The following is a 72,089-nucleotide window of genomic DNA, read 5'->3' on the forward strand; positions in this document are numbered from 1 at the left end:
GGGGAGTGGAACATCTTCATTCCTCAATTAGAACTGTCTTTTTTTTTTGTGATTTTTTTTGGCCGGGGCTGGGTTTGAACCCGCCACCTCTGGCATATGGGACCGGCGCCCTACTCCTTGAGCCACAGGCGCCGCCCAGAACTGTCTTTTTTAACTTCAAGTGACTGGAAGAATCCATGGCAGTGTCTACTCAAGTTTTCATTTAGGGACAAGGTAGAACTAGTCCCATAATACATTTAAAGAGACAGGGGAAGACAAAGGTAAAACGGCTTTATAGATACACCTTGCACTTGGGCCAGTTTGAGGCCATGATTACCACAAGGGAATTGTCCACAGCAGGAAGTCTGACCTCAGGACACAGCCCACCCTCCTCAAGGTGGTGAGGAGTAGCTTCGTGGAGGTGAATAGGGTGAGGATGGAGGGAGCAAGAGGAGAAGGACGGAGGAGACACAGCTTACCTCTTACTACAGATGTTGGAAGCCTCTTCGTTGAGTGTAGTTTCTTCAGCTACAAAACGAGGAGTTCAACTAGACAGCAGTGGGATGCCTTTCCTGTCTAAACTCTCACCTGACTATAGGGATGGCCTGCAGAGAGGGGTGGGGTGAAGTGTTCCTTTCCTGGAGATGATTTAAACCAGAGATGATCTAAGATATAACCTTCAGAGGTCCTCCTTGGAGACCCCACTCTTTTCAGGATGTAGGTCAAGTGTGCCTTGTTTAATGGTCATTGTTCAGTAATGAGAAGGTGGAGATTTTCTGAGATCCTCTGTTATTAAATCGGCCCGCCCTTCCTTTCTTGGCCCTCCTTTCCTGGATAAAAGTGGAAAATTCAGTGAGATATGACGCTGCCTCCAAAGGTGCCACACAGAACATGACAGTGACTCTTTAGAGGTTTGCTGCCGAGGCACCCCAGGTAGGATGCCGAAAACTTCTGTTTTTAATCTTTGCTCCACAGAGGCCTTCCATCAACATCCCCTCCTCTAAAGCTATAACCCAGTTACAACCTAAGAATAGGGGGAAAGGGGAAAGGGAGGGGAGGGTGGGGGGAGGTGGGTAGAGGGAAGGGGATTGGAGGGATTATACCAGCGGTGCATCTTACAAGGGTATATGTGAAACTTGGTAAATGTGGAATGTAAGTTTCTTGGCACAGTAACTGAGAGAATGCCAGGAAGGCTATGTTAACCAGTGTGATGAAAGTGTGTCAAACGGTCTGTGAAGCTAGTGAATGATGCCCCATGATCATATCAATGTACACAGCTATGATTTAATAAAAATAAATAAATAAATAAATAAAAAACAAAAACATCCCCTCCTCTGCCATGCTCAAGGGCAGCAAGAAATGGGATCTTGGCTTCATTTCTTGCTCTTCACATTCTACACTGCTTAGTTTTTGGTTCCAACATAATTCTAATGAGATGTACCAATAGGAATCGTAGGGGGAAACTCTAGTGCTATTTATGCATGTCAGTGTCAACAAAAACAAAACCCCGACTTTTTAAAAAAAATCTACACTTGATCTCTCTTTTTGTAAAAGAGTTCAAGTCGGTCCCTTCTTAGACCCCATCAAGAACTTCAAGTCGGTTCTCACAAGTCAACTGCAGGCGGGCTCCCACTGCAGATGCTTCCAGAACATTCACCCACACCAAGATCTGTTCTGAGAAAGCGTCATGACCACATGTTCCAGACGCAGTTCCAAGGATGGACGTGTATTTTTGATATCGTTGAAGTACACTTGTGGCCTCTCGGTCTGCCTATTTTGAATTAAATACATGGCTGTCGTAGCAAGCTAAGCATTCACTAATTTCCTGACAAAATAAAATGAGAAATAAATCCTCCAAGGTAATAGGTGTGAAGCAAAAGGGAGTGAAGGAATCTAGAATTTAGGGAATGACGTGTAATGTGCTGGAACGTCATCATACATCATTTCTATTGAGCCTCACAACATACTTTAAATCCATAAGGAATTCATCAGAAACCATGTACAGGACCCTTAACCCTTCTTATTTTGTAGGTGGTGCTGTTAATTATTCTCATTTTATAGACTGGGAGCCTGAGGCCCAGAGTTAAAACATTTTTTTTTAACCAACCACAATGAGTTAAAATGTGTTTCCTCCCCCAAAATTTCTAACTGTAGACACCTATGAATGGAACTTAATTGAAAATAGGTCTCAAGATGAGATCATCTTGATTTAGGGGGGCTCTAACTCCAACGACTGGTGTCCTTATAAGAGAAAGGAGAGGGAGGATTGAAACCAAGGGACACACAAAGAAGGCTGTGTGAAGATGGAGGCAGGTTTTAGTGATGCACCTGTAAGCAAAGGGACCCTAGGGCTTGTCAACAGTCACCAGAAACCAGGAGAGAGATGGAATTCATTCTCCCTCAGAGCCTTGGAAGGACCAACCCTGCCAACGCCTTGACTTTGGACCTTGCTTTTATTCTCTAGTACCAGCAGTAATTTGTTAGGGGAGCCCTGGGAAAGTCCAGGTCACGCTGTGTAGGAGATGGGGTGAGCCTCAGCATCTGGGGTTGCCTGATTGGCCCCTAAGCTCAGTCTGTTCACCAACTCATGCTACTTTCTTTCTTTTTTTTTTTTTTATTGTTAAATCATAGCTGTGTACATTAGTGCAATCAAGGGGTACAATGTGCTGGTTTCATATACAATCTGAAATATTCTCATCAAACTGTTCAACGTAGCCTTCATGGCATTTTTCTTAGTTATTGTATGTAGACATTTGTATTCTGCCTTTAGTAAGTTTTGCCTGTCCCCATTCTAAGATGTGCCGTAGGTGTGGCCCCACCCATTGCTCCCCCTCCACCATGACCTCCCCCATCCCTTCCCCTTCCTTGGCCCTTTCCTCATAGTCTTGTGCTATAGTTGGGTTATAGCCTTCATGTGAAAGCTATAATTTAGCTTCATAGTAGGGCTGAGGACATTGGATACTTTTTCTTCCATTCCTGAGATACTTTGCTAAGAAGAATATATTCCAGCTCCATCCATGTAAACATGAAAGAGGTAAAGTCTCCATTTTTCCTTAAGGCTGCATAATATTCCATGGTATACATGTACCACAATTTGCTAGTCCATTCGTGGGTTGATGGGCACTTGGGCTTCTTCCACTCATGCTACTTTCATGGCTATTAGTAATAATGAGTTATTCACAACCCTTTGTTCTTATGGGACTGAATTAACTGATAAACGGTAACAAGCCTCAGAGATGAGGATGAGACATATCACCCTGTGTGGAAGAACGGCTAACACTGTGCAGGTTCTAGGGTACCCACTAGCTTTCAGGGGACTTACAGATGTCTTGGAGAGTTTCCAGCAAATGCCAAGTTAACTAGAGCAGGTTTTCTCAATGCCCCATCAGTGAGCCACAACAAATTCTTATTATACCTGGACTTTTTTTGTACTGTAAATTCTTATCTTTTACATTATATTAGTTCAACTTTGCTCCCCAGGGGAGGGATCCAGGCATTTGGGAGGAGATTCAGGCCTATAAAGAGATGGCAATGAGGTTAGCAAGGACTTTATCAGGTCACCCCCCATTCTACCTCTTTAGTGCATGGTCTTCTCTTCCCATGCACGTCCAGGGAAGAGAAGCTGGGTGCTCTGGCTGGGTCACCCTGACCTCCTGCGGGTCACCTGTGCTGCTCCCAAGGCAGGATGCTGGGTCTCTGAGCTGCTGTTGCCAAAGCTAACTTCTCAGGAGGAGCTCCAGGCTCTGTACCACAAGTCTAGCGCCCCCCAATCAGGGACTTAGCCTATTGGAAAGTTCACTATGTGGTTGAGGAAACAGAGGCTCCGCTTCTGCCATCAAGCTTGTAGTCACAATTGGCAGAAGTGCAAACGTCACAGGGGCTGTGCTTTCTAGGTAAGGGACTCTTGACTGTACACCAGTGTTCTCCAGAATTTAATGTGCATAAGAATCGCCTGGGTAACATATTGAAAATACATATTTGGGTGCCTGACCCCTAGAGACTCCGATTCATTAAGTCTGGAGTGAAGCCCAGGAATCTGAATTTTTTTTTTTTGAATCTGAATTTTTGACAAACACCCCGGGTGAGTCCAACGGCAGCTCTCATGAGCAGAACATATTTTTCTGCTGCTATGACTTGAATGTTTATGCCCCTGTCAAAAATTTGTATGTTGAAATCCTAATCCCCAAGATAATGAATGGTATCAGGAGGCAGGGCCTGTGGGAGGTGATTAGGTCATGAGGGTAGAGTCCTCATGGGCAAGATTCTTGCCCTTGTGAAAGAGGTCCAGGGGAGCTTGGGCTCCTCATCCAAGAAGCCGCCTGTGAACCTGGAAGTAAGCCTTCATTGGGCAGTGAATCTGCTGGTGCCTTAATCTTGAACTTCCAGCCCCCAGAGCTATGAAAAAATAACTGTCTATTATTTCTAAGCACCCGATCTATGCTGTTCTGTTACAGATGCCTGAGATAAATAAGACATGCAGACCAGCCACTGCATTTCAGAAATATCATCCTTCCTCTCCTGGTGGGCTCAGAAGCTCCCCAAGAGCTTCTAGGGGAGCTCGGGCTTTGTACAGAAGACCACAGTTCCTCGGGGTGAATTTCATGGCAAGGGAACAGTTACGGTGATGGATGCTTTTCCTGGAGCCTCTGGATCTTCCAGTGTCTGCAATTGATGCTGGAATTGTTGCAGGAAGACGAGGCCCAACGGAGAGAAAGAGCCCCCAAACACCACGTTTATAAGAGGAAGGGCTTTATTCAACAGCTGGAAGCTCACGGCATAGAAGAATTCCGAATGGCCGCGCTCTCCGACTGGCTTGGTCTTTCCCTTTTTATCAACAGTCAAAAGTTCCACCCCACAGCTACCCTTCTCATTGATCGGTTTGAACCAAGCAGGAGATGCTATTCCAGCTCCTACAGAACTACAGGATTTCACAGAACTTGGAAATTTCCAAGTTTCGGGAAGTGAAGTTGACAAATTCCCAAGAGCTGAGTCACCGTGGAGAGGACCCTGCAGGTGTATCCTTGTGGTCTCCTTGAGAAGACCTGTTCTCCTGGACCTCACCCTTCTCGGGTGTCCTCTCTCAGAATGAAAGTTAATTCATTCTGAATCTGGGACCCTGCTGAATAGGCAGGACTCTGAAACAGTGTAAGTGACTCTGGTTCCTGCCACAAGGTCAAGGCAGGAGGACGAATGTCCCTCAGATCTCTGCTTGGGCCTTATCTTACACAGAACCCAGGAGATCTCTCAGGCGTGCAGCGGTATTTGGTGGGCGTCTCTCCTACAGGGAAACAAAGTTTGGCTGCTTCTGGGGGTGCGGAGAAATCCATGCCCGTTTTTGTTCACCCAGAGGCTCGGAGAAGCTTCTGCCCACGTTACCTGCATTCTCTTCTTCATCTGTGAGCCCATGCTGAGAGTTACTAGCTGTACCCAGCCTACTGATCCTTAAACTGATTTTCTTCTGCCTGAAACTTGGATTTATTAATCTCTACGCATGTTGCTCTGGGCATTAAGCACATTCCAGGGGTTGCAGGGCTGTGGGTCTCCTCCTTCCTAGGGTTTGTCAACTTTTACAGACGATGACACTGGGACTGGGTGATTATCTATCTCTCCAACGAAAGGTGAGCTTGGTGGAGGCAGGTTAATATTCACTCCCGGACAGGTACAGTGCCCGAAAGGCACAGGGATGCTGGGAGAGACACACGCATGGACAATAGGGTAACAGGTGACTGATTTGTGTGACAAAGGATGCTGGCTGCAGCGCTTCTTGTTGGGCTGTGGTGAACAAAGACAAAGCATGAGGTCACCCAAGAGCCCCTCAAGCCCGGGGAACTTGCCCTCCACGGCAGAGAAAGGGAATCCACAATCTTGCATGGCCACCGTCTCCCTCAGCCCTGGGGAGGCCACGGCTCTTCCTCCTGCTCCTCCTCCTCCTCTTTGCAGCCACAGGTGCAACCACCCTCATTGTCCTGTCAGTAACCTACGTAGCATCCTTGACCCCTGCCTCTCCCACCCTGCCCAAATCCAGCTGCCCCCACCCCTGGTGGACTTTCATCTCCTCCCAGAGTCTCCAAGCTGCTGGCCCCACTTCACCACCCCTACTGCTGGCTGGGGCTTGGAGGGGGTGGGTAGGGGGTGGGGTGTTCCATCATCCTCTCCTGGTTCCTCCACAACCCCCTGAACTTCCTATCCTTCCTCCGCACCAGCCTCTTTCACCCACTCACTCTCTGGAAATGGGCCTCCAACTCTAAGGCCCACTGGGGGCCTTGTCTGAGCTTCTGCACGTCCAGCAAGCTCCCAGGTGAGGCCAGTGCTGCTGGCCCATAGAGCAGCCAGACATGGTTTCTAAAACGCCATCGAAGTGTGTCATCTCCCTCTCTGGGGACTCTCCTGCGGCTGTCTTGCCCACAGACGCCATGTCAGCTGTTCTCATCCCACTCTGAGTCCCATGTTCCCCGGGCTCTGACATGTTTGCAGCTCCTCAAATACTGGTCTTGCCCGGAACTTGCCTGTGAGGGGTCACCTAGTCATCACCCCCTCTAGGAGACCTTTCCAGGCTTCCCCACAGCCCCCTTGACCATGCTCCCAGAGCAGGGGAGAGTCCCCACAGGAGACCTCCGTGGGCTGCCCCTCCCAGCTTTCACTGCCTCTCCAGTTGCAAGGAGGGGTGAAAGCTCACAGCTGTTTGCTGAGTGAAGGACAGAGTCACAGAGGGACCCAGGAGTCACCAAGGGACCCCCCATCCTCTCTTCTGTCACACAACAGCTGTCTGCCCCCGTCGACTGTATAGGATGCGGCTAGGGGATCATTTTCACTCCTCACACCTCCCAGCTCTTGCCTCCATCTGGTTTGCATCTTTTATCTTAAGACCGATAATCTGATTTTATCTTTGGTGGAGTCTGTGGGGATTGTTCAGTCTGCAGCCTTTGCTGTCCTGGGGCTCCTGCCATCCCGTGCACCGTCCACTGGGCAGACTGTGAGTGAGGGCGGGGGGTGGCCTCCCTGGGCCTCTGATTCTCCACACAGGCATCGTGTTTTCCTTGTTCCCCTCACAGCTTGCCAAGGGGGTGTGGAGAGCTGAGGATGAGAGTGTGTTGACCAAGGAGACAGCTGCTCCTGGTATCTGCACTGGGCCTTCTGAGAATCAGAGACTTTCCCAGAGGGACCTGGAGCCACAGAGGCCCAGCTGCCTCCAGGGGTCACCCTACTTTTCTGACACTAAGAATGTTCAGAGTAGCTCAGAAACTCTGTGAAATCCCCTGTCCTCTGTTCTCTCCACCTCTCCACTAACACGGTGAAATCCCGAGCCATAGTGCAATCCTAAGACACTTTAAGGCCCACCCAGCGTGGATGCTGTTGGCCAAGCCACCTGCAGTCTGGCTCTGTGAGCTGGGCTGCATTAGAAAAGGAGATCCAGGAGGCAGCTGGCCGCTCAGCCCCACCCCTCCCGCTGGCTACTTGCCCGGCCAGGCACCATCACTTTGCTTCTCTGGGTCTCTGCTTCCTCATTTGTACAGTGGGTTTGTGTACCTTCCCTGCTAGCCCACCGAGCTGTGGTGACCGTCACATGAACTGCTGAATGGGAAAGGGCTTGTTAAGTAGCAGGGGACCCACAGTGGCAGGGGAAGGTGTATTAACAACCATGAGGGACGGCAGGATGCGTTTGCCTGGGCATTTCGGACTCATTTCATAGTTCTGGTTGTTTCTGGACCAACCCCATGGAGACCATCTCATCATTTCATCCTCAGAAGAAAAGCTGGGCTTCCAAATTGGCTGACCACGTTAAGGGACAGTCATTTAATATACCACTTCCCTGGGGATTTTAGTTTTAAAATGAATGAAGGCAGGAGACTCAAAGGAAGGAATTTACGATGCAGAAATGCGGACACAGTGAGACCTGTTTGAGTGGGAATGTTTGGGGGTGGAGCAGGGCAGACGCCCCTACAACCCTCAGTGAAAGGGCTTGTCGGCCAAGGGCCACTTCTCTCCATCATCAGGGAGGTCAGTGCTTCTTGGGCTGTGCTCTTGAACCTCAGCCCAGTGCCAAGTCTGCTAAGCCCCCTTCCTTCCACTGCCAGACAGTGTGCGGTTGAGAAGTGTGGTGTATTCAGAACTACCAGGGAGGGGATTGTTAAGGGATTATGCCCGCATGTTCCAAATGATCTGCTGCGTGAAGAGGCACAAATGAATTGTCACTAGCACTATGGCCTTTTCTGGAAGGCTTCAAGCCACTCCAGTCCTCCCAGACTACAGAGTGAAGAAGAGATTTCCCCAGGTGGCCGAGGCCCCCTCTGTCCCTGTGTCCTCCAGCTGTGTGGCCTCAGCCTCTCCTCCCCACTCTTACTCTCTTGAAGAAAGCCGCGGGTGCCACGGTCATTGTGACCTGCCTGGGACCAGGCTCTGTGGCCAGCAGGACAGCCCAGAGGTGGGAATATGACCTTGGAGAATCATAACACCTGAAAAAACACAGCTAGCCTTCCTCAGAGGGTGGTTTGGAACCCTCCTCAGGGTTTTATGAGATCTTTCAAAGCAAGGAGACAAGTAAGTGAATGTTTTCTCGAGCACATGAGGATCACCCTGGACTTGAATCCCAGCCCAGCGCAGTCTGGACCCCAGGGAGCCCTGCACCTCTGTGCTGCCTACGCCCTGCCCCTGGAGAGGCCTGGTGACTGCTGCCCGTCATTGACGTCATAGGGCCCGTCCTCGAGTATTGGTTCCCCCACGACGTGGCCACCACCTTCCACCCAGAAGGCTTTCTCTTCCTCCCAGAGGGCGTTCTCTTCTTCCCAGAGGGACTTTTTATCCTCCCACAGAGCCTTCTCCTCCTCCAGCAGGGCTCTTTCCTCTACCCACAGAGCCTTTTCTTCCTCCCATAGGGTCTTGTCCTCCTGAAGAAGGCTCCGGTCTCGTTCCCACAAGGCATTGTCCTCTTTCCAGAAGGCCTTATCCTCCTTCCAGAACGTACGGTACTTTTTCCAAAAAGTTTTCTCTTCTTCCCGGAAATATTTTTCCATTTCCCAGAAGGCCTTTTCCTCTTTCCAGAAGGCTTTCTCTTCTTCCCAGAAAGGTCTCTCCTCTTCCCAAAAACCCAACATCTGGCCCCGGAAAGCATGCATCTTGCCTCGGAAATTCCACATCTCTTCCCTGAAGTCTTCTATTTTCTCACGGAAAATTCTCATCTCTTCCCGAAAAGCCTTTTCCTCCTGCAGCTTATGAATCAGTTTCTTCTGGCGAGTGCTGGGAGAGAACAGCACCAGTGACTGGAAGCAGGTGAGCCCCATCCATCTGCTCACCTTGAAGGGAAGCATCTTCTTCGTCAGCCACCCTTGGTGGGGTGGCCAAGACGGAGGACAGGGCCGCTGGCCAAGTCCAGGTCAGCTGGTCAAACCCTGTGGAGACACCAAAGAGAACATGACCATGAGTATTACGTGCCGGGGGATAGCCCTTGGGTCCAGAGTGTGTGATTTGGGGAAATTTGACCATTGCTTTCTTTGCCCCCGTGGTGGTTTTTGTTAGGGGCAAACTTTGGTAGAGACACATGCTAGGTGGTCGTGGCCCTTGGGCTGAAGAAGCTGTCAGCCCACTCACACGCAAGGCTGCTAGAGCCAACCTTCTCTGCCTACAAGGGCAGTGGTTCCAAACCAGGGCCTCAGAGAGTACAACTGTGACATGGCAAAAGGTGTGTCATTGAGAGGGCCACAGCCCAGAAAGGATTCACGTCTGTTAAATCATTCAGAATTAACAAAGTTTTGGCCTTCGTATTTGGAAAGTGCCCACATCCTCCTGGAAGGGGGTTTGGGGGTGGGGATACCCACATCAGGGGGCCTCACGTGGGACCATCCTGTGCTATAAGCCTCCTGGGACAGAGGGTGACACCCATTTGCCCAGGAGAGTCTATTTTAGTAGGCTCTCCAGGGCCACATCTTGGGTTTGGGGGAAGAAGAGAGACCTTTCTGGGAAAAGAAGAAAGCCTTCTGGAAAGAAGAAGATCTTCTGGGAAATGGAACAGAGGTTTAAAACAAAAAGGTGAGCGGCAATGGCAAATATTGGCAAAGATATGGAACAAGAGGACTCTCAGAAAATATTGAGTAAAAGTGAACATTACCATGGCACCTCATTTACCCAGGAGCTCCAGTCCCAGATACAAACCCTTAGGAAACTTATGAAATGTGACTAGGATACACATACAGGCATGCTCAGGGAGCGCTGGAACGTACTGGAGACAAGCTGGTGACAGTCACAACAGAATGGAATGAAGAATCACTGGTGGGATACCCGGGTGACAGACGGCGTGGCTAGCTACAGCAGCAGCACCCGTGAGTCTCATCAACACAGTGTGGAGAGAAAGAAGCAGGATCAGGGGATTTCAAGGATAAAGGTCCAAAAGAAGCAAGACCGAACTCTAGGGAAACATACTTAGATGGTAACGCACAAAAAAGAAAAGCAGGGAAGTGAATCCCATGGTCAGCAGGTCCTGTGTGGGAGTGACAGCCTGGGACTACAGGCTGTGATTAGGTGAGCTCTCGAGAGGGTCCTGCGGGGCTGGCAGCATTCTGTTTCTTTGCCTGGGTCCATGTGTGTCATTACAAAAATGTGTTAAGCTGCACATGGATGTTACATGTACCCCAGTGAATGCAGTGTATCACACAATGAAATGAAAACTAGGGGTGGGGGAGAGAGAGAGGAGGAGGAGGAGGAGGGAGAGAGGGAGCACCATCTCCAAATGTTGTCATATATCTGAGGTGTCAGATGGCAGAACCAGTCACAAGAATTCCAGTAACTGCAAAGGTGAGTTGAGGGATGAGAAAAGGGCCGGGCCAGGCTGAGTGTCAGGGCGCAGGGAAGGCCTCAGTGCAGCCGGACAGAGGGCGGGTGCAACAGTAAGAGCCGTGGTTTCCATTTCGGGCTTCCTGCCGGCATCCGTCCTCACCTGATGGACCTCACTGGACACCAGAGCGCGGAGCAATGTGGTTTGAGGAGTTTTGGGGGATTTCCCTGTGTCATTTCATTTCCAGTTTGAGAGCAGGGAGTAGGGAAGAAAGAAAGGCACACAGCTGACCTGTGTGTGTGTGTGTGTGTGTGTGTGTGTGTGTGTGTGTGTGTGTAGAGAGAGACGGTAGCTGTGCTGTGGACAGCCACTCAGTCACACACGACAGAAACCAGGGCTCATTCTTTTTTTTTTTTTGTAGAGACAGAGTCTCACTTTATGGCCCTCGGTAGAGTGCCGTGGCCTCACACAGCTCACAGCAACCTCCAACTCCTGGGCTTAAGCGATTCTCTTGCCTCAGCCTCCCGGGTAGCTGGGACCACAGGCGCCCGCCACAACGCCCGGCTATTTTTTTTTTTTTTTTGGTTGCAGTTTGGCCGGGCCGGGTTTGAACCCGCCACCCTCGGTATATGGGGCCGGCGCCCTACCGACTGAGCCACAGGCGCCACCCCAGGGCTCATTCTTGACCTCCTTTTCTCCCTCACAACATCTTTCATCAGCTGTCAAGCTGTGCTAGTTAACATTTCTTTTTTTTTGTAGAGACAGAGTCTCATCCTATGGCCCTTGGTAGAGTGCCGTGGCGTCACACAGCTCACAGCAACTTCCAACTCCTGGGCTTAAGCGATTCTCTTGCCTCAGCCTCCCGAGTAGCTGGGACTACAGGCGACCGCCACAATGCCCGGCTATTTTTTAGTTGCAGTTTGGCTGGGGCCGGGCCTGAACCCGCCACCCTCGGTATATGGGGCTGGTGCCCTACCGACTGAGCCATAGGTGCCACCCACATTTCTTTTTTTATATATATATTTTTTGATTAAATCATAGCTGTGTACAGTAATGCAATCATGTTGCATTATTGTTACCATGAGGTAACAATTAAGTTACCATGAGGTACAAGGTATCCAAAGAATGGAAGAAAAAGTACCCATTGTACTTAGCCCTAATATGAAACTAGTTAACATTTCTTTTTTTTTTTTTATTGTTGGGGATTCATTGAGGGTACAATAAGCCAGGTTACACTGATTGTAATTGTTAGGTAAAGTCCCTCTTGCAATCATGTCTTGCCCCCATAAAGTGTGACACACACCAAGGCCCCACCCCTCTCCCTCCTTCCCTCTATCTGTTTCCCCCCCCATAACCTTAATTGTCATTAATTGTCCTCATATCAAAATTGAGTACATAGGATTCATGCTTCTCCATTCTTGTGATGCTTTACTAAGAATAATGTCTTCCACGTCCATCCAGGTTAATACGAAGGATGTAAAGTCTCCATTTTTTTTAATGGCTGAATAGTATTCCATGGTATACATATACAACAGCTTGTTAATCCATTCCTGGGTTGGTGGGCATTTAGGCTGTTTCCACATTTTGGCGATTGTAAATTGAGCTGCAATAAACAGTCTAGTACAAGTGTCCTTATGATAAAAGGATTTCTTTCCTTCTGGGTAGATGCCCAGTAATGGGATTGCAGGATCAAATGGGAGGTCTAGCTTGAGTGCTTTGAGGTTTCTCCATACTTCCTTCCAGAAAGGTTGTACTAGTTTGCAGTCCCACCAGCAGTGTAAAAGTGTTCCCTTCTCTCCACATCCATAGTTAACATTTCTTGAAGCCACATCATCCTCCCATCTGCTCCCACACTGCAGTCCTAAAGGCGTTTCTAAATCACTGTCCCATCATTTCCCCCTTGTTTACACATCTTGAAGACCCCATTGCCAAATATCAAAGCCAAACACCCTAGTAAGGCTCTATCAACCCAACACCTGCTGTGCCACCCAGTCTCCAGTCAACTCTGAAGTTCAGGGACGACAAATTGTATTCAGTGCTCAGGACCTGAAGCATGTGCCGTGTCCTCTACTGATAATACCTTTCCTCCCCCAGTGGGCTTGAGCTCCTATTCATCCCTCGCCCTCTGAGAGTTCCCCAGACCCTCCAGTAAGGTTCCTTGATGCCACCCTGACGTCTCTGTCAATGGACTCCCACTGTGATTTGTCACACTTGATTGAAATACCATCTAGATATGTCCTCCTGCCATCTCTGTAACCTAGCATCTGATATAAAACTGTGCATATAGGAAGGAATTGATAAAAATGCTAGTTAGGGTGAACTGAATTTAACTGAATTTTGGACCTTTGATGGTCTATGCCCTATTATAGTTCTTTGTCTGGAATCCCTCAAACATGCTAAGTTCTCCCCCACTTCCAAGCTGTGCTGGTGCCTCTCCCTGGATAGCCTCGCCCAACCTTACTTCAATTAACCCAGGTAATTCTTCAAGATTCAGATAAGGAGTCACCTCCTACAGGAAGCCTCTCCTAATGCCCCTCCTGTCCTGCTAGGAACACTTCATCCCCCGTCGTCCATCTCTCCAGCAATTAGCACAAGATAAATGTTCAGAGAATATTGGCTGAATGATTGACAGTCTCCTTGGTTTAAATGGAAAAATTTCATCTCTGCGTCTTTCTCAAGTTACCAGTAAAATATCTTTGAGTAAGAGACGGAATAAGTACCATATCAAACATGTAGATATAAAAGAAAAAGCTAATTGTGCATCATTGTGGATATAAAACATGAATTAAAGAAACATGCCTAGTCTTCATAATCATACTTTAAGAGTATAATTTTATTTATTTTTAAGAGAAATGTTATATATTACCTTATGCTTAGAACAAACACTATGCAATCTGAGGCCAACAGTTACTTACTTTATAGCCGGTTCCCCAACTGGGCAAGTCCTGTGACCCTCAGAGGGCAGCAGTGATTGTCATGTCAAATCCCCAGTGACGCAGTGCAGGCTTGCCCCAATCACTGCTGGCGATGACCCCTGTGGACCCTCTCAGTCCTGCCTCACAGGAGGGAGGGGGCCATGCTGGGAGCCTGGATAAGAGACTGGAAGGGAAAGAGAGCCTTGGCCATCGTCCATCTTTGACTTCACTAAGAGGATGGGGCTGTTGATGACTCACAAGCGATTGTTACCTCAGATTCTGTCTGGGTTGTTACCAGAGGGGAGCTTCTGGGAAATCCTGGGTGGAGGGGGCGTTGCCTGATGAATTACTTCTCTTGCTGCTTTCAAGATTCTTTGCCTTTATCTTTGGACAGTTAGATTATGATGAGTCTTGGAGCGGATCTCTTTGAGTTTATGGAGTTTGCTGAGCTTCTTGGATATGCAGATTGGATGAAGTTTTTTATCAGACTTGGGTGTTTGGGGCCATTATTTCTTCAAATGTTCTCTCTTTGCCACGCTTGCTCTCCTCTCCTTCTAGGACTCACATTATGCATATATTAGTAGCGCGATGGCGTCCCCCAGGTCTCTGAGGCTCTGTTCATTTTCTTCTTTCTGTTGTTTAGACTGTTTAATCTTAATTGACCTATTTTCAAGTTCATGGATTCTTTCCTCTGTCAGTTTAAATCTGCTGTCGAGCCCCTCTTTAATGTTTCTTTTTCTTTTCTTCTTTTTTTCTTTTTTTTTTTTGAGACAGAGTCTCACCCTGAGTAGAGTGCTGCAGTGTCATCGTAGCCCACAGTAACCTCAGATTCTAGGGCTTGTGATCCTCTTGCGTCAGCCTCCCAAGTAGGTGAGACTACAGGTGTCTGGCCCCATGCTTGGCTAGTTTTTCTATTTTTTACATAGTAAAAATTATAGGTGGCCAAACAAATTAACACATACATTATTTTACATAGTTACCTTTTTTGTGTATGTTCCAAGAGCACCAAAAATGCACTTTTACCAAAAATCCCGAATACAGCACAATATTAATAACCATAGTCCTCAGGTTGTATATTAGATCTCTGGAATTGTTTATCCCGCATGTCTGCTACTTTGTGTCCTTTGACCTACCCTCCCTAATCCCTCTCTGTCTCCGCTCCTGGTCACCATTTTAATCTGTTTCAATGCATTTGACTCTTGTCTTTTTTTTCAAGATTCCACTTAATTGTGAGATCCTATTGTTTTTCGTGTCTGGCTTACCTCATTTACCATAATATCTTCCATGGTCATCCATGTCATCCATCTGTGGCAAATGTCAACATATCGTTCTTATGACTGAATAGTATTTTACTGTCAAGGGTGTCCAACCTGTGTGGCCCATGGGCCACATGCTGATTTTGTGAGGATTTTTTTTACTTTTCTGTGGTGTCAGACATCACAAAAGATATGCATAGACCTTTTATTTGCTAATGAGCTTTTGTTAATGTTTGTGTATTTACTATGTGACCCAAAACAACAGCTCTTATACTTCCAATGTACGCCAGAATAGAAAAAAGATTGGACACTCTTAGCACCATATATATATACACTCAGCATATACTCTATATACCCTGCATTCTATATATACAGTGCTAAGCGTGTATACATATATACACACAAGGAGAGAACAATTTCTTTATCTGTAAATCAGCAGACCCTTAGTCTATCCAGAATTTCTCCAGAAATTTCCATTGTGTCTCCAACTTTTCTGATTCTTTTATATATATGTATATATACATATATGTACACATATACATATGTACACATTACATATATTTACATACATGCAGTGTTATATGTGTACGTGTGTGTATATATATATAAAATTCCCATCTCTTGGGCAGCACCTGTGGCTCAGTCGGTAGGGCGCTGGCCCCATATACCGAGGGTGGCGGGTTCAAACCCGGCCCTGGCTGAATTGCAACCAAAAAAAAAAAAAAAATAGCCGGGCGTTGTGGCGGGTGTCTGTAGTCCCAGCTACTCGGGAGGCTGAGGCAAGAGAATCACTTAAGCCCAGGAGTTGGAGGTTGCTGCGAGCTGTGTGATGCCACAGCACTCTACCCGGCCATAAAGTGAGACTCTGTCTCTACAAAAAAAAAAATAATAATAATAATAATTCCCATCTCTTCATTAAAAGTTTCTATTTAGTGAGACCATTTTTATATTTTCCTCTAATTCTTTTTTTCTTCTGAAATTGAGATGTTATTGTTTGTGTTGAGACAATTCAATTTGTGCACAATTCTTAATAAACATACCAAAGATCTAAAAAGTCATGTATTGCAACTTTTTTTTTTTTTTTTTTGAGACAGAGCCTCAAGCTGTCGCCCTGGGTAGAGCGCTATGGCATTACAGCTCACAGCAACCTCCAACTCCTGGGCTCAAGTGATTCTCTTGTCTCTGCCTCCCAAGTAGCTGGGACTACAGGCGCCCGCCACAACGCCCGGCTATTTTTTGGTTGCAGCCGTCATTGTTGTTTGGCAGGCTCAGACTGGATTCCAACCCACCAGCACAGGTGTATGTGGCTGGCGCCTTAGCCGCTTGAGCCACAGGTGCTGAGCCATGCAACTTTTTTAAAAAACAGTTATTCTAGTGACTTTCCAACTTAAAATTTGGAGGCAGATTCTCATTAAGAGGATATGAAGTACCAGTATCTACAAATGTTGGTAAAGCAATTTTCCTTCAAATGTTACACAGTTCCCACCAAGTCATAATTTAATATCAAGTATACAACATACATTTTTCAATCTGTCACAGCATATTAACAAAGTCATTTAAAAAAAAACAAAACTAGACGACCATAACCAAAGATATCGGAGGACAAACACAATCCTGACAGGGAGAGCCATAGAACTCTTTAGGAAATAATTCTACTAAAAAATAACATGGGAATAGAAATAATTTAAAATGTTCAAGACATTCCATGCAGGACTTGTGACTCCATATTGCCATTTAGTATGCTTTGTTTTATAGGGTATTGAAAACTAATTCAATTTTGTTAAGCTGACACCATAGGCAGTCAAAGCCTCCCATACTATAATATCCCACAGAATTTTCTGATTGCACCAAAAATTAAGCAACCAGTGGATAATTTTGCCTCTTTTTTTTTTTTTTTTTTTTTATAATTTTACCTCTTTTAAAAAAGGTATTTAACCTACAAAAATGGAGTGAGGCAGGATTCTCTTTTCCTAAAAATGTTTTTAGAGCTACTGACATTTGCTAAAGAGTCGATGTGCAAGAGGGGAGACCGAGAAGTGAGCGCACACAGCCCATGACGTTGATCAGACTTGACTGCTTCTCCACTCACTTCCTCGGAGGTTGGACTCGCCTCACTTTTTTTTTTTTGTAGAAACAGAGTTTCACTTTATTGCCCTCAATAGAGTGCCGTGGTGTCATACAGCTCACAGCAACCTCCAACTCCTGGGCCCAGACAATTCTCCTGCCTCAGCCTCCCGAGTAGCTGGGACTACAGGCGCCTGCCACAACGCCCGGCTATTTTTTTGGTTGCAGTTTGGCCGGGGCCAGGTTTGAACCTGCCACCCTAGGTATATGGGGCCAGCGCCCTGCTCACTGAGCCACAGGCCCCGCCCTCGCCTCAGTTTTAGTTCTCCATTTTCCACAGGTGAATCTTTAGTTCCTTGTGTCAATCCACAATAAGTGGCTGAGGCAAAACCTCAATCAATGGAGACTTCTTAAGCCAAAATTAAAGACGTGCCTGGGTAAAACATACATTGCAGACAAGGCTGTGGCTGCTTTTCCAAAGGATGAATTAGAAGTTTCAGTATTTAAAGGAGCACAGAAAGAACAAAAAGGGCTTCTTGGGGGGGGGGGAGAGGGATGGAATGAGACAAAATGGTTACATTCTTATTAAGAGAGGACACCCGAGAAGGGTGAGGTCCAGGAGAACAGGTCTTCTCAAGGAGACCACAAGGATACACCTGCAGGGTCCTCTCCATAGTAACTCAGCTCTTGGGAATTTGTAAACTTCACTTCCTGAAATTTGGAAATTTCCAAGTTCCGTGAAATCCTGTAGTTCTGTGGGGGCAGGAATAGCATCTCCCGCTTGATTCAAACTGGCCAATGAGAAGGATACCTGTGGGGTGGAACTTTTTGACTGTCAATAAAAAGGGAAAGACCAAGGCAGTTGGGAAGCACGGCCATTTGGAATTCTTCTATGCCATAGGCTCCGGCTGGTGAATAAAGCCCTTCCTCTTATAAACGTGGTGTTTGGGTGCTCTTTCTCTCCGTTGGGCCTTGTCTTCCTGCAACATTTTTTGGTTCCCTGACCAGGAAGTGAGATCACCCCTGGAGAGAAAATGCACCTGGCAGTTGCCGCCAATCCTCTGGACACCCACGTGGGGGCCCCTGATCGGCCTGGGCGACGTGAACCACTGAGCACACCAAGGAGGCAGTTTGGCCTCCCTGTGTGGACGCCTCGACTGGGCTGAGAAAGGACCCCACTGGCGGGTCTTCAAGGAGTCAAACACCGGGAGGAACTGGCATGTGGGAACGGGTACCTACACAGGAAGACGTCTAAGGCAAGGTGTGATCGATCTGGGGATCCCACTACAGTTTTAGTGAAAGAGGAGCCTGATCAACTCCTTGGGCATTAGATTGCTGGCAGGTCTGTTGAGAGGTGTGTGAGAGTGTGTGGATGTGGTGTGACTGAGAGAACTCCAAGGGTGGAGTTGGACCTCCCTTCACAGGGCCTAGGGGACTGTTGGTTTGCCTCCTATGACTAAGTGGCAGCTTGAGTGGGAAATTGAGGCTGCCCGGGTTAAGAAATGGGTTGGAATTATGTGCATGTGAGTGCTTGGAGAATGACTGAGATGGGTAACAATAGGTAGGGTTTCGCACCCCCCCCCCATTCATGGGGTGAAACGAATGTGTGAGTGTGCCCTTCTTCCCTGCTCCAACTTTGCCCCCTGGCTATTCTGAGAGAAACCGGAAGTTCCAGGTTTTCTGCTTTTTGTCTTTGGTGGCAGCCACATGGCCATGTGGGACTTGGGAGGAAATGAAAAGACATTAGAAAGAATGTTGTTGTAGTTTTGTTACTGGAATTTCTTCAGTGAGTGTTCGGTCTCAGAGATTTGAGAATTGAGCCCGTGGGCCACAGATCAGTGATAAAATGGCATTTTGTTGGACTGAGGGGCATGCAGAGAGAGTGGAGAGCGCCAGAGCTATTGGGGTCATGCCTTGGAAAGTGTTGCGGTTCAGGCAGTCCAGTGAGCTCTGGATGGCCCTTGAAAATCTGGGGAAGAGAGTGTAAATCTCATGCTGAACGAGGCTGTATCCATATAAGCAACAGGTCTCCAAGGTGAACAGCCTCTGGAAGGGGAGAGGAGGCCCAGATTGGAGGTTTCCTGTATAAGTCCTTTTTCTAGGGATAAATAATTGGCCCTGAGAGATATTTTGGCCAGGACTTGGTAGATGGAAAAATACCTTTACAAATGGAAGGGGTGTTCTAGCAAATGAATGAATGCAGCGCCTCACCTTGGACAAGGTTATTAGGTCTTTGCTGCAGTTTTTGTCTGGGGAGGGGATTAGGGTATGTGCTCCTTAGTCAGGGTGGAGCCGTCCAAAAGGTTTCGGACTGCTTTGTCTATGACCTTGCTGGGCTCAGAGGGTTTGTGCCTAGAGATGGGAGTCTAATGTCTAAGCTCACCTGAGCCTGAAAAACGGGGGTTCCCTGTCCAGCCCTGAGTGGGAAAATCCTGTATCAATGTTACATCTCATAAATGTCTCCCATTTGTAAAATGTAACAATTTGGTTGTTTAAATTGTTGGGGAAACCGAATCTTTGTCAAAGGATAAGATTCTTGCTTTTTAAACCTTCTAGTTGTCAATCTGGCTGAGTGAATGGGTGACTTCATGGCAAACTGGGATCCTGTTTTGTGAAAAGCAAGTTTTTGAGAGTAGGAGAAATTAAACAGAAAGGAGAATGGCATAGTGTAAAGAAAGAATCTTGTGTGATAAATTCTGTCCTGAAACAGAATGGTTGTGTAAGAAAGTGGAAGGCAGGGCAAAAGTTAAAGAAAGTTTAGAATGTTTGTAGATGGTCTGTGCAGGTTAAATGAAGCTCATAAAAGAGACTTTGTGAAAGAATTTACATGTGATCCAGTTAACTATGTATTTCCTTTAAAATCTTTTGGCTGGTAATTTTCTTTAAACAAATGTTTTAGGCCTTTGATATTTAACAAACCTTCCAAAATAAAAACTCTAAATCTGGGGCTTGGCGCCTGTAGGGCAGTGGTTGCAATGCTGGCCACATGCGCTGAGACTGGCGGGTTCAAACTTGGCCCAGGCCAACAACAACAACAACAACAACAAAACACAACTTTAATGTTGGTCTTCTTGAAATATTAAGACCACTGAAAGTCACAGGAAAACAAATTAAACTTATTTGATTTATTAAAAATATATAGGAAACATTGTCAAATATGAAATGGTGATTAATTTTGTGTGGGTTATGGTTATATATATGTTACAATATTATAAAGCATTGGTCTGTCCTAATGTATAAGACATTGGTCTGTCCTATCATATATTGTCGGTAATAATTTTAATTTATCTAAAAAAGAAAGTATTTTTTATGTAACTGTCTGAGTCCAAAGTTTATACTAAAAAGAAAAAGAAATATTAAAAGAAGCTGACAAATTCTCTCGAATTCAAATTCCTAATGTCTTTGGAAATTTAATACCTTCGGACTAAAAAGCAGAATTTTAGACTTTTCGTTGGAAAGTTAACATGTCTATGAATATTGCTAACCTAACTTCATCAGAACAGAAATCAGTTACGTGGAACTGGGCTAGTTTGTAATGGCTTTTTGTTCGAAATACTGTTGATTCTTTCTGTGTTCTGTTTTCCAGAAGTCAAGAAATAATTTTCTGTCTTTTGAGCTATTTGTAGCTTTTCAAGCAATGTATGTACTTATGAGCAGAGTTTGAAACATGTATTTTTCTCTCTCTTTGATTTCTCTGGAATTTGAAAGCCATTTGTAAGTATTCTTGATTTCTGACAATACAATTATTTGCATAAGTTCAATAAGAATCTGTTTTGTTCTATAGGACATGATGAAGGCACTGGTTACTTTACCAAGGCTTTTCAGAGGTGGAATAGCATTTCCAGAGGTGTCCAGACTGTGTTAAGGAATTAAGGTTGACTTTATAAGGCTAATAAAAAAAGCCCTTTGGAAAACTGGCCAGATACCTATCAGTAACATTTCCTGATCTGTGGTAAGTAACGAAGGTCACTTGCTGATGGGTCTGGGAATCGAAATGTGCTTGGGGACCTCAAGAGAAGAGGGATTTACCTGATACATACAGGTATCTAATGGCACAGATGAAACCTGGGCTCTGAAAGGCTTTCAAAGAGTCCAGCCTGAGATTCCTTATAAAAGGTTCCAGCAAAGCCAATTTTAAAGGAAAGAAGAGCTTAGATGGCTAATGATTAATTATTCTTACTGCACTTTATGCAAATAATCAGACCCCGTATACTGAAGGTACAGTTTATTTTGGCAAATTAGTTAGTTCTACTATAATTTGCCTTTAGTAAAGAGAGAAATTGGAGAGTGGCACCTGGGGCTCAGTGAGTAGGGCGCCGGCCCCATATGCCGAGGGTGGCGGGTTCAAACCCAGCCCCGGCCAAACTGCAACAAAAAAATAGCTGGGTGCTGTGGCCGGCAACTGTAGTCCCAGCTACTCGGGAGGCTGAGGCAGGAGAATCGCTTAAGCCCAGGAGTTGGAGGTTGCTGTGAGCTGTGTGATGCCATGGCACTCTACTGAGGGCCATAAAGTGAGACTCTGTCTCTACAAAAAAAAAAAAAGAGAGAAATTGGAGAGAGAAAAATAGTTTGAAAGGAGGAAAAAGAGGTTGTGGTCTACCCGTATTTAGATCCCAACCTTGTCCGTACTTATAAAATGAGACATAACTGTTTTACTAAATTGATCTATTGAATGAGACTAAGAGACTGGCCAAAGAGTATAGAATTATATATAGTAGTTATATTTACTCTGAAGCCTTAAGACTCAACAAAGTTCACCTTTTGGCTACACTGGAGAACTTGTGCAGTATTAAATGTTATCTAAAATTTCCCAGTAAATGGTGTAACTGTAAACACTGCATCCTACTCTGCTGAATCTCCTGCCAGCAGAAGCCAAGTGGCCCACTTGTCTGGACTTAAAAGAGGCCTTTTTCAGTATAAGGCTGGCTCTGAGAAGCCAGAAGCTGTTTGCTTTCCAGTGGGAGAGACCAGACACGGAAACAGTACACATGGACCAGGTTGCCACAGGGGTTCAAAACACTCATGATTTTTGAAGAAGCGCTGGCTTGTGACCTCCAGAAATTCCTGGCTAAGGAATTAGAATGGGTGCTGTTCCAATATGTCGATGACCTCCTTTCAGGACACCCTACCCAGGAGGGCTGCGCCTGAGGCATGGTTTGTCTTTTATGACATCTAGAGGTATGTGGCTATAAAGTGTCTAAGCGGAAGGCCCAGGTCTGCCAGCAGCAAGTACGTTATCTAGGATTTATTATTCAGCAAGGGGAAAAGAATCTAGGCATGGAATGGAAACAGGTCATTAATCGCCTCCCCACCTCCAAGAGCTGAAAGCAGGTTCAGGAATTCTTAGGCCCGGTCGGCTTCTGTCGTCTTTGGATCCCCAACTTTGCCGTCTTTGCTAAGCCCTTGTATGAGGCAACTAAAGGAGAGGAGGGAGAGCCCTTGGAGTGGGGAGGAGAACAGGAACGTGCCTTCTCCCAGCTAAAGATGAGGCTCATGGCTGCACCTGCATTGGGACTGCCAGACTTGACCAAGCCCTTTACTCTGTATGTCTCAGAGAGAGATAAGATGGCTGTGGGTGTGTTAACCCAGCTGATTAGGTCCTGGCCAAGGCCTGTAGCTTACCTCTCTAAGCAGTTGGACGGAGTGGCAAAAGGATGGCCACCTTGTTTACAGGGCTCTAGCTGCTACTGCTCTCCTTGTGCAAGAAGCTGATAAGCTGACTCTGGGCAGGATCTCAGAGTGAAAGTACTGCACTCTGTGGTCATTTTAATGGACACTAAGGGACATTTTTGACTCTCTAATGCAACACTCTGAACCAAGCCACGCTCCTTCCAGTCAGTGGAAGAGAGACTGAGCATAACTGTACGGAAGTCATAGATAATGTGTACTCTAGCAGACCTGACTTGCGTGACCAGCCCTGGACAGATACAGACTAGAACTTATATGTAAATGGAAGCAGTTGCATGCCAGTGCAAGGTGAGCGATGGGCTGGGTATGCAGTGGTCACCTTAACAGAGACTGTGGAGGCTAAGCCCGTCCCTCAAGGGACATTGACCCAGAAGGCTGAGCTAATTGCCTTGACTGGAACCTTAGAACTAAGTGAAGGGAAAAATTTAAATGTTTTTCTGACTCTCTGAGTACACAGGACATTGTACCAGGCAAAAGAACTATTAAATTCTGGGGAAAAAATGAAGACATTAAGTATCAGCAGGAGATAACTTCAGCTGTTAGAGGCAGTATAGAAACCCCAAGAAGTGGCAGTTATGCACTGTTGTGGGCATCAAAGAAATGCTTCCACCATTGCTAAAGAGAACACTAGGGTTAGTACTGAGGAGTCATCACAGCTGGCTGAATAGGGCTTCACTGCCCCTTGGAAAGTAAAGGTAACTTTTAGGACAATCAACATGCCCTGCTCCAGCCACATACTGGGAGCTGGCCGGTCAACGCACGGCTGAGCCTGAGGAAACTCCTCGAGGGATTTGTCTTAATTGGACTTTGAACTTTGGGAAAAGGGGGGAAATGTCACAGGGAAAAGTAGAAACTCGTATGTATATTAGCCCACCACCATGGTACTATTAAGGTCTGAGTAGAGAACCCAAGAAGATTCACAGTCCCTAAAACCTCAGTGCTGAAAAGTAATTAATATTGGCACCTGCAGAAACAAGCTGATATTGAGACCCCAAATTAAAATATATTGGAGTCTCAAAAGGGGGGAATGAGAGAGGATAGCTGAGAAGGGTGAGGTCCAGGAGAACAGGTCTTCTCAAGGAGACCACAAAGATACACCTACAGGGTCCTCTCCATGGTGACTCAGCTCTTGGGAATTTGTAAACTTAACTTCCTGAAACTTGGAAATTTCCAAGTTCTGTGAAATCCCGTAGTCCCGTAGTTCTGTAGGGGTGGGAATAGCATCTCCTGCTTGATTCGAACTGGCCAATGACAGGGGTACCTGTGGGTGGAACTTTTTGACTGTCAATAAAAAGGGAAAGACCAAGGCAGTCGGGGAGCACGGCCATTTGGAATCTTCTATACCGTAAGCTCCCGGCTGGTGAATAAAGCTCTTCTTCTTATAAACGTGGTGTTTGGGTGCTCTTTCTCTCCGTTGGGCCTTGTCTTCCTGCAACATTATGAGACTCAGGAAAATCTGCCTTTTACATAAGATAAGGTGAATGTTAGAGGAGAAAAGACAGTCTAGGAAGCATCAATGATGTAGGGTCCCTGGGTAGATGGAGGAACGTCTGATTCTATGCCGTCTCTGTTCTACTCTATAAAGATAAACTGGCAATCCACTGGTTTTGTGGAATTGAATAGACTATCATTTTAGGAGCTAGGCAGAGACTGCAGACCTAAACCTCTAATTTGTATATACTTGCTCATGGAGGCCAGCAAAGAATTTCCTTATTATTATTATTATTTTTTTTGAGACACAGCCTCAAGCTGTCCCCCTGGGTAGAGTGCTGTGGCATCACAGTTCACAGCAACCTCCAACTCCTGGGCTCAAGTGATTCTCCTGCCTCCGCCTCCCAAGTAGCTAGGACTACAGGGGCCCACCACAGCGCCCGGCTATTTTTTGGTTGCAGCTGTCATTGTTCTTTGGCGGGCCTGGGCTGGATTTGAACCCACCAGCTCAGGTGTATGTGGCTGGCACCCTAGCCACTTGAGCCACAGGTGGCGAGCCAAAAGAATCTCCTTAAGGAATGATCTGTGGGGCCAGTTCTTCACAGGTGCCTGAGGCCTTTCCCTTTCCCATAAGAAGTTGGGGGTGGGAGTGTCCTGAGATTTTTATTTATTTATTTTTTTTGTAGAGACAGAGTCTCACTTTATGGCCCTCGGCAGAGTGCCGTGGCCTCACACAGCTCACAGCAACCTCCAACTCCTGGGCTTAAGCGATTCTCCTGCCTCAGCCTCCCGAGCAGCTGGGACCACAGGCGCCTGCCACAACGCCCAGCTATTTTTTGGTTGCAGTTTGGCCGGGGCCGGGTTTGAACCCGCCACCCTCAGCATGTGGGACCGGCGCCCTACCGACTGAGCCACTGGCGCCGCCCGATTTTTATTTTTTTTTTTATACTTGGTTAGCCACTTTTGCCATTTTCTCTTTGCTCCCTTTCCCCCTTTTGTTTGCGTTTTTGTTTGAAGATATCTGCTGCCATTTTTTGCCTCTGTTTTCACTTTTGCAAGAGTAGGCCTCATTGACAAATGTGCAATTTCTTGGGCTTTTTCTTTACCACCCTTACCTCTTGGGCATGTTAGTTGTAAATAGGGTGCATGCTGGGTGCCTGCAGGCCATGGGTCACCTAGAGCATTTAGGAAGATGGGTTGCTGGCTGCTTCCGCTCCTACCACTGCCCTAGCTGCTGAGGACCCCTCCCTTAGTTCCTTAGGCATTCCTTTTAGTCCTTTGACCATATTTATAATAGCTGATTTGGAATCTTTGTCTAGGAAGTTCAATCTCAGCGCTTCCTCAGGACAGCTTCTAACCCAAAAGAGAATTACTCCGAAAATTACAGTTTCTATTGAAGGACCTCAGGAAGTTTCACCCCAAAATATGACTCCTTAGCATAAAGAGTATTTTGAATTAAAGGCCCCTTAGAGATCAAATAGGCATTGGAAGAGGCTTCCCCTCCATGGGCAAGAAACCAGACCACACCCATCAAAGTAACAATTGACTTCACTTCCCTTCCCTCCCCTCCCTTCCCCCCTTCCCTTCCCTGTTATCTCAAATACGTTATAGGAAAGAAGATCAAGAATGTAGCTAGATCTGACCCAAGTTATCTTAAATGTAATACCTGTCTCTCACATTAATTTAATTGTAAAGACAATCTTGTCCAAGTCAGTCTCTGCCCCCACGCATTCATTTTCCCTAGTAACTGTTTATTGCCCCCAGACAGAATCATCTATATTCCTCATCATTCCCCCCCCCCAAAATAAGGGCATATAAATTTCTGGGTTCCATGGGATATTGAGTAATAATCCTGTGATTTCCCCCCTCCCCCCGCACATGGTAAATAAACCTCTTTCTCTTATTAATCGGCCTTAAATGTGAGTTGATCTTTCAGTGAACTTTGGGGAGGAAAGGGGAACTTTCTCCTTCATCCCACACTATTGACTGTTTCTCTCCCTTTTGTGTATGATCAGTTCCTTCCTGTTTCTTTGCATGTCTCAAGTTTTTGTTGAAGTTGGACATTTAAAATAATATAATTTTACATAGTGTAGTAAAGCTGGAAAAGAGATTCCTGCTTGCCAAGTTTCTTGCTGTTGCTATTTGTTTAGTGAGTTTCCTCCGCTCATTCTATGAAGTCTGCTGTGTCTTTGTCATGGGTGGTACTAAAGTATCTATCACCATTGTGCTCAGCTGATCACTGGACAGAGATCTTCTTGAACTGACATGCCCGAGTGTGGGTGGTGCGCCCTGGGGCCTGCCTTCCAGGCTCAGGTGATCAGGTTCCAACTCTGCCTCAGCCTTCCTTCCTACTTGTGCAGAGCCTCACGATCACCTGGAGGTCAGAGATTGTGGCCCTCTTGGGTATTTCTCGGGCAGGCGTATAACCACATGCACATCATAGGAATATATCAGAACTTTTCTTTTGTGTGTGTGTGTGTGTTTTTTTTGGCCTGGGCTGGGTTTGAACCCACCACCTACGGCATATGGGACCGGCGCCCTACTCCTTGAGCCACAGGCACTGCCCGTATCAGAACTTTTCAAAGTCTTTATTCTCCTGTTTTTCCTTTTAAGTTGTTGGTCAGATTCTGATTAGCTCCAGTTGGTAATGCCCCTCACAAGGCAGTTATGATATGAAACAATTACTGCTGATTTATTTTTATTATTATTATTTTTTTTACAAATGCCCTAAGAATGGGGTTATTCACTGGTGTAAGCTTTGAGTCAGGTCAAGGAAAGACAAATTCTGTGAAGGAAGCTTTTCAGTGAACTGCCAGCTAGGTCAAACAGTAATGATTCTTTTTATTTTTTTGAGACAGAGTCTCACTCTGTTGCCATGGCATGGTATGTCACCACTTAAGGTGACAATTAAGGATGTTAAGTCAACTTCTTTGAAAATTAAAGAAAAATTTGCAAATTAAGGAAATAATTAAAGAATAACGTATGCTGCCTGCCCTTTAAAAACTGTAGCCCCATAATGCCAGGTAGTCCCGGTTAATGCGGGAAAGTTTCACAGGACACTGGCAGGTATATTCAGAGGGACTGATAGAGTCACAGAGAAACCACAATTTCGCATTTAACAACTGGTCTGGCAAGTTGATGCATTGTTTTTTGAAAGCACTAGATAAATGGTTGATGGGGCACTTAACAATATCGATCGTCTCAAAGTAACACCACATAGAATTTGTTCTATCTCTAAGTGAAATATATCATTGTGTGGTCAAGGGATCAGGCTGTGGTCTGTATCCAGCAGTTCATTTAACACCATGAAGGGTGGGTCAGCCACATACTGTTCACCTTTGGATGCAGTGCAGTGTGACTGCCTTGTATACATAAGGTTTCCTAGAAGCAGAACCTGCAACCTATTGGGGATGAGGGGTAAGTTTTGGGAACCAGGGAGGGAAAGAAAACAGTAAGGGCAGGTGGAAAGCTGTGTGAGGCTGTGACCCTGCTGGAGGCCCGATCCCATGGACAGCTCAGAGGTATGACTTGTTCCAGAGAGTCCGTCCCACTTCAAGGCCAATGTCAGTGCCTGGGTGTGCCGTTCTACCATCTCCATTCTGCCTCAGCTAGGTGACTTGGGTACAGGAACAATATGAATGCTATGGAATGAGTTATATCCCTCCCAAAATTCACATGCTACAGCCCTAACCCCAGTACCTCAGAATGGGATTGCATCTGAGATACAGCCTGTAAAGAGGTAATGGAATGAAAATGAATTCAGTAGGATGGGCCTTAGTCTAAAATAACACGTGTCTTTTTTTTTTTTTTTTTTTTTTGGTTTTTGGCCGGGGCTGGGTTTGAACCCACCACCTCCGGCATATGGGACCGGCGCCCTACTCCTTGAGCCATAGGCGCCGCCCAATAACATGTGTCTTTATACAGACACACACAGAGGGAGAACCATGTGAAGACAAGGGGAGAAGCTGGCCATCTGGGAGACACAGAGACAGCCTTCAGGAGAAAACCATCCTGTTGACACCTTGATCTGGACTTCCAGCCTCCAGAACTGTGAGAAAATAAATGGCTGTTGTGTAAGCTGCCCCACCTGTGGTACTTTGTTAGGGAAGCCATTGCACATTAAGACAGCAGGGATTTCTATTTTGTTTGATTCCCAGCACTTAGAACAGTGTCTGGCATTTCGTAAACATAGTTATTGACTGAATGAATGGAGTTTTGAATAAGAAGCAGGGGGAAAGTTCTCTACTTGCAAATTTTCTCTCATATGTGTGTGTGTGTGTGATTTTTTTTTTCTTTTGCTCCTTCTTATTACACTTTTCATCCTAGAAAAAGTTTTCATCCTTGCTGTCCCCTGTTTCTTCTTTCAGGCAAGGAAGGACTTTTCCTCATCTTGCGTATTTCTAGGGACATTCTCCACTACACGCTTGCCTCTGTGAATTCCTTTAGATCTTTCTGTTCTTGGTGTTTGTGGCAGGTTGGATTTTCCAAAGACAGTCTTCATATCTCCCAACCATGTGCTTTTCTTACACTGTGACTTTGCCAATGTCCCATCAAGAGGCAAAGTCATCCCTTCCCCTTGAATCTAGATGGACCTTTGGTTGCTTCAGCCAACAGAGCACAGGAAAAATGCTGGGGTGTGACTGCCACGCAGTGGGGGTACTGGAGCCAGCGGAGTGTTTATCTGCTCCCAACTTTGTGCTCACAGCCTGAAACAGCCACAGGGGGATTATTTATATCGTAGGAGCTGTCAAATGCTACAAATTACACACACGCTCACACACACAGCAGGTGGATAAACATTTACCAGAAAACCACTGTTTCTGAGGCTAGATAAAAGGTGATAGTTTTCTCTGGTTCTCTCTTAGTACGCTTGTTCTTTTTTTTTTTTTTATATAGAGACAGAGTCTCACTTTATGGCCCTTGGTAGAGTGCCGTCGCCTCAGACAGCTCACAGCAACCTCCAACTCCTGGGCTTAAGCGATTCTCCTGCCTCAGCCTCCCGAGTAGCTGGGACTCCAGGCGCCTGCCACAAGTATGCTTGTTCTTAAATTCCAGCCTCCATGCTGTAAAGAACCCCAGGACATATGAAAAGGTCACATGCAGTTCTGGCTCACCGTCCTAGCTGAGGTCCTAGACACAGCAAGCGTCAGCTGCCACTGTACATGGGGGTGAGAATTCCTTCAGATGACTGCAACCCCAGTCACTGTCTGTCTGCATTCATATGAGCGACTCAAGTGAAACCTCCCAGCTGAGTCCTGCCAACCGCTAGAATGGAGATAGAGAATAAGTGATCATTGTTTATACCCTTCAGTTTGGAGTGGTTACCCAGCAATAGATAATCAGAACAATGACACTTGCTCTCTTCTTTACCATGGGCATCAGAAGCTAAAGCAAACAAAATGCATCCATTTAACACTTTAAAAATATTATATCCATATTACATGATACATCTTCATGCTCAGAGTGAGATTCACTGATTTTTTCATCCATTCATCTGTTCTACAAATATTTTGTTTTGTTTTGTGACAGAGTCTTACTATGTCACTCTCGGTAGAGTGCAGAGGCGTCATAGTTCACAGCAACCTCAAACTCTTGGGCTTAAGTGATTCTCTTGCCTCAGCCTCCCAAGTAGCTGGGACTACAGGTGCCCGTCACAACGCCTGGCTATTTTTTGGTTGTAGTTGTCATTGTTGTTTGGCAGGCCCGGGCTGGATTTGAACCCGCCAGCTCCGGTGTATGTGGCTGGCACCCTAGCTGCTGAGCTACAGGCAAGGAGCCCTGTTCTACAAATGTTAACTGAGTGCTAATTAAGCATCAAACCCTGTGCTCACTGTCAAGGGTAGAGAAGCTCACAGTCCACAGATGAAGAAAAAATGGAAACAGCAAAATACAAAAGAGAGTGAAAAACACTGAACTGGAAGTGTGTCCAAGATACACTGGGAGTTCACGAAGGAGAAAGGGACCAGCTCTTTCTTGACTGGAGGTGTTCAGAAAGCAGGAGATAGTTGAGGAATACTTTAGAAAGGAAGTCTGGGCTGAGACCTGAAAGCTGCATATGTTTCCAGGTTCTGAGTGGGAAGGGATTTGCAGACAGAGAGCTGCCCATGAGAAAGGTATAGGAGCTGCAGGGATCAGATCCGTAAGCCCTTGTTTTACATGACTGGGCCTTTTAAAGCTAGAGAGTTTCATAGGGATTTATGAATGGGCAGGTGCTTATTGAACCATGTTGAAAATTATCAGGCTGGAAAGATAGGCTGAAACCAAGTTATAAAGATATTTGACTCTATATTCTGAGAAAAAGTTCTTGGTAAAATATTATTTCAAATTTATTACGAATCAGCAGACAACATCGTGTGTGATGATAAAACACTCAGGACCATTCATCTGTAATTACACATTTATTTAACTGTACCAGCCATCTACATCTGGTATCTGTTCTGATTGGTGCTCCCATTCTCATTGGTCAAGGCTCTTGTCCAGTTTTTATATATTTTTAAATCATCCTGGAAAACATTAAAATTTAAAACAAGACAATGTGGATAGCACGCACAATTTCATATATATTAGCCAACATATTAGACAAGGAAATAAAACAAGAGTAAAAATAATAGGAAGAAATCACTACTTATAGATGAGAGAATCGCTTAAAATTTTAGAGTTGCTAACAATAAATAAAATAAGAATAGAATACCAATTCTCCCCAAATTTATCTATAAACTTAATGCAGTCTCAAAATTACCAGTCTCCTTTCCAACCTCCAGTGAATAATCACCTTTAAAAAAAGTAATGTGGAAAAATAAATATCTGAGAAAGATCAGGAAGAGCCTCTACAGCGTATTCAGTGTTAGGACCCCGGGTGGGGAGAGAGCCAGCTCCCAAGGCTGCAGCCCAGCAGCACTGGATCGCAAGGGGACAAAATACAAGAGTGAGTGATTAGGGACAGATAGCAGAATTGGGGGGCAGGGGACGGAGGCAAAGAGCCCCCAGCAGGTGGCGCTGTCCATCTCCAGGGACAAGAAGACAGGCGTCATTCCTTTCTCAAGGCCACGCTAAGGCGTCACTGTAGTGTAACAGTCCTAGGTAAACGGGCTGCCGCTGGAAACCTGACAGGGAGGCGCGGAGGAGGAGCTGGGGAGGAGGCAGAGCCGGGCGGGGCCAGAGCCTGGGGCTGGGGACAAATGCCGAGCCGGGGCGCAGGCGGAGCTGGGGGCGGTGGACGGAGGCGGAGCCGGGGGGGCGGACGGAGGCGGAGCCGGGGGCGGACGGAGGCGGAGGCGGAGCTGGGGGTGGGGGCGGTGGACGGAGGCGGAGCTGGAGGCGGAGGCGGAGCCGGGGCGGAGGCGGAGCTGGGAGCGGAGGCGGAGCTGGGGGCGGGGATAGAGGCGGAGCCGGGGGCGGGATCGGATCCGGGGCGAGGCCCATCCAGGGCCGGAGGCGGATCCAGGGCCCAGGCGTGGCCTCACCTCGCACTGGGCCTCTGGGAAGCTGAACTTGGTGCTCAAGAAGAGAGTGGGCTTTTCCCGGAGCACCTAGGACAAATGCTTGTTCCTCAGGACCCTTAGTATGTGAGGGCTTGACTCCCCCCCCAACCGCCCAGATCCAGGAGTTTGTTCACAAAATTGTAGTAAAATACACATGACATAAAACTTGCCATCTTAACATTTTTAAGTGTACTTGCAGTAGTGTTAAGTATATTCAAATTGTTGTGCAATCTCTTATTTGCCTTGCAAAACAAAAACTCCATACTTAATAAACAATAATTCTTCATTCTCTCCTCCCCCCACCCCCTGGCAACCACCATTCTACTCTTCACCATCTCCATGGAAGGTGACTAGTCTATGTACTTGACATGAACGCAATCATGCAGTATCTGCCTTTTGTGGCTGGCTTTTTTCACGTAGCATGATGACCTCATATTCATGTGTTGTAGCATGGGCCAGGGAGTTGACTGTTGTTTATTATTCTTCTGCATCATGAACTAGTTTAAGATTCAAATATCCTGTTTCTCTTACATTATCTTCAGAAAAATTATAATGCTGACAAAAGTAAAAAGCAAATGAAAGCTTCTACTGAAATGCTTTTTAACTCAGGTAGACATTCAAGTAAGGGAAGCTTTTCTGCCAAATTAGGAAGCCATCAGAGGCAGTTGATGGTAAATGTTGAAAAAGTGACTCAAACGGAATTGAAAACTCTCCAAGGAAAACATGAAAAGAATGAGAATGGTTACACAGAGCTGATTTATTTGGGAATAATGCACAAGAAAAGACAAACATAAAAACAACCTTTTGCACAATCCTCGGGAAGAGAGAGGGAGTGACCACTGGTCAGTGTCCATTGGCTTTCCACTTGCTCCTTACAGGGCACACAGCTTTTGAACAACTTTAGTACCTCTCCATTTCTACAGTTCTGTCAAAAATTAGGCATACTTTTGGTAACTCACAGACTCCTTTATGATTAAACTCAGACACATACTCATTAACTCATTACTCATTTGAATTAAAATTGTTTATGGGATACTTTGGATTTTATGAAATAATCCTTTTATGCACACTGTTTGTCTTGGAGTAAGCAAGCAGTATTTGTTCAATGAATGAATGAACTCACTTTTACCAGCAGGGCCACCTCAACTAACAACATGCATAATAAAGAGTATACTTTGAATTCAACTTTCACTCAATTATACTATCGTTTCCCTCGAGGTGCCTTTTATTCGTACGGTGATGGGGTATTGGGCCAGAGTTTGGACTCTGTATCACAGTATCTGAATTTAAATTCATTACACAGTTTGTACCTGTGTGACCTCTGTCTCTCTGTACCTCATGCTATTCATCTGTGAAATGAGGATATCACTGACACCTACCTTGCTTTGGGGAGCAGTTTGGACAATGGTTTTCTGCTCATCATCTCTAGAGACAGCACCTGCTTCCACTGCCCGCTGCTATTCTCTGGGTTACCCCGACACCTCCCAGAAAGACTGCCCTATCTCCTGAAATGTTTCTGTTTTGACTCCTGGGCTGAAACAAGCCAGCTGTCCAGGCCAAGCTGTTTGTCTCCATGAGTTCCCTGAGGGCACCATTGCAGCTGGGGATCCTTAAGACCCCGGCCATGGTGCTCATAACCACTCTACTTCAACTTGCTCAGCGTGAGATGTGGCTGAATTTTGAAGATTCACATACAGTCATGCATCACTGAAGGATGGGGCTGCACGCTTGTGTGAACATCACAGAATGTACTTCAGCTTAGATGGGGTAACCTGCTACACACCTGGGCTGGATGGCACAGCCTGCTGCTCCTAGGCCACACACCTATACAGCGCGTGACTGTACTGAATCCCGCCAGCAACTTTAACACATGGGAAGTATTTGTGTATCTAAACATAGAAAAGGTACGGTAAAAATACGGCATAAAGGATTTTTAAAATGGTACACCTTTACCACGAATGGAGCTTGCAGGACTGGAAGTTGCTCTGGGTAAGCGAGTGAGTGGAGAGTGTACATGGAGGCCTGGGGCATTACTGAGCACTGTTCTAGATTTTATAAACACTGCACTGAGGCTACACTACATTTATAAAATAAATATTTTTCTTTCTTCAGGGATAAATTAACTTTAGCTTAGTATAACTTTTTCACTTTATAAGCTTTTTAATTTAAAAAATTTATTTATTTATTTATTATTATTTTTTAAATATATACCACTTGACACATTTTCATCACACTGGTTAACATAGCCTTCCTGGTATTTTCTTAGTTATTGTGTTAAAACATTTATATTCTACATTTAGTAAGTTTCACATGTACCCTTGTAAGATGCACCGCAGGTGTGATCCCACCAATCACCCTCCCTCCGCCCATCTGCCCCCCTCCCCTTCTTTTTCCTCTTCCCCATATTCTTAGGTTATAACTGGGTTATAGCTTTCATATGGAAGCCATAAATTAGTTTCATAGTAGGGCTGAGTACATTGGATACTTTTTCTTCCATTCTTGAGATACTTTACTAAGAAGAATATGTTCCAGCTCCATCCATGTAAACATGAAAGAGGTAAAGTCTCCATCTTTCTTTAAGGCTGCATAATATTCCATGGTGTACATATACCACAATTTATTAATCCATTTGTGGATCAATGGGTACTTGGGCTTTTTCCATGATTTAGCAATTATGAATTGGGCCACAATAAATATTCTGTTATAATGTGATTTTTGGTCTTCTGGGTATATACCTAGTAGAGGAATTATAGGATTGAATGGCAGGTCGATTTTTTGGATCTCTAACTGTTCTCCAAACATCTTTCCAAAAGGAACGCATTAATTTGCATTCCCACCAGCAGTGTAGAGGTGTTCCCTTTTCTCCACATCCATGCCAAGATCTCTGGTTTGGGGATTTTGTGATATTGGCTAATTTTACTGGAGTTAGATGATATCTCAAAGTAGTTTTGATTCACATTTCTCTGATGATTAAGGATAATGAGCATTTTTTCATATGTCTGTAGGCCGTGTGCCTGTCTTCTTCAGAGAAGTTTCTCTTCAAGTCCCTTGCCCAGCCTGCGATGGGATCACTTGTTCTTTTCTTGCTAATACATTTGAGTTCTCTGTGGATTCTGGTTATTAAACCTTTGTCGGAGACATAACCTGCAAATAGCTTCTCCCATTTTAGGGCTGTCTGCTTGATTTACTTACTGTATTCTTGGCTGTGCAGAAACTTTTTGGTTTGATCAGGTCCCAGTAGTGTATTTTTGAAGCTGCTTCAATTGCCCGGGGGGTCCTCCTCATAAAATATTCATCCAGACCGATTTCTTCAAGAGTTTTCCCTATACTTTCTTCTAGTATTTTTATAGCTTCATGTCTTAAGTTTAAATCCAGTGAGAATCTATCTTAGTTAATGGTGAAAGGTGTGGGTCCAGTTTCAGTCTTCTACAGGTTGCCAGCCAGTTCACCCAGCACCATTTGTTAAAATAGGGAATCTTTTCCCCACTGATAATTTAAAAAAAATTTTGACTCTTTTGTAGTAACACTTAGCTTTAAACACAAATATTGTATGGCTGTATAGAAATATTTTTTCTTTATGTTCTTATTGTATATGCTTTTCCTGTTTTTAATTTTTTACTTTTTAAACTTTTTTTGCTAAAAACTAAGAAACAAACACACATTAGTCTAGGCCTGCACAGGGTCAGGATCATCAATATTACTGTCTTCCGCCTCCATATCATGTCCCACTGGAAGATCTTCAGGAGCAAAAATATACATGGAGTTGTCATGTCCTGTGATAACAATGGTTTCTACTGGTACCTCCTGAAGGACCTGTCTGAGGCTGTTTTACAGTTAACTTAAAAAATATATATTATATTGTAAATAATGCATGATATATATTAAATATTATATAACATATGATAGGTAATACATAATATACTATGATATATAACATACCAATATTAAATATAATATATAATATATTATGTCATGTACTACATATAATATATATTTATATTATATATTATATTATCATATGTATGTAATTATAGATCATATATTATAATTATACTATATAATTAATTATATATCATATACTGTGTGTACTACATATGATATATAATATATATTAATATATAATGTATAATACATGTCAATATTATCTATTATATAATATATAATATAGATATGTATTATATTTACATATTAATTTATACAAATAATTAATATGTATATCAATATTAATAAATTTATATTATATAAAATATATATACAGAGAGAAGGTGTGCACTCTAAAATAATGGTACAAAGTATAGTATATAGTAAATATCATACAGAAGTCAGTAGCATAGTCATTTACTGTCATTATCAAGTGCGATGTGCTGTTAGACGATTTCATGACCGGCGGCGCAGTTCGTTGGTTTATACCAGCTTCACCGCCGTGAGGAAATTCTCGGATTCATTATAATCTCATGGGACCGCCTTCGTCCGCGCTGTCTATCCATGACAGAAACGTCGTTACGTGGCTACACATCCTTTGCTCCGACAGGTCCCCTCCTTCCCTGCTCCCCTGTGCCACCCAGCACGTGGAGTGGCGTGTGGTCCGCACTGATTCAGGGCTGGGAAAGCGGCCTACGGTGCAAATTTGAAGGAGCTCCCCTCCCCGCCATGTTCAAGTGCAGGGTGGACTTGAAAAGGAGCAGCTCCTCATATTGCTGTTAACCGTCTCCTCTCCTGCCTCACCCTAGTCCCTCCCTGTAGATGCGCCTTTTACAATAAGTCAACAGAAAGCACAGGTGCCGGCCCGGGCTGGAGGAAGCCTTTAAGGGCAAGTGACAACACGAACCCTCCCAGTCGGTCCACGGAGCCCCCGCGGGAGACTCTGGGCCCAAGCCCAGACCTGCAGCGCGGAATCTGCATTTTAATAGAGAGTCTTGGCACTTCTTATAAATTGGCAGTGGAGAACTTCCGCTACTTGACGCTTGCTTACACCCGGCGACACAGCCTCCCAAGTAGCCTGTTTCGGTTATAAGACGCCACCTGTTAGGAAGTTTATTACGGCGGGGCCCAGTTCTTCCTCCCTGTGACTTCCATCCACCTCCGAGCTGGGATCTGGAATGGGGGAGATCCGGCTCCTCGCTCCTCCACGGGGCAGTCCTCCAGCCCACGGCACCGGTCACGTCCGCAGCCCGCGCGGGTGGCGCGCCCGGGGCGGGGGAGAGCGAGGGCGACACGCGCGCCACCAGGGCGGTGTGCTGCCCCCTCGCGGCCCGGGGGGCGCTGCGGCGGAGGACGCGGGGGGAGGGCGAGGCAGGGAACGCCCGCTCGGGGACAGTCGCGCGAGGCTGCGTGCGGCGGGAGAGCAGCCCAGAGGGACGGCCAGGGGCGGCGGGAGGCGAGCGATCCAGAGAGACCGCGAGCTGGGGCGGCGGGAGAGCGCGCGCGCAAGGACACGGCCCGCGCACCTGAGCGCTGCCTGCCTCGGGATCCGCTCGCTCTGGGCTCAGAAGGTGAGTCGGGCGGCTCGGTGCAGCCTTCAAACTTGGAGACAGGCTCCTAGCAGATGGTTTCTTAGAATCGTTCATAGCAAGATGACAACGTGCTGATTTATGGTTCCTGGAAAGGAAATGAGTGCATTGTGGAAAATTTTTTTTTTTTTTTTTTAAACTGGAGAGGAAGGAAACAATCCTGAGTCTAAAGAAAGCGGTTTTTCTAGCAGAGAGAATAGGGGTAAAGGAGTAATGGTCTCTGGAGTGGAAGCATGTTTGCTGGGCTGCTAGAAACGACCTGCTGACCACAGGGCGGGGAGCGGAGACCACAGATGCCACCTCCGTGCTTTACCTAGGGGATCTCTGAGCAGGTGTTTTGACTTGGTCCCTTTAAAAAATGTGGTAGAGTTCAACAGAAGTACGTCTTTCATTTTATAGGAACCCAACAATGAAGAAATCCTAGAGAGAGGGTGGAAACTGTCTTGGACACAGTAAGGACACGTGAATCTGGTCACTTCCCTGGATTCACCAACGAGGACGCAGTTAGGAGAAGAAACAGCACAGGACACGTGGAGAGCTACAGAGAAGAAAGAGTTGTGTCCTGAGCACCCCACACATTTGTTGCAAGGATCCCACAGTACAGGTGACTGAACAGGTGTGGAGATGTTTGATGGGAGCTTTTCACATCTTATTAGGAATGAGCAGTTTATCAACTCAGCCACTAAAAACAATCACCATGTCAAAAGGGTGTTGTTGCTTCAGATTGGAGCTTCGGGATAGAAAAAGTAATGCTAAATAAATACTGACCCAGTGGTAAATGTAAAAACTTATCCACCCATACATACATGCAGGTTCACTGTTGATTTATGACACAAAGTGGAGGTTTAAAATAAAGTAGGAATTTAGAAATTTGAACACTAAAACTGGGAAAGTTAGACAGATACAAAGGAGTTTCTCAGACCTACTAATACTTACATTTGGACCAGATCATTCTCTGTTGTGGGGGCTGCCCTGTTCCCTGTAGGATATTTAATAACCGCTGGACCCTATTATTTGCTGCCTCTGTCCCGTCATGACTATTAAAAATGTCTCCAAATAGGGCGCCCCCTGTGGCTCAACGGAGTAGGGCTCCGGCCCCATATGCCAGAGGTGGTGAGTTCAAACCCAGCCCTGGCCAAAAACTGCAAAAAGAAAAAAAATAACAAAATAAAATAAATAAATAAATAAATGTCTCCAGATACTGTCAGATGTCCTTTGGGGGACAAATCACCTCTTATGGGGAACCACTGAAATAAACCAATTGGATTGAAAATTGAAAAAGTATTAAGAATGTCAATTATTATCGATTAATTTCCCTTGTGCCTTTCATTATCACTCAATGATAACTCATGTAGGAGAGGAAGCAACAAGGGCTATTATCACACCCTGACTGGTGCAAGTGTGGGGCACACAAACCTATCTTGGTCATACCCAAGGATGGGCTTCGAAGTCACTGTTCTCACTGGAGAGGAGCTAGCGCCAACCCTATTACCCTATTCTCTTTCTGTTTCTGATTTCTACCAAATAAAAAAACTTTCTATCAAACAAATCTATAGAATTTTTAGAAATTGACTAAAAACTATGTCATTAGGCCAGCATTCACATGGGTCTCCTCCACCGGGGTCTCCTGCATTTGAGGGACCCTGTGTGGGACAGTGCTGTGAGTTTTTCACGTTTCTACCATCATAGTGAATAGGTCTTTTGTAGCATATTTGAATCTGCAAATTCATACAGTGATTCCAATGAATAAAAAATCAGATTCAGTGGTTGTTTCTCAAATTGCAGCTTTCTTTGTGGGCCTGCTTTGAGTTGAAACAACCTATAGTATAGGTCATAAAAACTAATTCACTGAGGCAAGAGAATCGCTTAAGCCCAGGAGTTGGAGGTTGCTGTGAGCTGTGTGAGGCCATGGCACTCTACCGAGGGCCATAAAGTGAGACTCTGTCTCTACAAAAAAAACTAATTCACAAAGAGGAGCACATAGCCAGAAACAAGCTTAGAAAGAACATCCAATGTTACTAGTAATAATGTAAATTAAAAAAATTAATTTCCACTTTTGCCTATGAAGGGAATAAAAATGCTTTTGTTTGCTTGTTTATTTATTTATTTGGACAGAGTCTTACTCTGTCACCAGGGCCAGGATGCCATGGCTTCAGCCTAGCTCACAGCAACCTTAGACTCCTGGGCTTACGCGATCCTCCTGCCCCAGCCTCCTGAGTAGCTGGGACTACAGGCATCCACCATGCCTGGCTAGTTTTTCTATTTTTAGTAGAGACAGGGTCTCACTCTTGCTCAGGCTGGTCTCGAACTCTTGATGTCAAGCAGTCCTCCCACCTGAGTCTCCCAGAGTGCTCGGATCACAGGCGTGAGCCTCCTCACCCAGCCTGCTTTGGTCCTTTCTAATACCCAGTGCTGGCTGGGGTGTCGTGAAACCAGAACTCTCATATTGCTGTTGGCACTGGAAATGGATACAGCTCCTTCTGAAGTCAATTTTATCTCAAAAGCCAAAAAATTGCTCATGCCTTTTAATTAAATAAATATTTATTACAAGAGAGCTATCAAATGCACGCACAAAAGCATTTCTCATAGACAGGTATGTCTCTTAGGATTCATTATAATAGTGAAAAGTAAATATTCAACAATAGGAAATGGTTAAGTATAGCTTGGTATAGCCTGGTCTGTGGAATATGATTCAGCTGTGAAAACACAGTAACAGAGAGAGTCCTTGTGTCAAAATGTAAAGTGCCTGATGGTCACAGCCATCTAAAATGTGTGTGCTGTGTCCGTTGATACGCACGCACGCACTTGAAAAGCCCCAGATACCCAGAGTTGTGCTACAAGTTCTGTTCATAGTGACATGATTTTCTCTTCTCTGTGATCTAATTTTTCTGCTAATTTGCTTTCATATTTCCAAAGAAAATATCCTTAAAGAGAAAAATCCGCCCTGCTACCATTGTATCTTTCTCCTTTTGGTTTCTGCTCCCAGGTAGACTTACTCCCTACAACAAGCTACTTCGTAAAAATCTCTGGACTTTTGAAAAACAATACTATTTTTCCTTTCCAATAATGCACCCTAAATGTTAAGAGGTTTAAAATTATAAAGAGGAAACAGCTGCCTAATGGAGAAGGCATTGGCCTCCTAAAAAGGAAAACTAATTATGGGGGATAAAAAGCCAGGCATTATTAGGGGATAGTGTGGACCTGAAAATAGTCCCCGCCTGCCTTCAGCACTTTCTTCTGTACCCCACCCCCATGGCCCCACTCCCCTGTCCCTCGCTCAGTAGACAAAGATTATCTTTAGCAATTTGGTGCATTTGCTTCTGGTCTTTTCCTACACATTTCCGTGGAGGAGCAGACGTTATTATGCAACATATACGACCCTGCCTGCACACACTGTGACAGGTTGTGTTGAATTGCTCTCCAGACAAGTGGCACCAGTTTACATTCTCATGACGGTGAGTGAGTCTTCAGCCCTGTTTCCCTCCCTCCTCACTAAAATCCCGAACTCTCCTATCTTTGCCAATCAGGTGGAAAATGGCACCTTACGGTTATTTAATTAACAGTTCATTCCAGACAAAGAAGATGTGCAGAGTTTGTTGACCAGCCTTTGGGACTCATGGGAATTCCGTCTTCCCTTTTTGCCGGAGTGCCAACGCCGAGTGCCACCATCACGGCTACCGGTCTCTTAGGGAACATTCTTTAAGGCATGACAGAATGAACAGAACAGTATTCTTTTTCTAGTTCTTATCCATCTCGACAGTTTATGAAAATAACAGGCTTGAAGGAGTAAGGATCACCTTGTTGATGGGGTGAGCTGGTACCTGCACCTGTGTTGGGTCTGTGGGCCGCCCGCCACCTCGTTGGGCCTGTTATTATCCCCCGTAAGAGTGTCACTATTTTCCTCATTGCCATTTCCACTATTATTTGCAGTTATTGGATCTCTAAAGAGATCAATCAACTGGGGATACTTGAATTTTAAAAGCCTCAGGGAAGCCTGAGCCTCTTTTTGTAGTGGAACATCATTCTTCAAGAGTCTCCCGAAGCTGCAGGTGTGCCTCTTACCCAGGTTATGAATTATCCCAGTGGCCCAAGATATAAATGTGTTGGTATAAAGTGACACAGACAAATACAAGTCCACAAAGCTACTTTAGACTTACAGACTGGAATGTCTTGGGCTGTGGGTATGACAGAAGCAGTTCCATATGTTTGAAAGGAGTGAGCAAATCAGTGGCAACCCCCCTGCACAAGGGTGAAAAGTGGGCTTTTATTTCTCCCCCTCTGTTATGTCGCTTCCATAATTTAGGAGAAAAATGCTATGGATAGGTGGCGCCCGTAGCTCAGTGGTTAGGGCACCAGCCACGTACACTGAAGCTGGTGGGTTCGAATCTGGCTCCTAAAAACAACAATGACAAGGTCGGTGCCTGTGGCTAAGTGGATAGGGCACCGGCTCCATATACCGAGGTGGCGGGTTCAAACTGGCCCTGCCAAACTAAGGCCAGCTAAAAACAACAATGACAAGGGTGAAGCCTGTGGCTCAGTGGGTAGGGTGCTGGCCCCATATACCGAGGGTGGTGGGTTTGAACCAGCCCAGCCAAACTGCAACAAAAAAATAGCTAGGAATTCTGGTGGGCACCTGTAGTCCCAGCTACTTGGGAGTCTGAGGCAAGAGAACCACTTAAGCCCAGGAGTTGGAGGTTGCTGTGAGCTATGACACCACAGCACTCTACCGAGCGTGATAAAGTGAGACTCTGTCTCAAAACAACAACAACAACAACAACAACAAAAAACCCCACAATGACAACTGCAACAACAACAAAAATAGCCTGGCGTTGTGGCGGGCGCCTGTAGTCCCAGCTACTTGGGAGGCTGAGGCAAGAGAATTGCTCAAGCCAGAGAGTTTGAGGATGCTGTGAGCTGTGATGCTACAGCACTCTACCCAGGGTGACAGCTTGAGACTCAGTCTCAAAAAAAAAAAAAAAAAAAGTTATGGATAGTGGCTAGAAGTTTACAGCCATACCTGAAAAGAAAAGCCCACTAGGTTCTAAATGGTATTTACAGACCTCATCCAAAGCACAGAGGGCCTGTGTTGTTGAAGTTCATGAGTCCTGAAACTCCACAAGGGCTGTCAGAGAGAGCAGGAACAGAGCACACCTGGTCTGGGACTTGGGAAGAGAGGTGTGTAGGCGCTGAAGATTTTCTCTGTCATGTTGCTGGGGCCCCCAGGACGCCCAGGAGATGCAGCGGGGCCTCCCTCAGCAGGAGGGGAGCAAACATGCTGTGCCTCACACAAGATGCACCTCCTTTTCACTTAAGAGGATTGAGGAATGGAAATGACCTCCTAGGTCATTAGGAGCCCTGGTAGGTGGTGCCCCTCCTGCTCCAGGTAGCTGGGCTTGTCCTTGGTACAGGAGGGTTGTTTTTTGCAGGCAAGCTTGTAAGTGGCTTAGCCTATGAGCACTCTTGAGGTAATTGACCCCAGTAAGTACAGATGTCAATAATAAATCTGTCATTCATATGGCACATGACTCAGGGCCTGCTTTCAGTTTAACAAAAAGATGTGCGCTCGGCAGACCCCATTAGGCCAGAGAACGGGCCTAATTTCACCTTGGTGCCTGGAAGGCCAAGTGCAGGGATGTAGAAGGAGGATATTGTTTACTCAGGGCTGCACTTTTCCTAATTTTCTGTGTGTAAGAACAACATGACCACAATTTTTGCAAAGACGTTGGGGGGAAAATGGAGTCTAGTGGAAGGACATGTGAGTAATAATAATTTATGAAATTATTCACAAGACACATTGAAGACCTACTGTGTGCTGGGGAGACAGAGAAGCATGTACGTCCTCTGCTGTTGCTTTTAGGGGAAGAGCAGGTAGGAAAAGGCAGCATCAGGAGGCGGGTACAGCACAGACACACCTGGGAACGGCCAGGCACTGTGTCGTGCAGGGGACGCAGGTGCCGTGAAACCCTTGGTGCTCAGCTCTGCTGCTGTGTGTCCTGTCATCTCACTGCCGTCAAAACTATCGAACTCAGTTCTGGTCAAAGAGAGAGAAAAGGCACCTCAAACTGGGCAGATTTTAGGACACCCATGTTCCAATCTAGCTGTGTGATCTTGGGTGAGGCCTTAACTTTTCTGACCCTCAGTTTCCTCATCTGTAAAATGGGAATTATAAGCCTTACCTGGTTAAATAAGATCAGGGCCAATCAGGAAGGTACAATGACTCCCTGGTGCAGGAAGCCTTTCCTTTCTAGATTTCTTGCCCTTTATTCTTGCTCTGGGGTGAGGTGGAGAGATTATGGGCTTCACAGTCCCTAGAGACCTGGTTTCAGATAGACACAGAGGCGTTGTTTTAAACCCCTGTTCTACCACTGACTGGCTTGGGGACTTTGAGCAAAAAAATTAATCTGAGTCTCAGTTTTGTCTGGAAAATGGGGGCATGCCTGCCTCCAGGGGAATGGGGGAGTTGAATGAGGTAATGCGTGGTGGACCTTGGTGATGAGCCACTGGTTGGGACTGATGCTTCCCCATCACACTGCCTCTGTGCAGTGAAGGTCCTGCAGATGCCACAGCCAGGCTTTGGCTATGCCAAAACCTAGAAGCACAGTGACAGGGAATGTACCTCATTCTAATCCCCAAAGCCTGAAGCTCCGGCCAGGTCATGCTTCCTGCAGGTTCATGGAGATTGGCAGCTGCTGCCGTGGCCTGGCCTCCTGGCACAGCATGTGCCTGCTATGGCGGAGTGAGTTGCAGTGAGCCCTGGCTCCACCCAGAGCGAGGTGGTCCCTCTGTCACCCTGCTCACCTCTGTCCCTGCCTGTCCCCACATGTTCCTCCTGCACTAAGGCCCCGTTCACTCAGGATGACCTGGACGCCATACTGCTAAGGTACTGTGGCGCCCTGGTTAGCAACTCCCCACAGAACCAAAGGACCAGGACTTGGAGCAGTTTGTCTTCAGACGGAGCCTCGCCACTGCTGGGCAGGTTCCTGGGCAGGCTTTGGGTGTGAAGTAAGGACATTGCTCCAGATTCTGTCTGGACCAGCCAGCCCCCCAGACGCTCACTCTCCAGCCATGAAATGGTGGGAAGTGGTAGGCCTGCCCCACCAGGCCACAGGGCAGAGGGACAGAGGGCCACCTTCCCCTCCTAATGTTTTCACAGGCCTACCTCATTCCACTGGGCAGGAAAATTTGCTGTCTTGACAGGTAGGATTTTTGTTATGAGTTGAAAATTTATGGCTATTTCTTCGAAGGAAGGAAACTCTTTCCCACAGTGTCCACCACTTGCTGAGACCACAGCAAGTCCACAGGGAAGCCTGAGGTCTCTCTGGGCCTCTCCGGCCTCAGTCCAGGATGCTCTGAGGAAGTTCCTTCCCACCCCAGGGCCTCGGACAGCGAAGCAGTGTGTGCCAGAAAGTGGGAGGGATCCAGCAGTGGTGCCTGGGTGCACAGCCCATCAAATTCGGGCTCTGCCAATTTCCAGATCCAACTTAGGATGAATCTTAACCTCTCTCAGCCTCCAAGGCTCCATCTGTGGAACAGTCAGCGATGCTTCCTGATGTGGGATTAAATACGAGGTGATGTAGGTAAAGAGATAGGCCTGCCCAGTGATGGTCATGGCCATTGTTATCACCTGGCCAGGTCTTGTGTCTTCCTGGCTGGGTGTCATGGGTGAGCCTCTTACCTTCTCTGAACCTTCTTCCCTCATCTGTGAAATAAGGGGTGTCTCTCTTAGCCCCACTAACTCCTAACGAGGTCACTCTGGCAGGCAGATCGACACTGACCCTGGGACCCAGACTCCCAGGCTGACAGAGGAGGCCATGGCTCACTCATGCACAGGTAGCTGTTGGTGCTGAGTAAATCCTTCCACCAGCTTTCCTAATGAATCAGTTTTGACCCCCAGAACTTTGTCAGCAAGCAAGAACCAGGAGGTCTTAAGAAGGTATGTCATCCCTACATTTCTAAAATCGCCAGCAAAGGTGGGTCACAGTACTCAGAACGTCCTGGTTTTGCAGGACTGTGGGCTGTGGGACACAGGATGAGTTAGGGCTGGAGTGGACCCCGTGATGGTCTGTGCCTGGCTCGGGCTGGGCCTGGATGGGGCTGGGGCAGTGTCCTGTTGGCCACCTCTCTTTCTCCTTTCTTATTCATCTTTAGATTAGTACGCCTTATATATTTTCTTTTTTTTTTTTTTTTTTCCAGTTTTTGGCCAGGGCTGGGTTTGAACCCGCCACCTCCAGCACATGGGGCCGGCACCCTACTCTGTTGAGCCACAGGTGCCGCCCACCTTATGTATTTTCAGTACATGTTCAAGAGATGTTTGCAGAATGGAGTCACCAGTACAACCAACGTGTGATGGTAGCAAAGCTGGGCACAGCAGGAGATGTGACAATCACTTGGACTTGGATTTGGGGTGGCTCTCCTCACCCCCACTCCACCCTACCTCCTTTCCTCCAACATCACCTGCTGGGGGCCTCTGCCTCTGTGTGCAGAGGATCTGGACCTTATCACAGAAGGCCGTTTGGAATGTCGCGGAGCAGATTCCAAGCTCTGGTCTCCGGGGTGGAAGGTTTCATCGACCTCACGGTGAGGTGTACGGCCTTTTTACAGATGAAATGTGAGTAAAGGGAACATCGCGGGAAGCCTTAAGCAACTAATCTCAGGGCAACAGTATTGGGAAACAGCAGTCAGTAAGTCCAAGTGACTAAGGTGGGGGGCTCAGTAGAACGAGGGCTACCTGGCACTTACGGTGCTTGCCATGTACTGTCACCCCTCCCCTCTCAGGATGTCCCCTTCACTGCTGAACCCAGCACACCGGGTGCCTGACACATAGCAGGGGCTCCCCAGATACAGCTGAGGCTTAAGTGGGCAAAGGAATGGAGCTGGCAGCCCCAGAGATGCTGGACTTCTCCATTGGCGCCATGCCAGTGCCCGTCCCATCCCCAAGGCCCAGCCCTGACCCTCCATTCCTGGGGTGCAGCTGAGGGCGCCTCCCTTCACCTGGAGCTCACCTACCACTGTGGGGCGGGAGTGAGCAGCAGCGCTGAGTCTGCCCCGAGGCGCTGATGGGGCAGGCTGGAGACACAGGCCGGTTCAATGGCACTGGGCAGGGCATCGCTGGCTGTCTTGCTGTTCCAGGTCCCCGGTATGACCTCCCCCAACCCATGTGCAACTCCTGTCTGGCCACACCCCTGAGGGCAGCACCAGGTTGAGAGGAAGTATTACGCTGGGAGCTTCTAGGAAAGGGGACGTTTCCCAGCTACAGAGTAAATCCTCTGGGCTAGGTCATTAACTCCTCTCATGCCGCGGGCGGTGAGATGCAGCTGCTGGTCAGCCCTGCCCTGTCTGTGGCCTCCCATGCTCAGCTTTCTCTCCTCCTATGTGACCATCCACCTTCAGCCTGGGGGATGATGAGGCCTCCTAGCCTCTCCCCTGCCTCTCACCCTGTTTCCCCTCCGTGTCATCCGGAGAGGTGCCTCACTGTGCACTGACCTCCCACCCCCAATTCCTGCAGAATAGAACGGGAGCTTCAGACCTCCTGGGAGCCCCAAATCTCCCTTTGTGATCTGGCTTCTGCTTATCCCTTAGACGGCTGCTTCTTTCCTTCTCACCCTGATAATCCAGCCAGTCGAAAATATTTTAGGTTCTGCTTGTCCCCTGGACCTTTGAAAATGTGTTTCTGTGCTCAGCATTCTTTCTCCCACCTGCCCCCTCAGATAAAGGTTGGATCAGATGGTTGTAAAGAATCATCAATAGATGCTAAATCTATGAGGAGATTTTGATGACAAGCAAGATATTTGCTCTGTCTTAATGTGTAACTGCAGGCTTCTTATTGCAAGGGAGAAAAAGAGTAATAATTATACAATGGAGAAACTGGGTCATACTTTAACTGGGGTTTAAAATTAACATCACTAACAAGGGACAGATGGCCATTACCTATGCAGTTATGTGGCCAGGAATGCATGACCTTAATCTAAACACAGGAGACATCTGACAGACACCAGGTGAGGAATGTTCTATAAAAAAAACAAACAGGACGGTGCTTTGGCTCAAAGGAGTAGGGCGCCAGCCCCATAAACCGGAGGCGGCGGGTTCAAACTCAGCCCCAGCCAAAAACTGCAAAACCAAACAAACAAAACAGAGAAGACTACATTCCTTAAAAATGTTGACATTGGCTCAGCGCCCGGTAGCTCAGTGAGTAGGGCGCCAGCCACATACACCAAGGCTGGCGGGTTGGAGCCTGGCCCGGGCCTGCTAAACAACAGTGACAACTGCAACCAAAAAATAGCTGGGCTTTGTGGCAAGCGCCTGTAGTCCTAGCTACCTGGGAGGCTGAGGCAAGAGAATCACTTAAGCCCAAGAGTCTGAGGTTGCTGTCAGCTGTGATGCCAGGGCACTCCACCAAGGGTGACATAGTGAGACTCTGTCTCAAAAAAAAAATTTTTTTTAAATGTCGACAACATAGAAAATAAAGGCTGTGGAAATGTTCTAGATTCAAGATAGCTGTCTGAGGCCATTTTGTGCTGCTGTAACAGAATACCAAAAACTGGTGATTTATAATGAACAGAAATTTATTGGTTTAGAAGTTCATTGGTACAGATACTTATGGAGGCTGAGAATTCCATAATGGAGGGGCCAGCATGCCGTGATGAGAGTGGTAATCCATTCACTGTTCCCTACGGCCAGTGGGCCAGTCACCCCTCATTAGGCCCCACCTCCCAGCATGACAGCATCAGGATCAAGTGTCCAGCACGTAAACTTTGAAGTGCATATTCAACTCACAGCAGGGGCAAAGGAGATGTGAGAACAGACCGCTCCATCTCACCCTCGGTGGGGAATCCAGGGACCTTACAAGGCCACCAACATTGAAATATGGTCGGCAGATTAAAGTATCACATCAACGTCAATTTAAGAAGCTGCAACTCGGCTAAGGTTATGTAAGACAGTATCTTTATACTGAGGAAATGCACACTGGGATTATTTCGTTGTTGTTGTTGTTGCAGTTTAGCCGGGGCTGGGTTTGAACCCACCACCCTCGGCATATGGGGCCGGTGCCCTACTCAATGAGCCACAGGCGCCGCCCATCACACTGGGATTATTTCCAACTAAAAAGTTTAAAAAACTTCAAAAGCCTTGCATGCATAAACCTCAGAGGCAGGTATCTGAACGTTTTTTCTATTATTCTCTATACTTTTGTGAAGGGTTAAGGATTGTCACAATTAGCATTCCTTTTAGAATTTAGGCCAGGAAAAATCGGCCTCCTTGGCCTGATCCCAAACTTCATACAATACACCACTGCCCTTTCCTTCAAGTGGCTTTCACATTTTCTTTTGTATTATTTCCTGCGTTTTCCTCTTTGCCTTTAAAGCTACACACAGAATTAGACCAACAAGTTGTGTTTTTAGAAGAATCTTCAGATACTCGCTTTGGGTTATTGATGGCCATCCTTGTCCACACGTGGAGTTAGCTAAGTGTTGGGGCCTCAGGGGTGTGGCCCATCCTTCTGGACATCTGTCAAGGGAGCAGGATGGTCTCCATGCCTGCAGCCCCCAGCAAGCCACCTGAAGGAGCTTGCTGGAGCTCTCCTGGGCCACCAAGTAGCCCTGGCCCCTGGCCGACCCTGCTGGCACATTCTCTCTGTAGACCTCTCCCTCTGCTGCGGACCACGTGCTTCCCTGCAACCTGCAGCTGCCCTGAAGGTCACTTTCACCACCAGGTGGCAGTGAGACCCTGATGGACACATGTGCAGTGTGCAGGGGCCCCCACCCCTCATGGGCAGCATGTGTAGGGCCCCCAGCCCCCGTAGACAGTGTGTGCAGGCCACCAGCCCCCAGCCCCCATGTGCAGCGTGTGCAGGGCTCCCAGCCTCCATAGACAGTGTGTGCAGGCCCCTAGCCCCCATATGCAGCGTGTGCAGGGCCCCCAGCCCCCTTGTGCAGTGTGTGCAGGGCCCCCAGCCCCCGTAGACAGTGTGTGCAGGCCCTCAGCCCCCATGTGCAGTGTGTGCAGGTCTCCCAGCCCCCGTGTGCAGCGTGTGCAGGTCTCCCAGCCCCTGTGTGCGGTGTGTGCAGGGCTCCCAGCCCCCGTGTGCAGCGTGTGCAGGGCCCCCAGCCCCCGTGTGCAGCATGTGCAGGTCTCCCAGCCCCCGTGTGCGGTGTGTGCAGGGCTCCCAGCCCCCGTGTGCGGTGTGTGCAGGGCTCCCAGCCCCCGTGTGCAGTGTGTGCAGGGCCCCCAGCCCTCATGGGCAGTGTGTGCAGGGCAGCATGTGCAGGGCTCCCAGCCCCCGTGTGCAGCGTGTGCAGGGCCCCCAGCCCCCATGTGCAGCATGTGCAGGGCTCCCAGCCCCCGTGTGCAGCATGTGCAGGGCTCCCAGCCCCCATGTGCAGCGTGTGCAGGGCCTCAGCCCCCATGTGCGGCTTGTGCAGGGCTCCCAGCCCCCGTGTGTGGTGTGTGCAGGGTCCCCAGCCCTCGTGTGCAGCATGTGCAGGGCTCCCAGCCCCCATGTGCAGCATGTGCAGGGCCCCAGCCCCCATGTGCAGCGTGTGCAGGGCCCCCAACCCCCGTGTGCGGTGTGTGCAGGGCCCCCAGCCCTCATGGGCAGTGTGTGCAGGGCCCCCAGCCCTCACAGGAGAACTCAGTTACATTGGCAAGTACAGCGAAGCTGATTCACTGCACTTATCCGGAGTCCCGGGAAGCCCCTCTTTCACTCACGTGGAGGTAGCATCAGAGCCCAGGCGCCGGGAGACACTGACGGAAAGGCCTTCCACCGGAGCCTGGACGAGGGGGCCACGACCCTGCTGGTGTCTGCAGCACCCCAGGGATGGGAGGCTCCCACCACTGAATAGACAGCAGCCAATTTTATTCTACAGTTCTGGTGATGAGAAATAGCATATTACTGCCATTTTATTTTGAATGTATTTTTAAAACCTTAAAACTTCTTCTTTGAGAAATAACGTTAATCTGACACCAAGGTCCCACTTACTAGAGCAACAAGAAAACCAAGCCTGAGCATTATAGGTCACACGAGAATTCAGGTGTGGGGTTGGAGGGGTCTTTTGTGTGTACTGGGCAGGGGATGCTCCAGCTCTGTGACAAGGCCATTAGGAGCCGCTACAGACCCTTTCTGCAACTTTGATTTATTTATTTTTTATTCTTAGTTTTTATTAAATCATAACTTTGTACATTGATGCATTTATGGGGTTCAGGGTACTGCTTCAATATATAATGTGAAATGCTTACGCTGAACTAAGTAACACATCCATCACAATTATACTCGTTTCTTAATAGTTTTGAAATGTACCATTGCATCATGCACATTACGTGAGGTCCCCCCAGCAGATACCCCCCTCCTCCCACATCCCCTATCCCTTGGGCAGCGTGGCCTCCAGGACGCACAGCTTAGGAGCGGATGATGCTTTTGTTGGAAGCAAACGGTGCCCTCCTTCCCCGTGAAAGGGATTTCCCCTCCCTTCACTCGCCCCTCAGCCTCTCTCAGGCCCCCCTTCTCTGTACAAACTGCACAGCAGCACACTCTGTCCTCGCCACCAGGCCAGCACCAGAGCCAAGCTTGGCATGTCGGGGGCTTCACCAGCCCAGGGGCTGACGCCCTCTCCGCAGGTGTGGCCTATACAGATTCCCCTTGGGCACTGCAAGGAAGGAGCCGCCAACCACAGGCTCCATCTGAGAACTCCATCCCAAATCCTGCACCGACCCTCCTCCTCTATCCCCCACCCTGGCCCCTTGTCCCTTTTCCTTGGGACAACCACACAGAATTGCTCGTGGTTGGCTCCAAGGAGCACAGGTTGCCACCTCTTTTCAGGGATCAGGGAAAGCCTTGGCAACACCGGTTCTGGGGGAAGAGCCTGGTATTTTGTACTAACTCATCCTGTTTCATGAACAACGGAGAATCTTGCCCCTTCAGAAAGTGAAGAAAGTGGGTCACAGAAGTGGTTCTAGAAACTTCTAGAGCCCTGGAATCTCCAATTCCGGTGTGTCTGCCTGGCATAATAAATACCATGTGCATCCTTTCCCACAGCCCCACACCTCCCTCAGCACCTCCACCATTCTTGTTACCCAGGCAGGATGTTTGAGTCATTTTTTACTTCTTTTTCCCTTTGTTCTTTCACCTGGTTGGGGCTCAAAGGCCCTGGCTGAGCCTCGCAGATGCTCTCCAGGCTAAATTATGGATCCACCTCCCCTCCACCTGCCACCCCCCCGTGCCACCCTGTTTGGCCCCAGCCTTTTCCCAAAGATTCAACTTCGATTATGTCACTTCCAACTGCAAACCCTCCAGTTTGCTTTATTTTCCCAATAAAATCCAAATGCCTGATGCAGAACAAAAACACTCTCTCTTCTCAATACCTGGCTGCCGCCTCATCTTTCATTTCCCTGTTGTAGACAACCCATGCCAGCTAGGTCTGATGACTCCGCACTCCCCAAAACCCTGCTGAGCTCCTCTTCCTCAGGTCTTTTACCTCCCCTAGGTTTCTCCCTTTGAAAAGCCATCTCCCAGCAATTCAGCCCTGCCAACACCGCTTTCTCCGTCGGGCCTTCCTTGTTCCTCGGGACCCCCTGCCCTTCGTGCACACCACAGGTCCCTTCCACACAGACACGGGCACTGCCCCTTGGGGATACATTTCATGTCCCTTATGGGACTCTGAAGTCCCTGTTAGGCTCATTTTGCCTCTCCCCGCCCCTTGCCGGATGCAGGGGTGAATAGAATATCTATAAAGAAGTTCATCCTTGTTCAAAGCAGACTAGGTGCTTAGAAAAAGTCACCTCATGCAAATCGCTCCTGACCATGCTCTTTACAGATCAGCAGGTGGCTGTGACAGGTGACACAGGGTGCTGGGTCCAGGTCTTGGGAAGAGGGAAGGGTGGGGCCGGGACAGAACCTCTGGGTGTAGCAGGAGAGGACCCAGGAGAGGACAGAGTGCCCTGGGCACCACCATGGACACAGGATGGTGGAGAGAGAAGTCCAGTCTGAGTTTATCCTCCCGAGTTCTCTGCTAGTTGCCTCCGGGCACTGGGAGCTCCGTGGAAGCCAGAAGGGTGGTATTGCAGAGAAAAACTGCCACGGCCCTGGGCTTGGTTTCTGCACTAAAATATTTAAGCAAAAGATCAGGGATACACTTGCTATTCATAGGAAACAGATTCTAGAGATCCTTGAGAACAACCTAACCCCAAAGATACTCACTCTTCTTACCCAAACTACCCACTTAAAATGCTTCTAACGCTGCTGGCAACCTTGTAGGACTTGCTAACGAGCCTGTACCTCCAGCCATTGCAGGCAGCCACAACCGGTGGTGGCAGCCTCCCAAGGAGCTGAGGTGAGGAGGGCGTCCCTCCCAGTGTAGGTCAGGAATCAGCTCAGCTGTGTGTGGGGCAAATGAATGGCATTGCTCCAGTGTCCCTGCCATGATTGCTCTGATTCTGAGGCCCCTTCTCCTTCTGGCCCTTCCATCCATTTATTTCTTTTACACATCTTTTTCAAACTGACATCAGAGCCAGAAACTTTCATTTTATCAAAAACCAGCATGTGGCGCTCTGCATCCCACTGGAATCCGTACTTAATAAACTGAAGGCAGAGCAGCGTGACACACGGAGGGGTTGGGGTGGGGCTGCGCTGTTGAACCTCTGCGGTGGCAACAGCAACGTCACCAGGAAACTCAGCCCCTGTTCCAGAAAACTCCAGTGACTGAGGGCTGGGTAACTGGGTGCCTCGGGAGGCAGGGGGACCAGGCAAGAGGTAGGGCATCCTTATCAGGACCAGGTGCTAAAGACGCCTTAGTGTTGTCTTAGTGATGCCCGTCCTGGTGGGTCCCCCAGCAAGTTGCTTCAAATGCAGATTCCCAGGCCCAGGTCATATTAATAGTAATTCCAGTTTGTTGGGCAGAGAGTGGTCACCGAGACTCCAGAAATCATGGCTCTGAGGTTTAGGGGGTGAGACTGAGCTTTAGTAAACCTGGACTGTGACAACTCAGAGGGGCTGATTCTAATGAGGCTAGGGCTTGGCTTGAGGACAGGCATTTAATTTATTTAACACAATTTTTACATGACATGGGAGTCTTTATAAGGATTGAAGATGCAAAGAAGTGGCAAAGCCTAATGCTTTTATACTAAGCTGAAGGAAGAGAGGCGATCATGAAAAGTAATCACCAAACTCAGTGGGGAGGCTAAAGGGAGGTAGGAATGATTTTAATAAGATCTGTTTGTACAGAATTCTCCTGGTCCGATTTTCTATCCCTGACAAGTATGTGACTTTTCTCTGGTATGAGGAGGACATCTTCTATGTGGGGGTTCACTTCCCACTTTCAAGAAAGAAAGACTGGGTCTGGCTGCTCTTTTTATTTATTTATTTATTTTGCAGTTTTTGGCTGGGGCTGGGTTTGAACCTGCCACCTCCCGTATATGGGGTCAGCGCCCTACTCCTTTGAGCCACAGGCACTGCCCCCCACTTTTTTTTTTTGATAGAGACAGAGTTTCACTTTATTGCCCATGGTAGAGTGCCGTGGCATCACACAGCTCACAGCAACCTCCAGCTCCTGGGCTTAGGCGATTCTCTTGCCTCAGCCTCCCAATTAGTTGGGACTACAGGCACCTGCCACAATGCCCGGCTATTTTATTGTTGCAGTTTTGGCCAGGGCTGGGTTTGAACCCACCACTCTCGGTATATGGGGCCAGTGCCCTGCTCACTGAGCCACAGGCACCACCCGCGGCTGCTTTTCTTTTTTAAAATGCCTTTAGCTATTTTTAAAAATGCCTTTAGCTCATATTATCCTTATCCCAAAGTGGCACGCACAGTCTGGGATAGCAGAACAGCATCACTCTTCAGTAGGAGGCTTGGGTGGTAGGTGCCTCCTCCAGGCGTGGTTCTGTGTCTTGATGTCACTGGACGCCTAGATTATACACGTGGCTGGTGGTACCACCTGCCCCAACCTTGCAGCACAGTGAAGGGTTTTCTGGGATGTCGTTCATTTTTTATCAGCCTTATAACAAGCTCCAAGGTCAGAAATAGAAAATGGAATTCATTAACCCCTTGCTTTTCTATCCTTTACTAGCAAGAAATCACCTCCTTGATACCCAAATGAAACAGACATGACTAAAAGAACTGAAATTCTCTCTTTAATTGACCACACCTGCCAGCAGCACCATGTCCCCCACAACCAGAAGGACCTGCTGCGTAACTGGTAGGACCTGGAGCAAACCCGCAGTGCAGAACACCTTGTTTGAAGCAGGAAAATAGCAGGTGTTCAAGGTACTAAAGTAGAAGGCTTCTCCCTTTCTTCTGCAGTCTTTCTTTTGACCCGTCACAGTGTTTTTTATTTGCTAGTTAGCATCACTTTTTTTTTTTTGGCCAGGGCTGGGTTTGAACCCGCCACCTCCGGCATATGGGACTGGCGCCCTACTCCTTGAGCCACAGGCACCGCCCTAGCATCACTTTTAACAGACAGAAATTAAAATTTTTAATTATCACATACATTTTACCATTTATCTTAATATTATACCGTGCCCCCTTTAAATGCCACTATAATAGCATTTAACTTGCATGTCGAGTTGCAGAAAGGCATGATTCATGTTTCATAGCTTTTGTTTTGTTTTCACCAAACCAGTGGAACCACTGCACAAAACTAAACTGTCTTCTTTTTACTTCTCGATAGGGGCGCCATCTACCAATGCACTGTACCCTCTGCTCACTAATAATTAGCAATTAGCATGCCCTGCAAGGAAAGGGAGCTCTGGGCTGCTCCATCTTTCCCTTCCTTCTGTGTCGGGACATGGACATGGACGGGAGTAACATGAGTCAAATAGGAGATGACGGCGCTTGTTGGGTGTTCACGTTTCTTGGAATGCCATTGCCTTCTGCCTCCTTGTGAAGCAAGTTCCAGTGCATGGGGAAATGTGCCCCTAGGGCTGTTAGGGCCCTGCTCCCTCAGTCTAAGCCACAGCAGTTTCCCTTGTGCAAACGTCCAGTCATGCCAAGCTCCCTCCCATACTCCATGGGCCCCCCAGAATCCACCACCGCTGTGTGCAAATATGGTAGTAAGGAGCAGCAGTGTGGGCTGCTGACACTGTGCTCCCCTGTCCCGGCAGACTGCACACACACAACTCAAGTTCAAAGAGGAAATCACTTAGATTTTCACGCTGGCACCAGAATGGCATCAAACCAGACCCTGGGTCCTCCCAAACGCATGGTTCTGTGCCTGTGTAGTTGCACGTCTCAATCCAGACAGGGTGGTTTGCTGGGGCATTGGAAATGGGGTCAAATCTCTTGGCGTGCCTGCCCCTCCACATTTCCTGGAGGTGAGGGTCAAGCTGGGCACTGAGAGCCAGTTCAGGCCTCCATGAGACTGTGCAGCAGTACGTTCCAGGAGCCACCTAATAACCACATGCTGTGGAAGATAAACCAAAGAAACGGGAAGGGAGCGGGATTTCCTGAGGCAAATCCTTTGAATGATAGAATGAGTTGTCAGTGAATTGCATCCCGGGAAGAGAAGAACCATCTGGCCTGGGTACAGCTCCCAGGAAACACAGGGCTGATCCCGCCCAGCACGGGGATGCTGGAGGCTTCTGGCATCCAGGCCTGGGCAGAGGGCAGTGTGTAAACTTCTTTACTGTAAGCCGCCAGACTCGGGGAGGGTGTGCAGGAATCTGGGCCTTAGCACGGCCTACTCTCTGAAAAACTCAAGTCTTGGTTGGCACCGTGTTGTGCGGGAGCTTCTGCTAAGCCGTGACCTTCTCCTCCAGGCTGCTGACTCGCCCCTGGAGAGCAGGTCAGGTTTCCCTGGGCCGCATCAGGGAACTGCAGTGAAGAAGAAAGTCAAAGAGCAGAGCTGCTGACCCAGCGCCTGTCCCTTCTCCTTGCAGCTCTTTGCCTTCCTGGCTCTGCCACTGTCCGTGATCTTCCCAAGTGAGCAGGGCTGAGCTGCTGGTCGCTGCAGGGCAACCAGGTGGGGCATGGGTCTGTGCATTGTGCACTTAAGTGTTAAACAGAAGTGTGTGTTTAAGAAGAACTGGCCAGACTACTTGCTTAAACATCTATGTGCCATCTCAAAAGGACTCTGAATGTTTAAAAAAATACAAATTGGCTCAGCGCCTGTGGCTGAAGTGGCTAAGGTGCCAGCCACATACACCTGAGTTGGCTGGTTCGAATCCAGCCGGGGCCTGCCAAACAACAATGACGGCTGCAACCAAAAAATAGAAGGGCATTGTGGTGGGTGCCTGTAGTCCCAGCTACTCGGGAGGCGGAGACAGGAGACTCGCTTGAGCCCAGGAGTTGGAGGTTGCTGTGAGCTGTGATGCCATGGCTCTCTACCCAGGGCGACAGCTTGAGGCTCTGTCTCAAAAAAAAAAAAAAAAAAAATACAAATTGGTGCAGTCTGTCTGGGGTGGAGACAGACATCTGATTTTTAAAATCTGTCCCCAGATGATCTCAATCCCTCTAGCCCAGGTTTGGGAGCCACCGGGCTAGGTCCCGAGGTCCCTTCCCAATTCCTGTGTCCCCTCTATAGGGCTGGGGTGGAGGGGGTTGGCCAAATGAATAAATATATACTTCCATAAATTACGTATATTAAACAACCTCATGATCCAGAAGTGTGAAGAAGGGGGCAGTGTGGGAAGGATGGGAGAGGGAAGATAAAAGTCACTTTTGAGCAGATAAAAGTCATATTCGCATGCCAGTGTCATTAATTTCATCTTCTGAATGCTGCTAGTGGGAGCCCCTGAGGTCTGAGTACAGAAGCTCCCTGCCCCTACTTACCTAGAGGCCCAGCAGGTTCCAAGTTCACAGCACACTGGGACCGAAATTAAAAGGACATAGTAGTTGTTGCAAAACAACAACCACAGCACCACCAACAAAACAAGTACCCTAACTGCTGAATGGGTCCGGAGTTTCCTTCTAGGGTAATGAAGAAGTGTTGGAATTGGATAGAGGTGGTGGTGCACGCCATGTGAATACACTAAGTGCCACTGAATTGCTTGCTTTAAAATGGTTATTTATTTCTTTTAAACAAGGCAATCCTCATACCTCAGTATTCCAAGTGACTAGGACTATAGGCACATGCCACCTGGCTGGGATAATTTTTAATTTTTTGTGTAGAGACGGGGGTCTCATTATGTTGCTCAGGCTGGTCTTGAGCTCCTGGCCTCAAACAACTCTCCCACCTCGGCCTCCCAAAGTGCTGGGATTATAGGTGTGAAACACTGCACCTGTCCTAAAATGCTTAATTTCGTGTTATGTGAATTTCATCCTTCTCCCCCCAAAGCAACAATACTAAAACCTAAAACTAAAACAGTACTCTTAGATCTGTAGAACAGGGGAGCTGACTGTAGATCTGTAGAGCAGGGAAATAAAAGAATAAGACAACATGCTCAAGTTTGCAGAGAGCAAAAACAGCAGAGTAGTCTGTGGCTGTTTCATATAAGAACAAACAATTCGACCACTTCAACAGGCCCTGACCCTGTCATTATTGTAGTGCAGTTCAAAAATTTATTAGTGCATTTATTATATGACTCTGCTCTCTCAAGAAGAGTTTATAATATAGTAAGTATATCCTGCTAGGAAATCAGGAATATCCTTGAGTGTTGTATGTAAAATCTATAAAGTAAGAACCTTAGGCTTTGGAGCCTTGGTTTAGTATCTGGCAAATGAACTTAACTGGAACGGCTCACTCACTAGCAAGGCAGTGTAAATGAAACGACATCCCACAAGGTTAATTCCCATGGAAATCTTTTTAAAATCACTACATCCACTGCAGAAAGGGAGTATGGAGGAGCTATTGTTTATGGAACAATATTGGCTGTAGAGTTTGTGCTTTGGGGTGATAAAGAAGTTTTGGAAATTGATAGTGGTGAGGACTGCACAAGATGATGAATATAATAAACTTAAAAATGGTTGAAATGACAATTTTTTATTTAGCTATTTTATCACAATAATAAATTTAACAAACAAACAAAAACAGGAAGTCTCACTACATCTGGTCGCTGTTCTCAGCCACCTTGGAGAGAGCTCTAAAGTCAAAAGGAATAAATGTGACACTACAGATCAGACAGAAAGAAAATCTAGAGTTGAGATGGGTCCTGAGCACTACGCAGAGAACACAGGGCAAAGACAGCTTTTATTAAATTTATTAGGTCTTTTAAAGCCATCTGTGCGCCGATGACTCTCCTATGAGCAGCAGATGTTTTTCTTCACTAGGAATAAGCAGATCTATAAGTCATTACTCAATGTTCATTTCACAGCTGGGTTTTGAATTGAAAGGCAGTTCATACCCACAAAATTTGGCATCAGATTCTTAAAGATCTTTGCGTGAAAAGTTGCTCCGAGACTTGGGAAGTATTTCCATTTAATAATGGACGCAGCTAAACTGGAGACAGCAAGGAAAGCCAGCCCGGGCAGGTAGATGATGGGATCGATGTGAGTATTTGACTTTACTCTGTTTTAGGCCCCGAATTTATGGCTGTCTGCTTACCTAGATGTTTTTGTTCATTTCAACAGAATAGGGTGTCGTCCTTGAAAAACAATGTATTTCCTCTGCTTAAGGATCAAGGCATTTATGGGAAATAAAATGTCCTGTCAAAGCGAAAAGTTTAAATGTCATTTAAACAGGAGACACTGGCTCTACACTGAGAATTCCCTTTGTTGGCCCCTGTTGACCAGTGTGTTGGAATAACTTTACCTGTGCTAGAGTCACAAGTTGACCCTGGACTCCTGGTGGTGATAGTCCTGCCCCAGAACTGGCTATTGGAGCCAGATGGGTCACTGAGGGAGACACGCAGTTCTTTTTTATATGCTTTTCTTTCTTTCTTTTTTTTTTTTTTTTGAGACAGAGCCTCAAGCTGTCACCCTGGGTAGAGTGCTGTGACATCACAGCTCACAGCAACCTCCAACTCTTGGGCTCAAGAGATTCTCCTGCCTCCACCTCCCAAGTAGCTGGGACTACAGGCACCTGCCACAACGCCCGGCTATTTTTTGGTTGCAGCCATCATTGTTGTTTGGCGGGACCAGGCTGGATTGGAACCCTCCAGATCAGGTGTATGTGGCTGGCCCCTTAGCTGCTTGAGCCACAGATGCTGAGCCTCTTTTTTATATGTTAAATAGATACATATTATCTATTAGTCACAGGTCTAGAAGAAAAAGACCTGAGAAAAGTAGAGAAAGCATTGCTCTGGGAGGAAAATAGCCATTAAGAAAAGATAGGGACAGCGGCGCCTGTGGCTCAAAGGAGTAGGGTGCCGGCTCCATATGCCAGAGGTGGTGGGTTCAAATCCAGCCCCAGCCAAAAACTATAAAAAAAAAGAAAGAAAAGAAAAGAAAGATAGGGAAAGTCAGACACAGTGGCTCATGCCTGTAATTCTAGATACCAGGGAGGCCAAGCAGGAGGATCACCTTGAGCCAGGGGTTCAAGGCCAGCCTGGGCAACATAGTGAGACGCTGTCTCTGCAAAAAATAAATAAATGGAGCCAGTGGGTAGGGAGCTGGGCTGGCTGGTTTTATAGTATATCTGGTTGCTAAGGATATATCAGCCTATACAAGTTTCCCAGCTTGGAGTTCGATGAGTGCAATGGTCTGTGGTGACGATACGGTGACATGAACCAAACAGCGGAGGGCTGTCTGCAGGAGGAGGGGGAGCTCTCTGCTGGCCCCTCCCCGCCACCTGCTCCTGGAAGCGGAATAAGTGAGAGACACACTTTACCTGGTGGATGCGTTTTGGAAACATAACCCATAAGTAGGGTCTTCTAAGCATATCAAGGAAAGTGTAATATTTAAATGGATTCTCTGAATCTTGAATCTTTGCAAACACGAACTGTTATGCATTGGCTCTGCATGAAAGCAGATACGGCCCATGGCCAGACAATGCCCAAAGGTGCAGTGACCCCTGGTCCTTGCCGTCTGCTGGTGCACTTGCCACCTTCATGCTGTCCCTGGGCTCTGCTGTGTCCGTCCATGCAGTACATGGGGCGGCAGTGGCCAAGGAGGCACAAGTCTGCATGGGTAGAGTCTGGCTTCTGCAGGCGTGTTGCTCATTTTCATGACCGGGCTCCATGCACTGCAATGCACATCTCTGAGCCTCTTCTGTTCGCCTGTGTAGGAATGAAGTTTTTGGAGGATTGCCCCATACAGTCCTTCATTCCTTTATACTCGCTAGTGGTGGAATCGTTGGAAACTTAAAGGTAAGGTGTACGCGTCTGCAGTCTGTCGTAGTCCTTACAGAAACTGAACTATCTGTTAATTGTTGGCTACTTCCCTCTGAGCATGGCTGTTGAAGCGACTGGCTCAGAGACGTGGGTTTTTCCAGGTGCAGGGCATCCCCCCAGGGCTGTGCTGTAAGAGCTTCCTCCACATGCAGAGTCCAGGTGCTCAGCTGTGGCTTTTGGTCTAACAGGCGTCGATGCCCAGGAGTCACTGATGCCTGTCACATTGTTAAATTCTGCCCATGAAATCGTGGTCTTTCTCTGTGTTTTCTTTTTCCTTTTTTCTTTTTTTGAGACAGTCACACTCTGTCACTTTGGCTAGAGTGCCCTGGCCTCATACCTCACAACAACCTCAAACTCCTGGGCTCAAGCAATCCTCCTGTATCAGCCTCCTGATTAGCTGCCATGACGTCCGGCTAGTTTTTCTATTTTTAGTAGAGATGGGGTCTCATTCCTGCTCAGGCTGTTCTCAAACTCCTGAACTCAGGTGATCCTCCTGTCTCAGCCTCCCCGAGTGCTAGGATTAGAAAATGAGCCACCACGCCCACCCCTCTGTGCTTCCCTTAAGAAAAGTTTACTGTTGGGGGCAAGAGGGTTGACATTTATTAAAATGTGTTTGATTTAGCAGTTCATGTTTCTGGTTTTAACTATACCTCTTAGTTCTCAGTTGACGACCACAGAATTAATCGGCTGCAGTTATCACTCAACCATGAAACCCTTCTGTCTGGGGTAGGGGTGCTTCTTGGGCACTTTTCAGTTGTATACCTCATTTAATCATGGGTAGTTGCCATCTGTTTAAACAGGAAAAACAACTGAACCAAAGAAATATCAGGGTCATGTTAGCCTGAAGCTGAGTTTCCAAAATTCCTGGCCAGAAACGTCCCTACCAAAAGTACCTTAGGTCAACCTCCACTCATCAACAGCTCTTCCCAGCCACGTAAGCCCACCTCACAGCTTCCTGCATCAAAGGTAGAAAACACAAGCCTCTGTCTTTCCAAAATGATTGCGTAAGAATAAAACCATAACACAAGAGGAAACAGCATCAAGAGCACCACAGACGAAATTTCATTTAGATCCACTGTCTGATTTCTTTGCCAGCTTCCTCCTGGTGGTGGGGTCCTTGAAAAGACGCTGGCCAGTGGCGTTGGGAATGTTATTGATCTAAGACGTCAAAGGAATATGGTGAAAATTGCTTTTCTCTTATGCAATTGGCAGCCATGAGCTCAATTCTGTCTTAGGAAATGTCAGCTTTGGGGCAAACACTTCCTCTCCTGACAGCAGGCTGGTAGGCAGTGTTCTGGAATGAACAAATACACGTGATGGTTCCCATAACAACATTCCTGCGGGATCCACCAGGGACTCTATGTAGCTCCCAGGACACCCGATGGCACAATGGGGCTGCTTTCCTCTGGAGGCCCCCAGGATGTTAAGGTAAGGCTCTGATGGTTTGAGCACCATGGAGATGCTTAAAACAAGGGCAGAGTTCCAGCAATAACTACCTCTGCCCCACCTTCCCTCCCTGGACTGCCTCATGCTGCCGAGTGGAGCTTTAGAGGAAGGAAACTTTAGAGATGGTACCGTCCATGGGGTCTGCTCCTCGCAATCACAGCAAACTTTCCCTTTAAGAAAGCCAGCCCAGAACCCAAAGGAAATTTATTTTAATGGATAAACTGAGCCTTAATAAACAATATTGATTTTTATTTTCCTGGCAATCTAAAATGGTTTGAAGCCAAATTAAATTTCTGTGCTCATCCTAGCGACGTAATGCACAGTGAGCCCACCACCATTAGGGTGGCAGCAGACAGGTCGGGGGCCCTCAGAGACGTGGTGACCATGCTTCATGTTTAACCTCAGCTCCTGCATGTGGCATCCCAGCGTCCTTTGTGAAGTGCATCAAATTGCAGCCCAGTTCTGCATTTTATAAAGGGAGACTCGAAGGGAAGTGAGTGGACATTTCCTGCAGTAATCAAAAGAACTGAGGGGCATGGTCCATTAGAAGATGATAAAATGAATTTGGGAGATTATGGCCAGCATTTAAATAAAATAAAATACAATAAAATAGAAGATTAGAAAGCCTTGTAGGTTTGTGTTTGCTTACACATGTATACGTGTGTGTTGGTTGAATTGACGGGATAACTTCTCATCCACACTGGGACACTGTTGAGACTGTGAGGGCAGCAGCAGAGACCGGGACTTTTCTGAATCAACAAGGACACATAGTTACCCAACTACTGGGCCTTGATGTAGAATATATAACAAGGGGCCTTGTTAAACAAAAGTTTCTGGTTTAGTGTCATGAAAGTGCTGTGTTTAGAGAAGAAACACTGGTTTAGTGACCGTTGTCTTCCCCTTCCTTTTGGAGTGGGGGGATGAAGCAAAAGAGGCAAAGCATAGGAGACCCTTTCAAATCCTGGTGCCATCCCGAGTGTACAGAGCACGATTTGCTGTTGCTCCCTCTGCTACTGCTGTTGGTGTAGCAGTTCAACCACGAGCACCATGACGTTACAGATCAACACTGACTTTCAGAAACAGGCACCCTAGATTCCATTGCTACCATGGCTTTTGATATTAAAAGGAGAAAGGTTATGTAATATAGGTACTAGTTCCTCTATGAAGGTTTAGTAGAATTCTGATGTGAAGCCATCTGGTCCCAGACTTTTCTTTTTTGAGAGAGATTTTGTATAGTAGATGCTATTTCAGTGCTTGATACAGATCTATTCCAAATTTCTAATTCTTTCTGGTTGAGTCTAGGAAGGTGTCATGCTTCTAGGTATTGGTCCATTTCCTCCAAATTTTCATATTTCTGAGAATAGAGGTTTTGTAGTAATCATTGAGGATTTTTTTGAATTTCTGTGGTATCTATTGTTATTTCTCCTTTATCATTTCTGGTTGATGTTATTAGTGATTTTACTTTTCTGTTTCTGGTTAAGCTAGTCAAAGGTTTATCAATTTTATTAATCTTTTCAAAGAACCAACATTTTGTTTTGTTGGTCTTCTGAATGATTCTTTTGTCTTCAATTTTCATTTAATTCTGCTGTAATTCTGGTTATTTCTTTTCTTCTGCTGGGTTTGGGGTTGGAATGTTCTTACTTTTCCAATTGCTTGAGATGACCCATAACGTTGTTGACTTTCTCTCTTTTTTCTTGATGAAGTCTCCTAATGCTATAAATTTCCGACTTAAAACTGCCTTTGCAGTATCCCACAGGTTTTGACAATTTGTGTCTTTGTTATCATTTTGTTCTAAAAATTTGATGATTTCCTTCTTAATCTCCTCTTTGACCCAGCTATCATTCAGCCTAAGGTTATTGAGTTTCCATGACTTTGTTTGAGTATGAAGATTCCTGTTGCTGTTGAGTTCAACTTTTATTCTGTGATGGTCCAAGAAGATACAAGGAATAACTTCTATTCTTTTAAATTTGTTGAGGTTAGACTTGTGTCCTAAGATATGATCAATTTTGGAGGATGATCCACGGGCTGATGAAAAGAATGTGCATTCAGTTTTATTAGGAAACTGAATTCATTTTATTAAAAATGTTCTGTAGATGTCTATTAAGTCTATTTGTTCTAGGGTCAAGTTTAAGTCCATTATTTCTTTGTTTAGTTTCTTCTTGGAGGATCTATCCGGAACTGCCAAAGGGGTGTTAAAATCTCCAAAAGCTTCTTTACAGCTAAGTCTGCAAGTAATGCAAATAGATAGCCTTGAAAATGGGAGAAGAATTTTTGCATGTTATGATTCTGACAAAGGTCTGATACTGGAACATAACTCAAATCAACCAATAAGAAAAAAACAAGTGGGCAGTGCCTGTGGCTCAAAGGAGTAGGGCACCGGACCCATATACCAGAGATGGTGTGTTCAAACCCAGCCCCAGCCAGGAAAAAAAAAAAAAGAAAAGAAAAGAAAGGAACAAACAACCCCCATTTGTTTGTGAGCAAGAGACTTGAACAGAAACTTCTCTGAAGGTGACAGGAGAATGGCCAACAAACACATGCAAAAATGCTCATCATCTTTAATTATCAGAGAAATGCAAATCAAAACCACTTTGAGATATTACCTAATGCCAGTACAATTATCCCACATTACAAAATCCCCAAACTGCAGATATTGGTGTGGATGTGGAGAGAAGGGAATACTTTGACACTGCTGGTGGGATTGCAAACTAATACAGCCTTTTTGGAAAGAAGTATGGAGAATTGTCAAGGAACTAAAAGTTGACCTACCATTTGATCCTGTAATTCCATTTCTAGGTATTTACCCAGATGAACAAAAATCATTTTACAAAAAAGACATTTGCACCAGAGTGTTTATTGCAGCCCAATTAATAATTGCCAAGTCATGGAAGCAGCCCAAGTGCCCATCAAACCATGAATGGATTAACAAATTGTGGTATATGTATACTGTGGAATATTATGCAGCCATAAAAAGATGGAGACTTTACATCTTTTATGTTTACCTGGATGGAGCTGGAACATATTCTTCTTAGTAAAGTATCTCAAGAATGGAAAAAGAAAGTATCCAATGTACTCAATACTATTATGAAACCAATATATGATCAATCACATATTCATACAAATGATAAAATACAAATATAGCCCAGAAAGAGAGGAGAGGAAGGAGAGGGGAGGGGGCCAGGTGAGTGGAGGGAGGGTATTTGGTGGGATCTCACCTAACGTGCACAATGCAAGGGTACATTTCAAAACAAGAGTATGTTATAAATGTCTTACCACAATAAATAAATAAATAAAAGGAGAAAGGTGTGGTTTTAATGACTCCAGCTGTCTTTTGGGAACATGAAGAAATAATCTCTCCCAACCCCAAATGAGATGGGCTTGATCTGATGGGTGGGGACACCCCAGGGACAGCTATAAAATCTGCCAAGGTCAAGGTGAAGGAGGTAGCTTCCACATGGGGTTGGGCTGGCCTGTTCCCAGCAACACAGATTTCCTGGTGCCCTCTGGGTGCTGTTGCTGCTGCTGCAAACCTGCTTGGCCTGGAGTCTGTCCCTTTCCCCTGGTTAGCTGTGTATGTCTTCCTAATCTGTGGTTGGCCGTGTGGTATAAGGCAGTTTTTTGTGTTTCTGGCCAGGTGGCATGGGCTGAGGTGCCATTGGTGCAGGTATTTTTGGTTTCTGAGCTTAAATGTCACAGAATAGCTCCTCTGCCTGGGGTCAGGGTTGGCTTGGGAGCCTTTTGTAAATCAAGATGTCTGGGAGTTTAGGATGACACCAAACAGCCACCACAAACCTGCCCTCCTGCTGCTGCTGTGGAGAGATGGAGCTCTTGGGAGCTGGGGTGCTGGGTCTGCGTGTCACCTCCGACAAGTGGGGAGCCTCCTCCCAGGAAGTCCCCAGACTTTGGCATTTTAGATAAAGACTATGTCATGTGTCTTTCTAGGGACAGTGCCCAGGGGGAGCGTGGCACCTGCTTAATTGTGCTTCTCGCTCAGCCTCACCAACAGCTTCTGTATGTGTACACGGTACTCAGCTGCTTTTATTTTTTTCTGCTTTATCATCAAACCAACCCCTGAGTGGCAGTCAACAGTGAGAGACCTCCCTCTATCAGAAATGTCAGCTCAAATAGGGAGGCTCACTCTTTTCTGTGGCTTTAAGAGAAAGGATCCCTGAGCCTGTGGAGATGTCCCACTGCATGGGAAGGGCTCCCCCACCTGGCGCGGCGTCTGTCACCTGGAAACCAGGGTCGTAGGTTCCTCCCAGGAGAGGTGGGGTTTGGTGCGCCCTCTGCTGGGAAGACGAGGAACAGCCCTTTTCTGCCCTGTCCCTGAGTCTGGGGGAGTTTCTGTTTTTGTTTTCACCGGAGCGTGGAAGATGGTCCAGCAGGTGTGTGGTTTGTGGTTCCTGCCTCTCACCTGTGATGCCTGATCCCCGCCTCCTTGTACCCCATGTTTCCCTTTCATTATTGGGGCCAGAGAGAGGCTGAGGGCTCAGACCTTGGGAGAGCTCCCTTCCCACCCTCCTTTCCCCATAGAATGACTGGTCAGCCACTCTCAGACGTGTAGCCAATGTTTAGACATCTGTGAGCCCAGGGACCCCTCCACGACTCCTGCTTGACAGCATCTAAGGAGGTTGCGAGGGCTATAACAAAGGCAGAAAGGGCCCATAAAAACCATGAGGGTTACAATGTCTGTTAGCAGATGGCACATACCTGTTAGTGCTTTGGATACATAGTAGCTATTCTCCAATGTTGGAGATTCCCAGTTTCCGGTAGGCACAGATATCCCTGGAGTGTTGAAGAAAACTTTATTTTTACCTGAGAGCATGGTGGATGAAGCATGTTCACGCTCATAGGTAACCCCCACATCCCCACTGTTGGCAATGGAAAGTATTGGTTGTAGGTCCTAAATAATTGCTAAGACCTGGACCACCTTTTTGGCTTTGAGTGTCTCTGCCACCCCAGGAAGTAAAGAAGAGATGATGACCCGTTACAAGTTGCACATTTTCCATGCAGTAAAAAATACCCGCCCTCTGGAGAAACACAGGTTAAGTCTGAAAGAAAATATTCACGTGCATCAATTCATAGAGGGGACACTGAGTGATTCTGTGGGTGACATCTGGCAGGGCCTGACGTGGGGATGCCACACTAGTGAAACGGGCTGTGCATGCCTGCAGAGTGGAAGTGGGCACCAGGCTGACCCAACAGACAGCCGTCCCTCCTCAGTGGGAACGTGACAAAGCAATGGTGTTCCTGGGGGCACGGACATGGGAACACTTCCACTTTCCGGATGCTATGAAGGCTTCAGGGAATAAATCCATGTGACTGGGAGGGATAATCAGTTGTTCCCATCTGAAAACAAGACAGCAGTAAAGATAGACTGTATGTTGAAGTTGTTTGATTTTGTTACCTTGGATATCATTCTAAAAATGGTTCTTTGCCTATAGAAATGATAGTAGAGAGCAGTAAAAGTGGGACCATCTCACTGGAGTCAGGGAGCCATCAGCGCCACCCGGGGGTTTGTTTCAAATGCAGAATTATGGTCCCCAGAAACCCCAACTCTGGGACCTCACTGTCCTTGTTCAGTGGGCCAGAGAACCCCACGTGTGCACGCAGGCCAGGACAAGGCCCTGACCTCAGGCCTAACACAGTTGTCACACGAGGACAAGATGACGTCATTGTCAGTACGTACGTTATTTCCATGTACAGTATTTTAATATGAGAAGGCAAAGCAGACAGTGGCTTCATTTTCACATGAGTGGATCTTGTGCTTCATCTCCTTATGGGTATTTCTTGTTGATGAAATAAACTCTGTACGATTTGTTCTCCAGCGTCTACTTGAATACCCTGGGGGAAGACAGGCCTCCAGTCCTTGGGGTGGTGTCTTTGTTCTCTCTTCCAGAAGGATCCTTAGGGCACAGACTATGGACACAGATGCTGACAACCACCAGGAGCCTGTTCTAGTTGAAATATTCCATAAAACTCACAACCCTCAGGTGGGCAGAAGGAGTCTGTAGTAGAGATTCTAGAAAAATGGATTAATAGAAAATGCTTCTTCGTGATTCTAGTGATAATTTCTCTTTACAGGAGTACAGCACTAAGAAGAAAACAAATCTCTTGTATAGAGATAGAATTTCAATAGATCACTTTTCAGGTCAGCTTAGTATCGTACAGCCAAGCTATCCAGGGTATCTCGGGAGACAGCATTTTGCCATTGGGAACAGAAATGGAATGGGAGGCGGGTATTTTCAAAAGCATCTGTTGTTTTCTCTAGAACATTTCTTTTGTTACACTACTTTTAAAGTTTAAAGCTTACTGCATGTGCAGAAGTAAAGCTCTGCTTCACAGGCAAAGGAAATGTATGAAGGGTTTGTACATACGGCAGGTTCTAATGAGGCTCCCAAATGTCTCCCCCAGGTTGAGGGTCACCTCCTGCTCACCCCACAATAGTTTACGATGGCTGAACACAGGACCCCTCACACTGGACAGATGAGACCGGCAGTAGCTTATTAGTCACATGGATTCATGGCCCAGGGGAGGAGGACCCAGCACTGTGCAGGGCCCCGTGGGGTGTGCTCAGGAGCAGAGTGAACCGGGTGGGCATGTGGGGGCCATACTGTATAGTAGCAAGGGGGTGAGATAAACCCGGGGTCCCATGGCAGGTGTGACAGGCTTGAGTAATTTCACAGGCTGGCAGGGAGTGAAACCCATTAGGTGGGTGACTGGGTGAGATACAGCCAGTGGGACTGATAGGAGACTGTCCAGGTGGAGAGCCCAGCCTGCTGGGTCAGGGGCATATGCAGTGAGGGCAGAAGTCACAGTTGCGCCTTCGTGAAGCTCAGAGATGTTGAGGCAGCCTGTGAAATCTTAAGCCTTACAATACACCCTCCTAGAGCAATCCTTGCCCCTCTTTTCCTCTGACTTACCTATTCCTGGATTCAAATCTGGCTTTGAACGTTCTCCAAGGCAAAGCAGAAAGGGAGATACGATCAATGATAAGGTACACATTGTCCCTGGAGGTAAAGAAAGGAAAGGCTTCTCAACCACTGTCAGTAGCTGGTTAGGGCACACTGTCCCTTCCTGAGCCGCCCCCGCTGGTCAGCAGCTCTGAGCTCCAGCCTCCTAATGATTTGCCCCACAGTTGCCAAACTTGTGCAGTCTGGATTCTTCCAAAGAGATTGTTTTCTTTCTTCCTTTTTTAAAAATTACTCTTTATTTCCTCATTTCAGCTTCTAAAATGTCCTATACTTTAGTCTGTACTATTCCATGGCCAAAAAAAAAGAAAGAAAGAAAAGAAAGAAAAAGACCTGTAGTCCCAGCTGCTCGGGAGGCTGAGGCAAGAGAATCGCCTAAGCCCAGGAGTTGGAGGTTGCCACGAGCTGTGTGAGGCCACGGCACTCTACTGAGGGCGATAAAGTGAGACTCTGTCTCTACAAAAAAAAAAAAGAAAGAAAGAAAGAAAGAAAGAAAAAGGAAAAGAAAAACATTGCGTAAATCAATTTACAGTTTATAAATGTGTTTATAAGGGAACCAGTTCTGGTTCAATTCTCAAGTCACCAGGGGAAAAGACTGTGGCCCAGATTCCCCTGGGATCCCTCTTGTCAGCCCAGTGCCCCCAGCAGCGGGTGTGGCTGCTAATGGCTCACACCTGCACCCTGTCTTGGGGCTTGTCCGTGGTTGACTGGAGCCAGCTGCCAAGAAGTGCCTGAGAGTTACCACTCTCCTCCCTCCAACCCAGCACCCAACCCAGCACAGCAGGGAGAGAAAGCCCAGCTTGCTAGGCTCAGGTGTCAGTTATGCTCCAGAGCTCCCCGTGGGACCAGGCGGAGCTAGACTTCACAGTGAGCCCTGTCTTTTCTCAGCTGTCCTCCCTGCCCACCTTCCCTCCAGTTTGTTTCTCCGGAGACCACGCCCTGGACACATTGCCTTACCCTTTACAGGAAGCCCCATCTCAGACTCTGCTTCCAGGGAACTGGGCCTAGGACAGGGTTATTTCTCCACAGCTTGAGGCATGAGACAAACCACTAATATATTGCCTTTTATAATGCTTTTCATTTTCCTAAAATGACTATTGTAAAGCTTTATTTTTATTATAAAATCGATAGCTGCTATGGCTAGAAATACAAACAGTGTCAAAGGATATGGACTAAAACATAAAAGACTCCAAGACCAGGGCGGCGTCTGTGGCTCATAGGAGGAGGGTGCCGGCCCCATATGCCAGAGGTGGCACATTCACACCCAGCCCCGGCCAAAATCTGTAAAAAGAAAAGACTCCAAGACCCAGCTCCAGCCCCACTTCGAGTCTCCACAAAAATGTTCCCACTGTTTGTTTTCAGTAAGCAGCCAGAACACGTCTTGCATATTTAAGCATATCAGATTATAGAATAATGCTCATGTTCTCCTACAAACTGCTTTTTTCCAGTTCCTGGATCATGGAATGTCTTTTTATTATCAGTGCAAAGAGTTCTGCCTCAAACCTGGCTAATATTCATAAGACTCACTTTAAGAGGTACATTCCCTGCAACTGTCATGGTCCATCATTTCCATGACTCAAAACCAGTAATGTGAAATTACATTTTGCCACATGAACAACGCAGAGCTCAGTTTGATAAAGTTTTTGTCACCCTCCTGTTGTGCACCCAAGCAATCTTCTCACTATATCAGAACTCCTGAGGAAGCCGGCTTCAGAGCCTTCTGGAGTAAAGCATGTGACTCGCCTGAGGGGTACACCTGTGGCTAACAGTGAATTAAGATCCGGAGAGGACAGAAGTTGATCAGGTTACACACACATATGTTCTGCTTTGTAGTCCCCAGGAATCACATAATCAACAACAGAATCACATAACTTCATTGTCAACAAACCCACATACCTAAGGGTAAAACCATTCTTCCCCTATCATGTGGGTGTGTGAGAGTGTATGTATAACTAAGATGTGTTACCCTGTTTCCCCGAAAATAAGACAGTGTCTTATTTTAAGGTGTGCTCCCAAAGATACGCTAGGTCTTATTTTCAGGGGACATCTTATCTTTCCTGTAAGGAGGTCTTATTTTCGGAGGATGTCTTATTTTCGGGGAAACGGGGTAGTCACCGAGGTGGAGATGGAGGTGGCACTTGACTATCATAGAAATTATCACATGTATTTTTAAGATAAATAACAAAAAATAATAATGTACCATAATGAGACACCATCTCACACCCATTAAAATGATGACTATTAAAAAAAAGGGGTGGGAAGAACAAACCTGAAAAATAGCAAGTGTGGGTGAGGATGTGGAGACTGAGAACCCTCCTGCAGTGTTGGTGAGAATGTAAAATGGTATGCCTGCTATGGAAAGCAGTATTGAGGTTCCTCAAAAAAAACAAAAAAACAGAATTGCCATATAATTTAGCAATTCCACTTCCGGATATATACTCAAAAGAACTGAAAGCAGGGTCTTGAGGTATTTGCATGCCCATGTTCACAGCAGCATTGCTTACAATATAGCTAAGAGGCGGGAGCGGTCCAGGGTCTATCTGTGGATGAATGGATGAACCAAATGCTGGCTGGTCATGCAATGACACAGGTTTTAGCCCTAAAAAAGAAAGAAATCCTGCAATGTGCTACAACATGGGTGGACCCAGAGGACATTATGCTAACTGAAGTAAGCTAGTTACAATGACAAAAGGACAAATATGCTATGATTCTCCTTATATGAGGCACTTGGAGTAATCAAACCCATGAAGGCAGGAGGATGGTGGTGATTGGGTGAGGGAGGGAGAACGGGAAGTTAGTGTTTAATGGGAACAGAATTTCAGTTTGGTAAGATGGAATGTTCTGGAGATGGATGGTCATGATGGTCACCTTGCACTTACTATTGAACTGTACAGTTAAAAGTGATTAAAATGGCAAATCTTACGTGTATTTTGCCAAAATTTAAACATGTATTTCTCATCCTTCCAAACCTCCAAAAAATGACAAAATTGACCAATAATGGATAGTTACAACACAGAGTCATTCGGTCATCCGTGCATTTGCAGGCACATACACTCCCAAGCTCAAAGCCCCACCTCACTCCGATGACTGCAGGTCCTGGGGCCCACCCTAGTCTCTGGGGCTTGAGGATGGGAGGAACGCTGGCAGAGAAAACTGCGGAGTCACAAGCCACCCCGTCACACCCAGGAACAAATCACCCCACCAGAAAAGGGAGGGGTGGTAGTGGACAACCTCAGAGAAGTTGCTAAGAGAAGCCGCTGTGGGACACATCCTCCCTTACAGAGGCGGGTTAGTGGGAGCCTCTGGGCCAGGACTGTCAGGCAGAAGCCCAGGTGGCTGTGGACACGCCACTTTAAGTTCTCTGTGCCTGGATTCCCTCATCTGTGAGGAGACTAG

General features: G+C 46.7%; 1 protein-coding gene across 1 annotated transcript; it reads right to left on the reverse strand.

Moving 5' to 3' along the window:
* Positions 1-8,478: 8,478 nt before the first annotated feature.
* CCDC70 (coiled-coil domain containing 70) lies at positions 8,479-36,713 on the reverse strand. The gene is made up of 2 exons (XM_053564040.1): positions 35,922-36,713; positions 8,479-9,365 (listed from the first exon to the last, which is right to left on the reverse strand). The coding sequence occupies exon 2, from the start codon at positions 9,282-9,284 to the stop codon at positions 8,616-8,618; it is 669 nt and encodes a 222-aa protein (XP_053420015.1). The 5' UTR covers positions 9,285-9,365; positions 35,922-36,713; the 3' UTR covers positions 8,479-8,615.
* Between the last annotated feature and the right edge of the window lie 35,376 nt (positions 36,714-72,089).

This window comes from Nycticebus coucang, chromosome 15 (assembly GCF_027406575.1).
Source record: "Nycticebus coucang isolate mNycCou1 chromosome 15, mNycCou1.pri, whole genome shotgun sequence".
NCBI classification, from domain to species: domain Eukaryota; kingdom Metazoa; phylum Chordata; class Mammalia; order Primates; family Lorisidae; genus Nycticebus; species Nycticebus coucang.

What these genes read in the sequence shown, in the direction of transcription:
- CCDC70 (XM_053564040.1), bottom strand. Translation starts at nt 9,284, where the DNA reads ATGCTTCCCTTCAAGGTGAGCAGATGGATGGGGCTCACCTGCTTCCAG.